This window comes from Myotis myotis, unplaced genomic scaffold (assembly GCF_014108235.1).
Source record: "Myotis myotis isolate mMyoMyo1 unplaced genomic scaffold, mMyoMyo1.p scaffold_m19_p_1, whole genome shotgun sequence".
NCBI lineage: Eukaryota > Metazoa > Chordata > Mammalia > Chiroptera > Vespertilionidae > Myotis > Myotis myotis.
Window position 1 is genome coordinate 151007094 of NW_023416313.1, and position 70053 is coordinate 151077146.

General features: G+C 42.2%; 4 protein-coding genes and 1 pseudogene across 4 annotated transcripts; all 5 read left to right on the plus strand.

Moving 5' to 3' along the window:
- Positions 1-8643: 8643 nt before the first annotated feature.
- Positions 8644-9835, plus strand: RNASE12 (ribonuclease A family member 12 (inactive)). The gene is made up of 2 exons (XM_036324100.1): positions 8644-8719; positions 9190-9835. Exons 1-2 carry the CDS (start codon positions 8686-8688, stop codon positions 9663-9665), a joined length of 510 nt encoding a protein of 169 aa, XP_036179993.1. The 5' UTR covers positions 8644-8685; the 3' UTR covers positions 9666-9835.
- Positions 9836-14775: 4940 nt separating this feature from the next.
- Positions 14776-15369, plus strand: RNASE11 (ribonuclease A family member 11 (inactive)). Its single transcript, XM_036325053.1, has one exon. The coding sequence runs from the start codon at positions 14776-14778 to the stop codon at positions 15367-15369; it is 594 nt and encodes a 197-aa protein (XP_036180946.1).
- A 21684-nt stretch (positions 15370-37053) lies between these two features.
- RNASE9 (ribonuclease A family member 9 (inactive)) lies at positions 37054-37602 on the plus strand. Its single transcript, XM_036325846.1, has one exon. The coding sequence runs from the start codon at positions 37054-37056 to the stop codon at positions 37600-37602; it is 549 nt and encodes a 182-aa protein (XP_036181739.1).
- Positions 37603-39641: 2039 nt separating this feature from the next.
- Positions 39642-50039, plus strand: LOC118673878 (annotated as a pseudogene).
- An 11668-nt stretch (positions 50040-61707) lies between these two features.
- On the plus strand, positions 61708-67819 carry LOC118673995 (prothymosin alpha-like). The gene is made up of 2 exons (XM_036345137.1): positions 61708-61718; positions 67420-67819. The coding sequence occupies exons 1-2, from the start codon at positions 61708-61710 to the stop codon at positions 67808-67810; spliced, it is 402 nt and encodes a 133-aa protein (XP_036201030.1). The 3' UTR covers positions 67811-67819.
- Positions 67820-70053: the final 2234 nt, after the last annotated feature.

Below are 70053 nucleotides of genomic sequence, written 5' to 3' on the forward strand. Positions count from 1 at the left end.
TACAAATTCGTTTCTAGGGAGCTACTATTTGCTGATCCTTCTGTGTACATGATATGGATGCAGAACTTATAGAGGAGAGAGCTGTTTTATTGTTCAGGGAGATGTTGTTCATGAATGAGGCTAGACTTCTTAAGTTAGATCCCATGGTATGGAAAGCGGAAAACAGGTAATACCCATTAGCAAAGCTCGTGATTTGGTTTCTATCAACTGAAGTCAGGGGATCAGAGGGACAATCGTAGATTTAAGACTCTGAGTAGTAATTAGTGCTAAATCAACATTTTTCTTTTATATCATTGATCTTTCTGATGTGGATGAAAGGGGCTACCTGCTAACCTGACAAGCTCAGGGAAGGCCTGCATGGCAGTCTTGCAAACTCAGAGATCTAAGGTAACCACAAAGGATGGTCTAAATTTAGTTAAACTTTAACTAAAAGCAGTTATGGTGGGCAGTTACATCCTAGGCTGGTATCTTCACTGACAAGGTCAACATTTATCTTAACTGAGCCTATCTGTCTTGTTGCATCTAAGGTAACATACCCTTTGAAATGTCTGGGTAACTTGTAACTTCCCTTTTTCTGGACCCCTTGGGGCACAACCTAATGTGCCTGGGCTCCAGGACACATACCACTAATTCCTTCATTGTTAACTGTTCCTGTGCCCACCTAAGTATGTGTCTATCATTTGCTTTCTCCCACCTCTCTAGTCTATCACCAGTGGATTTCATGTAACCCTTCCTTTTGTTCCAATGTATAAATACAGTTATAACCCGCCATTCTCTGGAGCATTATCTCAATTCATTGAGGTTTTGCTTCCCAGCATATGTCGACAGTTTGGCTCAGATAAACTCACAACAATTCTTTACAGGTTTCAGTGGTTTTGTTTTGTTGTTTTTTACATTAACACTAATCTCATGTCGATATGGCGCTACAAGTTCCCACCAAACTAACCCTCAAAAAGAAATTTTGAGTTTTACAAAGAATAACTCTTTGATACTATGGTTAAAGAGCAAAATGTAGTTCTTTTAGATTATTTGTTTATGTGGTAGCCCATTAAGTCAATATTTACTGAATATTTATTGAACAAATATTTGTTGAACCTCTATTATATTCCAGGCATTGTGCTTGGAACAGAGATGACTGTGGGAATCAGACAGATGTGGTTTCTGCCCTCATGAAACGATCAAGTAATTTTTTAAAACCAAGAAATACAGTAAATTTATTATGCTAGTGATAAGGGCCACAAAGGAAAAGTACAGTGTTATGCAAGCAAAACTCCCTTTGGGGGTCCTGGAAAGGCTTGTCTAAGGAAGGAGGAGCACACAGGATTTAACCAGGTAGAATGAAGAGGGGTGCATGGAGTGAGAAACATCCCACAATGAGAGAACTAAATGTTAAATACCTTGAGCTGGAATGAAGCCTGATGAGCTCAGGGAACTGGAAAGAGAGTTGCGTAGTGGGGCAAGAGTAGGTTAACAGTTGTTTGTATGGAAAAAGACATGCAGATTATGATTGTTACAGTAGCTTTATTAACTCTGTGCTTTGTGTACTCAAACTGTAAACCTACTTTTGCCCCACCCTACATAGGGAGGGAGAGGAGAAGAATGATTTGGAATGAGGCTATCTACGATATGAAAGCCTGGCAGTCAGAGGTAAGAGCTGTAGTCATTATTTTAAGACTTATGAAAAGCCATGGCCCATTTTAGGTGGAGATTGGGGTGGATAGTGCAGGCACAGAACTAGATTTGGGTTCTAAAAAGATTACTGTGTGATAGCACAGCTGACAAAAAAAAAAGCACCCTTTCGACTTTCTAATAGGCCACCACAGAGCCCTGCACCATGGAATGTTATCACTGGGTGCCTTTTGTCAACACTCAGTTGTTACTTGTTTCACCTCATGCAACCCACCAACTCTGCCAGCTCCCAGCCACTTGTACAGGAGGTCAGTGAGGCCCATGGGCTGAGGTCAGGGTCACAGAGCTAGTTAGCGGCTGGGCCGTTCAAGACAGGCTTTCACAACTACTAGCCACTCGCTATTCATTCTGCTCAAGCTGGGTGCTTCTGAGAACAGGGAGGGGTTTGTTTTGTTTTTAGTGCATCTGGGTTCTTTAGGGCCTCCGTGACTATGCGAGGTGGGGACAATCATTTCTCTTCTTTCAAGGGATCTATCTGGTTTTCAGGAGCTGGAATTGGCCCAGAAAGGAATACAGAGCCTGGGAGTGTCCTTGGAGGGGCTGCATGGAAGGGTGGGTAATGGTCCTTCTAAAGGGATTCAAAGGCGCCTGTCGGGCCCAGCCTGGGGACACACAGGAGAAGCCAGGTATGCTATAATCAAAGCATTCTCAGAAGGGAACTCTGGAGAGACAGGGCCCTCCCAAGCAGCTGTTAGAAAGACGTGCTTAGGGCAACCTCCCCTCAGCCTGCCCCCCCCCCCCCCGGGCTATTACCTGGAGGAGGCAGTCATTTCAGGGACACAAGTTACAAAAAAAAAAAAAAATGGCTTGGTTTGCCCCCAAGAGAGAACAGGGCCTCCTGTGTTCTTAGCCTGGGGCTGGAGCTGCAAGGCTGAGATCGATAGCCTCTCATCTGATTCCTAACTTGTTCTGCCCAAATCAGAAGCAGCTTGTCCTTGGACATACCCAAGCTCCAGTCTGCCCACCTCACATGGACAGAGACAGGCCACGCCGTGGGAGGGCAGTTGAAAGATTGCCCAGAGGCTTGTGAAGCTATTGCATGAATCTTGCAGTTCATAGCTTGTTTAGCAAACAGCGTTGCTGTTGCCAAAGGTAGCCAGCAAATCCCTCCACGTAGGCGCGCTTCAGGCCCTTTTGTTTTGCTTCAGCAGCAGGTGTTCTTGATTTAGGGAGGTGTCCCCTTGACCAGAATGCCAATTCCTTAGGCTATTTCACAGGGCTACTCTGCCAGACTCCTGAATCAGAGCTCCAGTTCCCACTTTTGGGCCTGGTACGCAGGATCCATTTCCCCACTGCTCACCCTGACTCCAGGCGGGGAGATAGAGTGGACAGCCCTACTTTCCCAGTGTGTGTGTGGGCGGCAGGGGGAGGGGGGGCAGTTAGAAGGGGTCACCAGAGAATCAGAGAATTGTCATCTTAAGGGACTTGACCTAACTGGTTTGGCTCAGTGGATAGAGCATCGGCCTGCGGACTGAAGGGTCCCAGGTTTGATTCTGGTCAAGGGCATGTACCTTGGTTGTGGGCACATCTCCAATAGGGGGTGTGCAGGAGGCAGCTGATCCATGTTTCTTTCTCACTCTCTACCCCTCTCTTCCTCTCTGTAAAAAATTAATAAAATATATTTATAAAATGGGGGGCGGGTGAGGGGGGGCTAGCCAGTGGAGTCACTTTAATTGAGCTCAGAACCTTAGTTTGTGACAGCAGAAAGGGACTCATAGATAGTCCGATTCTGCCTTTATTCTTTTCTGCCACTTCCATTTTAGAGATGAAGAAACTGGGACTCTGAGAAGTGACACATGGCTTTGTAAGATCATACAACTAGTTAGTGGCACAAGAGCACAAGCTCTGAAGTCCTTTATCCGCTCATCCACTCCACAGACACTTTTTGTTCTGTGGAGTACCAGGCAGTGTGCTGGAGCAAAGGGCACATGCTCCGGCCTCCCAAAGCACCCAGCACGCATGCAGAAAGCCAAACAGACCCTTTTCTGCCCCACAGAGTAACTGTTCACACTAAGTCATGTACAGGAAGCAGGGAGGAGGGCTTCTTGTGGAATTTCAAAGAAGAGATGGAAGTGGTTAATTTAAAGGAGGATTTCTGCAGGAGTTAGTTTCATGCCCTTTGCCCTGACTTAGGGATATTTCTTGACACCCGGGCTTGCATTGGATGCCTAAGAGTTTGTGGGAACCAGCAGAGATTTCCTCATGGGCAAGGCCCACTTCCAAGGTTAAAAAGAAACTTGAGAGGTCATCTGACTGCTCTCCACTGCAGAGTAGGAAGCGAAAGTAGTTTGGGAGGGCTCCTTGGTGAAAATGAATAGGGAAGGGGAAAAGATTCCAACTCAGAAGCACTAGAAGCACTTCCAAACTTTTGGTCTTTAGATGGTGCTAAAAGTTGGCATCTGGGTGATAGAGAAGCAAGAAGAAAGGGTTAGAGGATGGAGGGAAGAGGAGAGTACCTTCCACTTTAAACGACCTTCCTGTATCCATGGTGTTCCTAGCTTCGCTTTGTCACTGCCAGTCATCCCTGCCTGGGCCCTGCTCCCAACCCACAGACAAATTGTCACTTCCCCCCCCCCCCCCCCCCCGCCCCCCCCCCCCCCCCCCGCCTGGCCTTGGAAACTCTCTTTCTGATGGAACCCAAATCACTCCCCTCATCTCCAGGATCCCCTATGAACTGGTTTCCAGAATTGCCAGAGAACACAGATAATTAAGGACTAGAACTAAGAAAGACCAATCCTTCCTTCTCCAATGAATGGTGTGTTTGGGAGGAAGGTCCTTGCCCTGTGCGTTGGGAGGGGGCGCACTCTGAGGAGCTGCTTTAGTCACGAGAGATGGGGCAAGTGCCTACCTTTACCTTGTGGAAGCTCTGAAGCAGGACAGTCACTCACATGCAGGGTTTCGTGCAGGGTACTGAGTGTTCCGTATATTAACGTAAAAGTCCGTTTCGTTGTGGGGTGGGTGTAGCTCTTTAGAAATTACTACGCCGTTTACCAATTCAGGCCTCATCCATTGTGGTGATCCCTAAACTTCAGTTTACAATCCCCAGAGGTGGGCTACTCGTTATAAGTGCAGATCCCAGGACCTCGCCCCAGAGTGTGATTCCGCGCCCCAGGTCTGGGGTAAGGCTCAGGTTTCTGAATTTTTAATTAATAGCTAAAGACTGATGTATTTCACTTAGAAAACGTCTTCTTCTTCTTCTTTTTTTTTAATCTGGGGGAGCCAGGCAGTGGCAGACTAAGGAGTAGTTGCGGGCTGGTGGTGAGGTCATTAGGCCTCGCCAACATGCTCTGCAACCTCCTTCATTCCCATTCTTGGATTAGGGCAATTCATGCTTCCTCCGTTGTGGGGAAAGCCCTCAGAAAGTGCATCTTCAAGAAGAGCGCCCCTTGCCCTGGCTGGTGGCTCAGTTGGTTAGAGTGTCGTCCCAATACACCGAGGTTGGGGGTTTGATCCGTAGTCAGAGCACATACAAGAAGCAACCAATGATGCATAAATAAGTAGAACAACAAACCGAAGAAGAAGAGTGCCCCTGGCCCCCTCTGTGGCAGGATCGCAGTCTCTCCGTGCCCAGCACTTGAGAAAGAGGAGATATGAAGCAGATGAAAAGGAGAATGAGCACACCCACGTCAGAGTGGCCAAAGAAAGGGACAATTCGAAAGGAAGTGCTGGTGAAGGTCCTGCTAATGGCTGCCAGGAGTAGTAAATATGTAAATCAGCCGTAAGATTTCTTTTTCTCTTTTGCAATTAAAAATTTTCAGAAAGTCTGTGATAGCCCATAGCCTGTATTCAGTGTGCAGGAGAGTATCCAGACTGGGAGGAGCATGAAGCAGTGTCACACCATGGAGAAGCACTGATGAGAGGAAGCCAGGATGAGCGGAGGGGAAGTCTGGAGGATTCATTGTGGATAAGAGATAAAAGCACTTCTCAAAGAGCTCCTAAATCATATTGGGAAAATAACTAGAATTCTAGTAGTAATGAAGAATGGGACTTGAATTGTTGTTATGAAGATTTTAAAGGGAGGGCAATCCCCCCAAATCTAAAAACCTGGGCTATTTAGTTCCATTCCATTTTGCTTATAGTTTCCTTTGTTCCCACCCAGATGCCTGCGTACCCTCTATGGCTCCTAGTCCCTTGCAACATTTCTCAAACTGATATTCCATAGAACCCTGTCCCATAGCGGTGCCCCTTAAGTGAAGTCCCATGCTCAGATCAATTTATTAATTCTTTAGTTAAATGAAATTAGTTCAGCTTCTCAGTCGCTGGGTTTCTCAAAATTTCGTGTGTTGTGGATATTGTGACTCTCCAAGGGAAGAAATATAATTAACAATCTTCCTCAAATGTTTAATTGCGGAACATTTTTTTCTTGAAGCACACTCATGAACATTGTCCAGACAATGTTTGCCTGGAGGCAAGGAGGACAAATGCTGCTACTTGTCCTCCAGTGGTTATTCACCCCTACTTTGTCATTGGAAAACAGAATTCTGGGTAGGCACATGCCCACCCTACATTCCCAGTGTCCCTTGCAGTTGGATGTAACTATGTGACCAAATTATGGCTAATGAGATGTAAATGGCAATGATGTGTGAAACTTTGGGATGTGTCCTCAGGCAGTGCCATTCCCTTTTGTGCCTTTCTTTTCCCTGCTGGCTGGAATGCAGATGTGACCGCTGGGGCAGGCGCTAGAGCTGCCATCTGGATTGTGATATGGAAGTCACAGGCTGAGACAGAAGTCAGAACCTTGGAGCACCTGGCCAGTCCTGGACTAATGAGCCCAGGCCTTTTTTCACATGAGGAATACAGGTCCATCTTCCTTAGACAGCCGTTACCTTGAGTTTTCTGTGATTAGCGGCCACTCGGGAAATGTGTAACGGCAATCTCTTTAGATAGGTTTCTCTTTATACAATGAAAATGCTCTGCAAGATGATGTGCAAATCAAAATTTGTTAATCGGAAAATTCATCAACAGAATCAGATTCGTCAACTTATGTCTTTGTGGCATTGTGCAAACACATATCCGAAACAGGGCTGTTTCAATTCTGAAAGGGCACCCGGCATGAAAGTTTTGGGAAAGCAAATAATAACATCTTGGTTGTCTGTTTTCATGGTCTGGAATTATGGTTTTGTTGTATAGAAAGAGACACATTTTTTTAATCCTTTTCCAGGATTCTCTGTCTTTCCTAGACCATTTTTTACCCCAAAATGTTTTTCTTCTTATCAATAAGAAACACACACACACACACACACACACACACACACACACACACACACACATATATATATATATATATAGAGAGAGAGAGAGAGAGACAGAGAGAGAGAGAGAGAGAAAATAGAGTCCCGGTGCACAAATTCGTGCATGGATGGCATCCCTTGGCTTGGTCGGCAATCTGAGCCAATCAGGGCTGGCTGGCGGGTGGGAAGGAAGGGACCCCTGGAGGTTGGCTGACCACAGGAGGTTGGCTGACCACAGGAGGTTGGCTGTGGGAGTGCACTGACCACCAGGGGGCAACTCTGGCATTGAGCATCTGCCCCCTGGTGGTCAGTGCATGTCTTAGTGACCAGTTGTTTGGTTGTAATGGTCTAGATATATATTAGAGGCTGGTGCACAGAAATTTATGCACTTGGGGCAGGGAGGTTTCTCAGCCCAGCCTGCGCCCATGCCCATTTGCAGTCCAGGACCCCTTGGGGGATGTCCACCTGTCGACTTAGGCCCACTCTCAGGGGGATCAGGCCTAAACTTGCAGTCAGACATCCTTCTGGCAGCCAGGGAGCCCTCGGGGGGTGTCCGACTAAAGGCTTAGGCCCCCATGGGAGCTGGGATGAGGAAGCTGGGGTGACAGAGGAGCCACACTGCCCCGCCCAGCTGCCCTGGGTTAGATTGCACACGGGACGCCCAGGCGGGCCGGCGGATCACTGCTGCCCCACCCGGCCACCCTGGGTTGGGTCGCACACGGGACGCCTGCCACCCTGGGCAGCAGATAGCAGCCCAGGGTGGCAGGGCAGGTGGAATGGCGCTGACCCGCCCTGCCTGCAGTATGCAAATTAGCCGCCATCTTTTTTGGCAGTTAATTTGCATACCGTGCTGATTAGCCAATGTGAGGCGTAGCAAAGGTACAGTCAATTACCATGTTTGTCTATTATTAGATTAGATATATTATATATATATATATATATATATAGAGAGAGAGAGAGAGAGAGAGAGAGAGAGAGAGAGAGAGAGGACTACATAGATGTCTCTTCAAAAGATAAATCATTTCAGGGCAAGAAATGGTAAAATTAAGTCTGTTTTTCCATTCCTATATCAAATGGCCAGGAAATGATAGCAACAAAAATAATTCTATGGTCTCAATAACTTGATCTTTCACCAAGCCCTTGTCCACAATTTTCCATGTAGGTTTCCAATGTATACCATAGATCAGTAGTTCCCAAATTTTGCTGCATATTAGAATCACTGGAAGAATTTTTGCTATATTTTCTAGGGCTTTATTAAGACTAATGTTAATGTCAGGGGATTATTCTGCCTTGTCCTGAACACCACATGGGAATAAAACGTACTGAAACTGGAGTCCAAGTGTCAAACATTGAGAAAGTGAAACTCTTACTACCCTTGTCATCTCCCATCTCCACTTGAACTGTTCAGCAATTAATTTCTTCATTAATGAAAGGGAGATAATAGTTACTTCATAGTTTGACTAAGGACTGGATGAAATTTTGGAAAATAGACAATGCTGTGTTTGGCACAGATCAGCACTTTACTAAATGTTTTCAAAAGTGTACACTTGTTTAATGAGGACACTTTCAGGGCTGCCTTACCCAACTCTCCCTCTGAAGATTAAGGTCTTTTCCTTTCCAAAGGCATCCAAGCACACTCCCCTACAGGCTCCTCCCTGCCTGTTCTTTCTACTGGGCCCACCCCACGCTCAACTGGCTCCCTACCAGTTATTGTCAGAGAACAGCGAGACACAAAGGACTTTCTCAGATCCATGATCACAAGGATATGTTACTTGTGAAAGCTACAGCAAAAAGGAAAGGTAAGAGGAGCTGACAGAGCCCATTGGGATTGGCAGAAGGAGAATTGGGAAGGACAGATTAGAAGACAGTGCTAAAAGCATGAAGAATTGGGCGGAATTAGAGTTGAGACAATTATGGGAAGGAAGTCATTCAGCAACAGGAATGAATCAAGCAGGCATGGGTACTTTCGAGCACCTCTGTCTGTCCGTCTCTGTGTTAAGCTCTCTGACAGATTCAGGAGAACTAGAAGATCAGATACCTGCCATCAAGGAGCTGATGGAAGTAAAACAAATGGAAATAATTAGAGATCACTTCAGTGCCAAACTCTGAGAGTTGAAATGGTCAGAAAGGTCTTGGATCTTGCAGGCTAAGCATGATTTGAATTAGCAGAGTGAGGGAAATAAAATGTCCTAAGGGTGGGGGAGCAAACGATGGGGATGGAGGGACTGTCATTACCCTCTGCTACTTTCTGTTTCCTCTTACTCTATAGGAATTAAACCCACAGATGTAAAAGGACTCTTACCCCTGATGATACTAATGGTGATAATTTTCCTGATGATTGTGTTCTGGGAAAACGAGCTGTATGAAGAAACAGTGGTGTCAACCATAGAACACTTGCACGTGGACTACCCTCAGAGTAATATTGCTGTAAGGTACTGCAACCACATGATCTTAGAAAGAATCATCAAGGAACCTGACAACACCTGCAAAAAGGAGCATGTCTTCATCCACGAGAGGCCTCGACAGATCAATCGTGTTTGCACTTCTCCCAAGAGGATGGCTTGCCAAAACCATTCCAGCATTTTATGCTTCCAGAGTGAGACAAAATTCAAAATGACAGTCTGTAAGCTCATTGAAGGTATCAGATATCCTGCCTGCAGGTACCACATTTCCCCCACAGAGGGGTTTATTGTAGTCACTTGTGATGACATGGGGCCCGTTAACTTCCAGAAATATGTTGAATAACTTGAGACCAGCACCTGAATCTGAGATCCTCTCTGCTCCTCTCCCAGGGGCACTGGTGCTGGTTCTTCCTGGTGCACATCTGACTGTGGACATGGGGGGAAAGCCCAAGTGAAATGGTAGCCACCAGTAACTCATTTATCCTTCCAGTATGGCTGAGCTGGAATCTTCTTACTCTGCTTCAATAAAAAACAAAACTCTACCGAATTGAGTCATAAACGATGCATGTGTTTCAATTTCGTGTTCCTTTTCTTTGGGTCATTTGATGAGAACCAAGAGTGAATCCTATGCAGGACTGGGATTAGGATAAGGTAAGCGAGGCACTCACTTTACATGCAAATTTTAAGGGCGGCACCCTCCCCCAAGTAATCTAGATAAAGAATATTTTTTAAAAATCAAAATTAATGCAAAAATCTCTGATGAACAAAATATCTCAATTTTAAATCAAGACCAATCTGACAGGTTTGGATTTAGGGTGAGTGAAGTACATGAGTTGTGCCCACGCAGGGCCAGTCCTGTTATTTACATTTTTGATATTTGTTCATCAGGGATTGTTTTGAATTAAATTAATTCTTAAATGTCACATTAAAAATATCATCTTGATTACTGGGCTTTTTGGTGCCCCTTAAATTTCATACCTAGAGCAAGTACTGCATTCATTCCACCCTACTTGGTTCTAAGTGTAGAGGCAATTAGGGTCATCTCTTAGGATTTTCTCTTAAAGATGGCATATATAACTCAAGCTGCAGCTGCTCCTGTTCAGCGCTTCCTCTGCGCCTTGAAAGAAAGGGGAAAAAGAGATCAGAAGGAGCCAGAAACCATTTCCTTGGAAGACTGTGGAGAGAAATGGATAAGGATATCTCAGGGAGACATTGAGACTCTCAGAGCTCATTGTACCTCCTCTTGGCATCCCCAGAGGAAACAGGAAGGACTTTTCCTCTTTTAATTTTTACAACTGGACTGGTTCTTTAGTTATTTCACTTTCAACGATGGGCAGCGTATCTTTAGAGTTAGAGGGCAAAGGAAGAGAAGGAAGGGAATTTGATGAAGTCCTCTTCCTCTCTGAGCCTCAGTTGTCTCATCTGTAAAGTGAGGGAGCTTGAACGAGATAATCTTTGAGGTTCTTTCCAGGCCTATTACACCACAATTCTATTTCTTAGTAGTACAGAAACCAGCCTTGTTGGAAGGGAGGGTTAGTACTGGGGAGTAGTAAGAAAGAAGGGGTATTTGGCAGGTAAGTTCCAGGTTATGGGAAAACTAGTTCTGAACTATGACATTTCAATTCTGTAATTGAGAGCCGGGAACTCCTACAGTGAGCTAGCGCAGCCCCAGGGATGCGTGAGCTTCATAGGGTCCATTCTGTTCCGATCTTTTCAGTTGAGAGACTTCAACTATTGCATTATTTATTTGTACTTAATTAAAGGTTAGATCAAAGAAGGAGGTACACCTATGCTAGTTGCTAACTCTGTCTTTGTAAGCAACAAATTCTGATTGATTAGATTAGAGGGGAGGAGAGTGACAGAGGTAAGTCAAGGACATGGGCAAGGCTTACCCATGTGAGGTGGCCCTTTCACAGTTGAGTTTCATTACCCATTTCTCTGCAGAAACCCATTGTCACCATTGTCTTCATGGATGTTGGAATGCCACCAAGGGACCAGGGCCTTCAGCATCTTCAGATGCTGAGCAGGAACAGGTGGTCCTTAGTATATGATTCAGAGTCCTGGTTGCAGCATTATTTCCTGGGTAAAACTTTACAGGAGCTAAAATGTGTCCTTTATGGCTCCCATTTCTAAGTTTTTTGTTTTAAGTCTCACCTGAGGCTATTTTCCCCCCATTGACATTTAGAGAGTGAAAGGGTTGGGGGGAGGATAGATATATAGAGAGAAACATCTAATGCCAATTAATTGCCTCCCGCTATTAGTTGCCTCCCACTCGCGCCCCACCAGGGATTGAACCTGCAACCGAGGTACATGGCCTTGACTGGGAATCGAACCTGTAACCCTTCACTCTGTAGGCTGATTCTCTCACCACTGAGCAAAGAGTGTTTGTTTTTATTAATTTCTATGTTCTGAATTCTGATTCCTTTTCCTACTCCTCTCCCCAGGCTTTATTGTCCTTCCCAATGATTTCTCTTCCTTTCCTCACCTAACCTCCCTCTTGTTAATTAAAAACAAAATTTTACAGATAAATGCATTCCCATTAAAGTGTCGGTATGCAACTGAGACTGTCAATGGAAATTATCCTCACAGTATTTTGAGTCAATGAGGATCAAAGCCCAATTCAAATGAATTGTGACATTTTACACATTTGCAGTTTGGGTGTTGTTGTTTTTATTTCTTTTTATTTATTTATTCTTTGGGGGTGGGGTGGGGGGGGGGTTGTTGTTGTTTTTAATGGGCACCTAGCAGCCCAAATCAAAACCAGGTAGCTGGGATTTCTGCCCACTTGAAATACATGCTCCAGCAAAACTGGGAATCTACACTGTTCTTATTTTTCTCCTTATTGTCTGCTTTCCTATTATCACCTCACTATTTATATCGATGGCAGTCGATGTTTAGGAAACAGTCTAAAACTTCTTCCAGCCTCCCCTCAACCTACACCAAGTCCATGTTCAAGGTACAAACATGAACACATCCACTTAATTCTTAATAATCTATTAATAATCAATCAACCCAATTATTAAGGCTTATATATTCTTGGTACTGGGTCTTTGCTCTTGTTTTACATACAGGACATTTTAAAATGAAATATAATAAAAAAAAATACAAGTCCATGTGTACTAATGTCAAATGTGTGGTATAAGAAGTGGGTGGTCTCCCTAGTCGGTTTGGCTCAGTGGGTGAGCACTGACCTATGAACCAAGAGGTTACCAGTTAGATTTCCCTTCAGGGCACATGCTGGGGGTGTGGACTCAATCCCCACTAAGGGGCGTACAGGAGGCAGCCAATTGAAGTTTTTCTCTCTCATGGATGTTTCTATCTGTCCTTTCTTCTCTCTCTAACATCAATAAAAACATTTTTTTTTTTTTTAGAAAAAAGAAGTGGGTGGATGGACATAGACAATAGGGTGCTGAAGGCCTGGGGCAGGGGACAAGGGTGGGCTGGAGGGGGTTAATGGAGGGAAAAAGGGGACATGTAATACTTTCAACAATAAAGAATTATTTAATAAAAAGGAAAGAAAAGAGAAGTAAATAAGAAAAAAAGAAGTGGTGATAAGAAGTTCAGATATATACGTTCAGGATATAAGTGAGAAATGAATTTGGCAAGCTTAAGTAGTGAGAAAATATGTCAATGAAAGAATGGGATCTGAATTGGGCTCTGAGGGTTTTAAGAGGCAGAAAAGAGTAGGCATTCAGAAAGGAGCAGAAATGGAGAGGTGGAATAGAGTGCAGTCAAAGGGAGTGAGTCACACTGATTTGATGAGAGCCAGCTTGCATACCGAAATAATGGGAGGTGAGCCTTGAGAAGGGGATTGGATCAAGTAGAGCCTTGACTAAGTGGTCTCAGGGGATTCGATTACCTCACATAGGCAATGAGGAATAATTGAATGTTTCTGAAGTAATGTCATTACAAGTGGTGTTTTAGAAAGTAGTGTATTGAAGGAATGGAGGGGCAAGGAATGATGATCAGGATATAAGTAAGTATGATAATGCAGGAGATACAAGTGTAAGGGAAGGCGGCTCTTAGAGACCAGAGAAATGAGTAAGATCTTTCTGAAGCAAGATAAAGGATTATCACTGTAAATAACCATTCTTTCTGGGAGCTCATTGTGACTTTTCCAGCACTGACCTAAAGTAAAGAATTTTCTACATTAGTCAAGCCATACTATGTTGTTAACAAACATTGCTGTGAAAGTGTTTGATTCCATACAGAATAAAAGAAGCAGGAAGTATATTCCAGACTCAAAAGATTTTTAGCCTCAATAAGAGAAAGAAAAGACTAATATATATCAACCAACTTGAAAAATAAAAAAGAACCATATAGCCGAAACCGGTTTGGCTCAGTGGATAGAGCGTCAGCCTGCGGACTGAAAGGTCCCAGGTTCGATTCCTGTCAAGGGCATGTATCTGGGTTGCGGGCACATCCCCAGTGGGAGATGTGCAGGAGGCAGCTGATTGATGTTTCTCTCTCATCGATGTTTCTAGCTCTCTATCTCTCTCCCTTCCTCTCTGTAAAAAATCAATAAAATATATTTTAAAAAAAAAAAAGAACCATATAAAGTGAAGTGCAATATAACCTATGCTGTAGGGTTTCAAAGAAGAAAAAAAAATCATTTTGGGTTAAAATATAAATAAATAGGGAATATTTCACAGAAGAGAAAGAGTGGTGCTGCCCAGGTCACTAGGATCCTGACAGACAAATGAACATTCTGTTCAGTCCTCTGAGTGTCCTTGGTTCCACGTTGTCTCCTACTTAGATCTCATACCATTCTCCCTCCCCCGTTTTTGGCCCCTCCTTCCCTCAGCTAGACCCAATAGCAGAAACTCTCAGGAAACAAATCCAGTTTCACTCTGACCCTCCAACAAACTGGAAGCTTTCTCTACAGGATCAGTTTTGCTAAAGAAACTGGTAAAGGCAGATATCCCATGTCTGAGATTGGTGGGAAAAGAAATGGGAGAGGGCAGAATAACGTTGTGGGTTTTTTTTTCAAGTGCATGCTGGGTACTGTGTGAGGCTGTGGGAGACACAGTGAGGAATCTGTGAGTGAGATTCTTGTGATCTATTCGAAGATTACAGATCCTACCGATGAGATTGCAGATGAGGGGAACAGGAAGAGAAATAATGACTTGGTTCTGGGTACTATGAACATATTATCCTATGTAATTCTCACGTTTTCTTTTTTTCATATGGGGAAACTGAGGTTAGTTTAATGAGGTAGAGTAAATTGTTAGTGGATAAGCAGGGATTTGAAACTGGGTCTTCAGACTCCACAGCTGATTGTCTTCTCACAGCATCATACTTCCATGAACAGATGTAGGAGTCTTAAGGTACATGGAGGGGTCAATCCTGGGAATAACTGTCATGAGGAAAAGAGAGCTAGCTCCTTAATATTCTCCTTAGTTTTACCTCTTACTTTTTATTTTCGCTGCAGAAGAGAGCATCCTAGATCTGAGATGGAGGCCTCTCTGCTGCTACTCTGCCTGGGGCTGATTCTTGTAGGATCTTCAGGAAACAAAATGGAGACAATTAAAGAAGAATTTTCAGAGGGAGAGATGCAAAATGACTTGGCAAAAAGTGACCAAGAAAAACAGACCATTGAGATATTAATGAACTTGACTCTGTTGTATAAAAATACTAGCCTTGGCATATCCAAGGATATTATGTCTTCATTATCGACATTCAGAAGATTACATGATAGCTTCTCCAAGGGAAACAGTCCAGGTAATGACAAAGAGTGTTACAATGACATAGTGATCTGGAGAAAAGTTTCAGAAGCTAATGGGTCATGCAAGTTGAGCAATAACTTTATTCTTGGCTCCATGGAAGTGATCTGCAGGGCCCCCAAGACCCCCAGCTGCAAGCGTGGACAGAATCTTGGCATAAGCTGTTTTGAAAGCCCAGACCTGGTGATAACTATGGGCCAGCTTACTACAGGCAAACAGTTCCCCAGGTGCCAATACCACAGTGTTACCTCATTAAAGAAAATATTGGCAGTGCTAACAGGTCATTCTTTGATGAGCTGGTTAGTTAGTGGCTCTAGATTGTAAGTCTCACAGAGCTGTGAGACTATAGCCTATCTAAAGAAGAACATACTTACTGTTTATTGCCTTCTGTTATTCACATCTATCCGTTTAGCACTACAGTAAACTGATTATTTATACTAACTGGATGAATGAAAAATCAACAATCGTGGATAATATCATTAAAATTTATAACTGATCCTAGAGTGCGTATACTTTCTTTACACACACACACACACACACACACACACACACACACACGCACTGAATTGCATCCTAGCTCAACTATGAAGCCAAGAAGCAGAGTTCACCCAATGTGACAGAATTAAGGAAAGAAGGCCCAAAGCCAATATAGGTCATTGAAAATTAATTGTACTGACACTGAGATTATTCAGAGGAATAGTGAATGAGCATAGGGGATCTTATTATTGCTGCTTCTCTTCAAAGAAACATGTGTGCTGAGGCATGCACGCAAATGTGAGCCCATCTGTGCGGCCAGAGGTCTGCCTGTCCTCCCAAAGATGCCTGAGGGGAAGACCTCTTGCCTTTGCTGCTGCCCTCAGTCAACACCCCCAGCTCCACGCAACCCTCTTTCCTTATCCCTATCTATGTCACAGGTTGCTGCAGAGGGAAGAAATAAAGTGCTTGTTGAAATTTTTCCTCAAGTATAGCCTCGATTCCCCAGGGCAGAGGAATGGCAAGGCACAGAGAAATAAAGAGGCAGAGAGATGAGAAATAGAAAGTCTATGTCAAGTGCCAGGCAGAATTAGTCTTCAATCTTGTTTTCTGATGCTGTAGTGAATTTTTTTTCATTACCAATTGTTTATTTGTAAATCTATGGTTCAACACTCTACATAAAATATGGGCCGTTTCTTGTTTATTAACGTGTGCCTATATACTTCTGTTTTCTCATCTTACATCTTCCCTTCATCCTGAGGCCATACTTTTTTAATGACCTAATTTTAAATAAATGCATGTAAATTAATGTTACATCACTGTAATACTTGTACATCACTCTTTATATATCAACTTTCCTAATGTTTTCATACTCTGGTTTCTCTTCAGATCTCATAAATCTTTCTCCTTTTACTAACATTTTTCACATTTGGTGCAGAATTCTCACATTAAACCTGCAATAACACTGACAATCAACCAACATGCAGCATGTGGGCAGATATTTTTGTATCTTTTAGCTGGGTTTTCCTTGTCAGTGTAGTGACTGTTAAAACAAACATTCACTATGGCCAAATCGGTATGTAATTAACACTCAGTTTGCATTTGGCAGCCAGGGGAGAAAGTGATAGAGAGAAATGTCTGGGGCCCAAAGCTCTCTTCTCTGCAGGAGGAGAACTCAGGGCCCTGGAAGGGAGATGCACTCACTGGGTTTAATTCCAGGGACAGTTCCATGTGGCAAGGCTGGTACTCCCACCCACTCACCAGCCACGGGGTGGGCTCAATCCGTGGGGGAGCAGTTCAATGAGTCTCTTCTTGGTTCAAATGTTAGTAACTTCTTTCTCACCATAGAATCCTACTGTAGAGTCCAGCCCTGGGTGATGGGCACGCCAGTCCAGAGATAATAGCTGTTCAAACTCTAGGAATGTTTCTGTTAATATGCAAGAAAAAGCAAATCCAGCTTAATTCAGATCTTAGTACAGATTTCTTCCTTCACCAGGAGAGAAGAGCAAAGACTCAGAATAGATAGATACCTTTTTCTACGTCAGGAGCAAACTTTTCCTCTATAGACCAAACTTTTCCTCTTCTCTGAAGGAATCAGGGGCTCTGGCACTCTATTCCAAGCCTTTGGCAGCCCGATCTCCCGAGATCTAGCCAGTCATCATACTATAAAGTCTGAAAGATGTCAAATGAGAGGGCAATAGAGAGTCAAGCTCCTGCGTGTTAGCACTTCTCACTGTTGAAGCCTGTCACCTCTTTGACACAATGTGTATCCTAAGGTCCTTCATGATGATAACAGGCAGGGGATTTCTGATTTTAAAATGTGAAGTTATCACAATGTCTCTTTTCTGCTTGCAAACTATGGAGGGCTCCCTTTTTTTTCTTGTAGCTTCACATGTAAACTTTTCAGGCTTGCTTTCAAGGCCGCTAATGCTCCATTATCTTCCTACCTAGCCTGTCCCCAGCACCTTCCCAGTCTCTGTTGTTTTGAGGCTGCTCTCTTCACAGTCCACAGAACATGTGTCCTTGTCTTCACTCCTTTGGTGAAAAATATATTTTTTATAATATGTTTTTATTGATTTCAGAAAGGAAGGGAGAGGGAGAGCGTTAGAAACATCAATGATGAGAGGGAATCATTGATGAGAGAAAAATATTGATCAGCTGCCTCCTGCACGCCCCCCACTGGAGATTGAGCCCGAAACCCCGGCATGTGCCCTTGACTGGAATCGAACCCAGGACCCTTCAGTCCGCAGGCCAACGCTCTACCCACTGAGCCAAACGATAATCTGGTGGGCTGATCTTGATGCTCTTCCTCTTCCCTTTCTCATTCTATTATCTCAGCTCATGCAATCTCACAAGCTCCACTTGACTAGAAATAGCCCAAAAAGTGCTTGTTAGAAAAGTAAATGAGGTATATAATGTTAGGTTTGATCAAATAATTGAATCAATACCCCCTCCCCTGGGAACTGACCTTCAGGCCACTTCACAATGGACATTCACTTTTGCTTAGACCACATTCCACTTGCTAAGACCATTATCTTTCCCCTCAGGACCCGCCCAGAGAATTTTCCACCCAGAAAAAGCTCACCAAGAGTCCTTTAAAATCTCTGACTCCCCGTCCCTTTTAAGGATAGCACTGGCGCCATTTGGGGGCTCAGCCCATCTGATATCCAGATGACCTAATAAATTCATAATCCCTTACCACGTGTGCATTCCTCCTTCAGCGACCCTAACAGATATGTGTCTAATCCCTAGAGCTGAGAGGAAGTATTAGAGGAAATGAAATGAGTGATAAAGGAGACCAATCTAATCATAAAGGGGATGGAAAAGACAGTTGCGTCTAGAAACAAAGTTGGAGTGTTACAAAGATTTGAGAAAGGGATACTGGGAGGAGTTATTTAGCGTAAGAGAAGTACCCTTCTTGCCTCTAACCATTCCCTCTAAACTGCACTCAATTTCCTTATCAACAATTCTGAAGTGAAACAAGTCCCTGGCCTCAAGTCCGGGATGGTGCTGAAGTAAGGAGAGAGCCTTTTCAATGTCATGGGTAAATCCTCATCTGTTTTACTGACTCAACCTGTCCCCCCAAAACAGTCATTTCATATCACTGGGTATCGTTTTCCTTATCTATACAATGCAGAGGTTGGAGTAGATGTGGGTGCTCTGAGACACGTGGGTATGGATTAGGATCACTGCGGGGAAGCTTGCAGGTTGCCCGCCCCAAACCACCCTCTTTGCTCTCAGGACAAAGAGGTACATAATGCACAGGGCTGCCCAGCCTCGGCTCCTTGAACAGACGTGATGATATGTGCTACTTCTAGGTCCAGGTCATATGACATTGGACTGGCCTCTTCTGTGATTTTTTTTTTCTTTCCAACATCTAGATCCCAAAATTGAACATGTGTTTCACTCAACCTTGATAATGTAGATGATGATAATGTCCTAGAACGGACAGCAGAAGGGAGGGACGCCACATGCCTGAGTAACTGTGTTGGCAAGTTATCTTGCCAACTTGGACTGCTGATCCTGGGACTGTTATATAAGAGAGAGACAAACACATATATTTAAAATCCACTCTACTTTGAGATGTAGCTCCATCACCTTAGCCTTACCATAACAAATTTAATAACTTTGGGGACTGTTATCACATACAAATTCCTGGGCCCTAATCCAGACGATTTGGGTTCTATAGAGAAGAGAAAGGACTGTAGCACATGGGCTGTTTAGAAGAGTGTTAGGTGTGTTGATGTGCAACAAAGTTTGAATACCACTAGATTAGATGAACTAAAAGCTTTCTTTCTAGTTAGAGAACATTCTGATTCTAGACCTAGCTAGGGGAGAAAGGTTGCTGCCTATGTATTCAGATCTTTCAAGGATAACACTGGAGCAAAACAAGCCAATTTAACTCAAAGAGCATCCACCCTACACAGTGTCCCAGAACTAGCAAGGCCGGGTACCCCCAAACTGTAGCCATGGATACATCTGGGAGAAAGTAACAGGGCACTGTAAGCAGCAGTCAGGTTTCCTTCTAAGACAGCAGTTCTCAACCTGTGGGTCGTCACCCCTTTGGTGGTCCAACAACCCTTTCACAGGGGTCGCCTAAGGCCATCCTGCATATCAGATATTTACATTACGTTTCATAACAGTAGCAACATTACAGTTATGAAGTAGCAACGAAAATAATTTTATGGTTGGGTCACAACATGAGGAACTGTATTTAAAGGGCCAGAAGGTTGAGAACTTCCGTCTAAGAGAAGTTGGCAGAGGGGCCACACACATGAAATGCATCCTTTGTACTCCAGCAACTAGAACTGGCAGGTTTGGGATAAGATGACTGTTTAAAATTCCTAAACCTTCATGCTTCTAAAATATGTTAAATTTTTTAAAAGTTACATATAATTACCACAAAGCTGGTTAATGACTAATAACAATAATTGATAGCAACAATTGAGCTCTTATGATATGCCAGGCACTGGTCTAAGTATATATATAAATATAAGCAGATGTATAAATATAAATAAATATAAATATAAGTAATATAAATATATACATATATATAGTCTCAGAACAATCTTCAGGAGGAAGAGCATTATTATTAGCCCCACTTCAGTGATGAGGAAACTGAAGCACAAAGACTTTAAGGGATGTACAAAGAAATCACACAGAAGGTCCCCCAGGAAGAAACAAGGACATTCTGATTCCATAGGCCATGCTTTTAGCCATTCATCTTTACTTAATAGGAAAAAGTAAACTTGCCCATAACTATACAGAAAGATAATGATGGGCCCCTCCTGAATAGACTTGATCTCACGGGATCATTGTGAGGATTGAATGGCAGCTGTTATTGTCAGGGCACTCTGTTAAGCACACAGCTAAAGAGAAACATTTGCAATACATATGGCTGACAAAGAGTTGATATTGTTAATATATACATAGGGGACTGTCCATTTAATAAGATAAAAATGAACATTCAGAAAAATAAACAAGGCACACAAACAGAAAATTAACAAATTAACAGAAGACAAAAATAAGTAGTCGTTCAACATTTGGAAACTGTTTCCTTCTTCCTAAAGGTAATATAAATAAAAATAATGCAATGTCATTTTTTATGGACCCCATCAGCAGAAATAAGATTTTGAAAAATAACATAGTGCTGGCATAGGTACAGGACAGTGGATATCCTCATGCACTCCTCCTGGGAAAGCAACTAGTACATTTGCTGTCTTTCTGGGGAGCAACTTAAACTAAGCCTCATTCTAGTTCTCAAATCCCTGCATGTTTGGTTTCTTTACTTCCCCGATGACACTCTTTCTTCCTCTCACACATCCTTCAGGACACTCAACTCCTTCAATTATGGCCCTGACAGCTCCCTGAGTTTGTGGCCTCATTGAAAGGCCTGAGTAGGCCCCGGGGCTTCTCTTTCATTGGGTCAAAGAGCAGGACCGCAGGAGCTAGGAGAGCCTGGGCCTTCGAGAGCTGCAGGCTATGCTGCTTGCCTGTGCTCTCTTTGCTGGCCCCAGCTCAGACTGTTCAAGAACTCCATGTTCTCTATTAAGGGACTGTAGGCTGAGCTCCGGGACCTACCCTTTCTGAGAGTCTCCAGGGCAGGATGAGCTCTTGAAACATGCCCACGCAAAGAGGGACACCTGTCCCCTTCTACCCCTTCTATCCCTTCTTCATCTAACTTCCATGTTCTCTTCTATTTAGCAGATTGCTCCCTCAACACACATCTCCCTTCTATACCTTGCATGGCTTCTGCTTTCTAATATCCTTCCAGGCTTTGTACCATGTGTTCTTCTCTGTGTGTCTTACATTTGAATTCACTGTTGAGGGGTAGAGTGACAAGTTGGGCAGATTTCTGGAGCCAGGCCACCCACTTTCACTCAAAGGCCAGCATTCCATCTGCCCTGGTTTCAGTCCCTGTGGGGCAACTTGTTCACCCAGTGCTAATGGAACATATGGCACTGAGTTGCTCAGGTGGAAAAGGATAAGAATGGCATGAATTGCTGGAGTCACCCTGCATGCACATCAAGCTCTCTTAGGAGGTGCCGCTGAGCAGCTCTCTAGTCTACTAAACTCCCCCTTGTCTTCCTTTAGGAAAAATTCTGGAATTGCTCAGCTGTCTTTATAAAAATCATACTCATTGTAACCATTTTAAAGAAAAGGTGCAGATTAAAAAAATGTCCCCTCACTATACAAGGTGTTGGACACAGGACAATAATATAATATCTTAGGAGAGAAAGATATCTCTGTTATCTGAAATGAGCAGTGCAGGCACCTGTGAAAGAAGAACTAAAATCTTGAACTTCACAGATGATCCATTAAAATAGCTACAATTTGAATAGAAGAAAAAAGGAGGACTAGGAATAGGAAGAAACACATGAATAGGAGAAGTGGAAATATGGTTGATATTGCAATAACCATTCCAGCTTTTTTTTTTTTTTTTTTTTTTGACTAGCATTAGTGTTAGGGGCAGAAATAGAATGTTGGGGACTAGCTATAATTATAAGAAATATTAATCTTGCTCTGTTAACCGTGATTGTTTTGTTCTGATGAAAGAAGGCACATTCTGCTCAACTGGTGTGGTCAGTGGTTGAATGTTGACCTATGAACCAGGAGGTCACGGTTCAATTCCCAGTCAGGGCTCAATCCCCAGATAGGGCCTGCAGGAGGCAGCCAATCAATGATTCTCTCTCATCATTGATGATTCTATCTCTCTTTCCCTCTCCCTTCCTCTCTGAAATCAATAAAAATCTATTTTAAAAAACAAATAAATAAATAAAGAAGGCACATTCTAACATGGCTGGCAGTTACACATGGGACCTGGGACCTCACCTGGAAATGCAGCCCATCCTCCCCATCAGAGAGCTGCCTATTATTATGGAAAGATCAACAGCTTTGTTGCAGAAACCAGAATCGCCAGCCCTTTGAAGACCCCAGCCCTTCACATATCACTAATCCCTTTGCACATTAGAAGCCCTTTGAAGACCCCCAGCCTTTGCATACCCCTCAGGCCTTTGAAAATCTCCAGACCTGTGAAGTGCCCATTTGGCATACCTTTTGCCTACTTCCCATGTAATCTTTGTCCTTCTACCCAATATAAGTAGCTGGCTTATGGTGGGGTGCAGAGCAGATTTTGTGGGTGACCTTCTGCTCTCCCATACTGCCAGCAGTATTGGAATAAATGCTCATATATAATTCAACTGTCTACTTAATTGGCTCAAGTAGTGACAGGTAGCAGGGACCCATTGATTGCCCTGTGCAGGAAGCCAGCATGAATCATCTGGAGATGGCTGAGGGCAATTCCCCAAACCTGAAAAGGATGATTGCTTGCTGCCAGACAGCTGAGGGCATTTCAATCTACATGGTATTGCCTCCTACTGGCCAAACACCTGAACAGCCTTGGGCAGTTTCTCCAATCTGACAATGGATTCTGTATACCTAACCTAACCCTTTGATATATCTACCTTGCCTTAGGACAATTTTTGTTAATAAAAAAACAAGGGGTCCTGCCCTAACTGGTTTGGCTCAGTGGATAGAGCGTCAGCCTGCAGACTCAAGGGTCCCAGGTTCGATTCCGGTCAAGGGCATGTACCTTGGTTGCGGGCACATCTCCAGTGGGGAGTGTGCAGGAGGCAGCTGATGGATGTTTCTCTCTCATTGATGTTTCTAACTCTCTATCTCTCTCTCTTCCTCTCTGTAAAAAAATCAATAAAATATATATTTTTTTAAAAAGCAAGGGGTCCTGAGACAAGGAGAACTTAGTTCCTTTAACTAAGTCTTCTCTGACTCCCCAAAATGCCTTTCAAAATTATGTTTCATCTCTGGACTCTTGATTAATTTACACACAGCGCTTCTCCAGATTCCTGTTACAAGACCACCAGCAGTCCTGTTACATTAGCATGGTATGTAATTTCACATCCTTTACTGATAGTTAACCTCTTTACTTCTTCATATAAAGTGCATGTCTTGTAGCCAGTGTATAGATGAGGTTTGTTTTTTTAAATCCAATCTGACTATCACTAGCTTTAATTGGTATGCTTAGACCATTTACATTTAATGAAATTATTGATATGGTTAGTTTGAATCTAACATCTCTATTTAATGTTTGTCCCTTCTTTGTTCCCTTTTTCTGATTTTTTGGGGTCTTCACTTGGATTTATAAAAAATTTTTAATGATTCCATTTTTAATCTCCTTTGTTGACTTTTTACTTATATCTATTTTTTTTTGTTAATTCAGTGATTGCATCAGGATTTTTAGTATATATTTTTATATACTTTCAACTGATACTGTACTATTTCATTTATTGTTTAAGAACCTAATGGCAATATACTTCCATTTCTCTCCTTTTAGATTTTATGTTACTGTTACATTTCACTTTATAATATGATATAAATTTCATTATACATAGCTACTATTTTTTATATTTTAAATAAGTTAAATAGTAAGAAAAAACATTTATTTGGCCATATAATTACCATTTACAGTGTTCTTCATTCCCTTATGTAGACCATAGTTCCAACTGATACAATTTTCCCTCTGCCTGTTTGATTTCTTTTAACATTTCTTGCAGTGTGGGTTTGCTGGTGATGAATTGTTTAAGCTTTGCAATCAAAGAAAGTTTTTTTGTTTGATTTTTTAAATTTCAGAGAGGAAGGGAGAAGGAGAAAGAGATAGAAACATCAATGATGAAAGAGAATCATTGATGGGCTGCCTCCTGCCCGCCCCCTCTCGGGGATAGAGCCCAAAACCCAGGCATGTGCCCTGACTGGGAATCAAACTGTGACCTCCTGGTTCATAGTTCGATGCTCAACCACTGAGCCACACTGGCTAGGCCAGAGAAAGTTTTTATTTTACCTTAGTGTTTGGAAGATATTTTTGTCAGGTACAGAATTTCTACATTCACAGTTTTCTTACTTTGAATACTTTAATAATGTTTTCCACTGTAGTCTTACTTATGTTGTTTCAGATGAGAAATCTAAAGTCACTCTTATCTTGGTTTCTGTGGCTATAGCATATCTTTGTTCTGAGGCTGTGTTTCTGGACTGAAGGGGTCAGTTTGCCTGCACACATCAAAGCCAAATAAGATATGATCAAGAGTTTCCAGCCAAGAAAGTAAGGATTTATTAAGGAGATGGCACCATGCCCAGAGTCACAGGTAGCACATGCTCAAAGACCTGGCTCCCCTATGGCTTCCAGGAGATAGATTATATAGGAAAAAATTATTGGTCATGGTGGCTAATAGAGTTAGGGTCATGGTCTCTACTGATGGGTTGGCACTAGGGAAGGAGGTAGTTGATCATTGTATCTGGTCCTGATGTCAGCCATGGCATTGCCTCTTCTGGTTTCATAAGGATGCAGTCGGTGGAGTCATTCTGGAAAGACAATTGAGATCTAGATGTTATCTCTAGTTTGACTGAAACTCTGTCTCCATGGTCAGCAGGCCTGACACTACTGGATGAGGACCAGAACCTCATTGTCCTGAGGGCCTAACGATTAAACCAGAGAGAGTGAAGTGGGTGAGTCAGGACACTAGGTGAGACCAGTTTGAGTCAAAGGAGGGGGTTAGGGGTGGGATCAAAATAAAAGGCCAGATTAAAGAAAATAAGGTTTCTGCACAGTTACAGATGCCTCTATGCCATAGCATGGTTTTCTATTTATTGTTATTTTTTCCAAATTTGATTATAATGCATTTTGGTATAGTTTTCTTCATGTTTTTGTGTCTGGGGTTTGTTGAGCTTTTTTCTTTCTTTCTTTCTTTTTTTATTTGTGAATTTATACTTCTCATCAAGTTTTGAAGTTTTTGGACATTATTTCTTCTCATTTTCTTTCCATCCCCCTGCTTCTCTTCTTTAGAGACTCAAATTATCATTCTACAACTTACTGATGCTCTTTTAACATTTGTTTTCTTTTTATGAGTTTCATTCCTATTGCTTTCTATTCACTACTCTTTCTTCCACAATGTCTTACCTGAAATTAATCCCATCCAGTGTATTTACCACCTTATACATTGTAGTCTTTATCTTTAACAGTTTGATTTGTTTTATTTTCTATTGTCCATCAATCTACTTAACTTTTTGCACATAAAGAATTCAGTTATAACAGTGGTATTAATGTATTTACTCCTGTTCTGAGCCAACTTTTTTTTCTGGTCAATTTCAGTTAATTGATCATTCTCCTCATTATGCTTTATGTTTTCCAGCTTCCTTTTATGCTCAGTAATCTTTGATTGGATGCCAAACATTGAGAATGTTGCCTTGTTAGTTTACCTGGTATGGATATTTTTGTTTTCCTATAAAATCTTCTTGAACTTTCTTCTGGGATACACATAGGGTTCAGAATCACATGGAGCCTTAGGCAGGTTCAGAGCGGGAACAGTCTAGGACTAATTATCCCCGCTACTGAGGCAAGACCTTCCTGAGTACTTTACCTAATGCCCCATAAATCTTTTATTTGTTTCATTCTGGCTAGAAGGAGTAGGCACTATTCCTGCTGATCCTTTTAGGTGGTTTTTCCTCAGCCTCAGTGGTTTTCTTTCAAGCATGAACGGTACTCAGCTGAGTACTTGAGAGGAACCCTTTGCAAGTCTCCAGGTTTCTGTGTCGAGGCAGCTGTCTCCTCTCTGGCCCCTTTCCCTCTGGATTCAAGTGTCCCTGGCCTCTTCATTTCCTCAATTTCATCTCCTCAACTAAGGTAGTTTTCAGGCTCTTCCTAAATTTGCCCTTTTTTCACTTTTGCCTGAAATCTCTCGCAAAATGCTAAGCTGAGGGAATTGTAGGGATGAGCTTCTTTGTTTCCTGTCTCTCAAGGATCAGTGTGTTTTGTTGCCTGATGTTCTGTGTCTTGAAAATAATTTTTCTAGCATTTTGTCAGTTTTTTTCCCCTCTTGTTTCAGGTGGGAGGCTCAATCAGACCCTAATTAACTCCTTCTTGACTGGAAGATGATATTCGTTCTTTTTTTCTCTCATTTTAAAACCAAATCTAAAGTATTTTCATCTTAACAGCCTCCCTACACATTTTTGAAGCTCAACGACCTCTCCTTACTTTTCTAGTGGGAAAATAGAGACATCACAGTGGAGTTGCACCCATGATAAGCATCTGTAGTTAGTGATGCAAAAGCTAAGGAATGCTGAGGTTGAGTGGGGATTTCACAGTAAATAAGAATACTTTGTTAAGTTATAAATCGGCAGTTCGTTTTTATTGCTGTGGAGTATTGGAAAAGAAAAAAGTTTTCTATTTCTATAACACAAGAAGTTGTCATATTTTTGGATTTTGATAGCTCAAAGGGATGCTAATGGCTTTTGTGTTAAATTTAAACATGTTTACTATCTGAAACATGAGAAAAAATAACACTGTTTAATATTAAGACAATTTATAACAGAAAGAGAAACAGTGATGATACCAAGCATTATCTACATGCAAAGAAATGTATTTTTTGATTTACTAGGACAAATTCAGATACTTTGATTTTTTCCATTGTGTCAGAAAGGTAGAATACACCTAAATAACAGGTAAATTTTATCGCCACTCTTCACAGTTGTGATTTTGTGCACATATATTGGATTTAGAGAAGAAATCCACACTTTTCTTGCATCTGAGTTTGAAAACCGATTTCACACTCCACATGTTATACAAGTATTTTTTAAAAGATGTTGTTGGTTTTCACAATTTATTTTTGGTGCCTCTTACCATTAGAGATTATTATGTTATTTGTTTTTGGTGACATTTTCTGTGTACTTGTGTAAGTATGAATATGTATTCAGTCTCTCTGTGTGTAACCTAGTCTTTCAATAAATTTCTTTATGCCTGTTCTCTTGTTTTGTTTAATAAAGACATCCCTTGTCCTAGCTGGTTTGGCTCAGGGGATAGAGCATCAGCCTGCAGACTGAAGGGTCCCGGGTTCAATTCTGATCAAGGAACTCATGCCTGGGTTGCAGACTTGATTCCCAGTAGGGAGTGTGCAAGGAGGTAGCTGATCAATGATTCTTTCTCATCATTAATGTTTCTATCTCTGCCCCTCTCTTCCTCTCTGAAATCAATAACAAAACATTTTTAAAAAGATATCCCTTACCACCTCCAAATGTATGAAAAAGATTCTAGAACGTATATATAACTGTAATATACATAATGATGTTTTTAAAAATATTACTTTAATCTCCAGTCCATCATACCTTGAGTACTGTGTGTGTGTGTGTGTGTGTGTGTGTGTGTGTGTTTTATGAACACTGGAATCTGTGTTATTTTTTTCTTGACATAGAGCCCATTGTTACTAGATTTATTCTCTCTTTCTCAAGCAAAATCTATGATAGTCTATCCTAACATCGTTCATACTTCTATTTTCTTACTATTTCAGATCTCTGGGAAGGGCTAACTATACAATTAGATCAAACCAGTGGTCATATCTTGTTCTATACCTTCTAAACCCACACTGGCATTACAGGAGAAAAAAATCAGGTATCAATACAACAAATCCTTTTAAAAATTGTGTAGAACCACACAATTAAAAAGTAAACAGGGCATGAGAAAATATAAATTTGTAGAAAACTGCAATCAATTGTGAAGAGATTTCTGTCATCCCAGAGCTGATTTGACTCCATTTTTGCAAAATAAGATGTCAAAATTACTCTACATTGTGCTCTGAAGGTTGGTTTTCAATTATTGAATAACATGTAGTTTGTATATATCTATTCTGTGTGCCCTTGTAAACTCAGATTATCCAGTCTGTACTGTGGCCCTAAGGGGAAATGTCTTTAACTGAGCAAAAGATGTGAATTTCAGAGACCCCATTGATCCTCCTATGACCCATAAGATTCACATTTCTCCCCGAGATTTTCTCAATCTGATACAATTCCTAATTTGGTTTGGGTATGAAGACCTGAAACATAAATATTGTCTAAAAATGTTTGTGAAATGTATACATGAAGCTGGTTAAAGCCTACACCTTTTTTTGTTAATCCTCACCTGAAGATATTTTTTTTCCACTGCTTTTCAGAGAGAGTCTAAAAGAGGGAAGGAGGGGAAAAGAGAGAGAGAGAGAGAGAAATATTGATGGGAGATACATCCAGTGGTTGCTTCTACCCACACCCTGACTGGGGGCATGAGTGAACCCACAACCCAGGTACATGCCCTGGATCAGGAATCAAACCCCCGACACTTCAGTGTGTGGGCCACCACTCTAAGCACTGAGCAACGCAGCAAAGGGTGCCTACATTTTTCTTATACAATTTAACTAAGAGCTACTATGAGATTTACTCACAAGGTAAGTCTAATTCTAAGGACGGAGTTTTGAATCTATCTGAGCTCAACCACTCAAATGAAGGAACTGACTTCCTGATGCTGATAAAAGTGGAAGGTCACTCATCTCAAAATGTGGCATTCTGAGAAGTTGGCACTTAATATTAAGAACGTGTACAAACCAGATCTTAAAAATCAAGTGACACTTCTTTAGAGTTACTTATTTTAAATTAGGAAAATAGGCACCTTTAAAGATAACAATACAAAATTAGACATTCAAAAATAACAGTTTACTAAAGCTTTGTTTTGATTCCCCTCCCGTCCATGTCTTCTGCATTCCATTAATTGGAATAATGTTGTAGATATAGTTCAGTGTTTTGATTTTTCAGTAGCCATTTGTAATGGGCATTTGTTGCTTTGTATTGGTCTCCATTCCCTTTTTGTGTTGTAAGGAACAACCCTTCTGTCAGCAATTGGAATTCTACTGGGGTTTTCATTGGTTTTGCCTTTACTTCTCAAAGAAAGACATGAGCTTCAGGTCAGCCAATCAGAGGACTCCACATGCCTAGATTTATTCATGTGGTAGAAACAAGGCCTATCAGAAAAGTTTATTTTCCTCGGATGAAAGTGGAAAAGAATGATACCTTCTACCGTGACCTTAAATATAGGTTATAAAGGTGACAATGGTTTTCTCTGCCATTGCATGAAGAGCCCCTGCATAAGAATGAGTCAGTAAAGAAAGCAGAATAGAATAAGAGAGAAAGAAAACAAGTCTGGTGAAGAATTTAATTTCTTCATCCTGCTGTGTCTCTTGGACTTCTGTTTTCTGTGAGTCAAATAGTTCCTCCTGTGTTTAAGTAAATTTGATTGGTACTTCTGTCACTTGCAACGAGACAGCCCTACTACTATAATATTAAAAATGTTTCATATCTGTGAAACTCAATTCATTAATATATTTGTAAACTCTAGAAAATAATGTATTTTAAGAATGTATAATTCTATGACTATAGAATGCTATCTCAAATATTAGTTCTTGTTGATATGATTATTATTGAACTATTTTTGTCATTTCTATAAACATATCAAATTCAATTTAAACTTTTCCATAATTTTCAGAAATTTATATTTTCAAATATCAAAATTTTTATCTCTATTAAGTAAAATTTGCTATCCATATTTGCATGCTTAAAATTCTCTCAATGAATACTGGGGGTAAAGTTTCTATTTTTAAAGCTTTTTATTATTTTTGCCAAATTTTTTCTAATCAGATATGCATGATTGCTTACCTTATCACATTCTTGCCAGTAATGACTTTGTAAGGTTTTATAATTATTGCCAATTTGAAAGATACAATTTTAGTTTTTCCCTTTGTGATTGAGGCTGTGTCATTATTATATACTAGAGGCTCAGTGCATGAGATCTGTTTTAAATCCTGCTTTTTCTTTAAAAAAAAAACCAAAAAACACATTTACTTTTAACTAGTTCATAATCCCTCAGAAATACATATATATTTGCCAACCTAAGGTGCTTATGACTCATTATTTTTTTAATTTAATTTCAATTGTGATTAAATATAGAATACTGATGGGGAACTCAGGACCTGCATTCTAGGAGAAGAGGCCCTGGACAGACAACCTCCTCAGGCTCTTACCAGCCTATAAAACCTAAGCTGCTCTCATCCTCCCAATCAAGTTTAAAAGTGGAGATAAAAGGTAGGACTTGAACAGATATTTGTGCACTCATATTCAAAGCAGCATTATTCATAAAAGCCAAAAAGTGAAAGTAATTCATCTCAATCTTTTTCCAAAGTCATTTACTGAAAGGGCTTCTCTCTCCCCCATTTTCGGATGTTTTCTTTATCATAAAGCACATTTTTATGTACAGGGTGGGAAAAAAGTTTGTTTACAGTGGTGAGAACATGAAACACAGAGTTTATTCTTATCTTATCCTATCTAATAAAAGAGAAACATGGTAATTAGCCATACCTCCGCTACCCTTCCCATTGGCTAATCAGGGCGATATGCAAATTAACTGCCAACCAAGATGGCGGCCGGCAGCCAGGCAGCTTGAAGCGAACATGAGGCTTGCTTGCTTCAGTGACGGAGGATTCCAATGTTCCCCACCTGCCTTGCTGGCCTCTGAGCTTGCAGTTTGAAACATTCTTACAAATATAGAAGCTAAACAAAACCCCAGAAACCTGCTTTCAGCCAGCCGGGATCTCAGAGCTGGGGTTGAAACAGTGTTTCGATTATAGAACCCAACCAAACCAGATACCTGCTTTCAGCAGCCGAGGCCTAAAAGCTGGAGCCAAGCCTCAGAGCTAAAGCTGGCCCAGAATTTAAAAAAGAAAAAAGAAAAAAAGGAGCGGTTGGGAGCTTCAGTCACCCGCCAGCCTGAAAACAGCCCTCAGCCCCTCACCCAGACTGGCCAGGCACCCCAGTAAGGACCCCCACCCTGAAGGGTGTGTGACCACGGCAAACAGCCATCATCCCCTCATCCAGGCTGGCCAGGCACCCCATTGGGGACCCCCACCCTGATCCAGGAAACCCTTCAGGGCAAACCAGCAGGCCCCCACCCATGCACCAGGCCTCTATCCTATATAGTAAAAGGGTAATATGCCTCCCGGCACTGGGAGCAGCGTGACAGGGGGCAGCGCCCAAACCCCCTGATCGCCCTGCGGCTCTGTGTGTGACAGGGGGCGGGGCCACAACCTCCCTATCCGCCCTGCTCTGTTCGTGACAGGGGAAGGCGCCCCAACCCCCTGATCGGCCTTGCTCTGTGGGTGACAGGGTAGAGCCATAACCTCCCCATCGGCCCTGCCCTGAGTGTGACAGGGTGCGGTGCCTCAACCCCCTGATCCGCCTTGCTCTGTGCATGACAGAGGGGAGCTCCCCAATCCCCTGATCAACCCTGCTCTGTGCGTGACAGGGTAAGGAGCTCCAACCCCCCTGATGGGCCCTGCTCTGTGTGTGACAGGGGGTGGTGCCGCAACCCCCCAATCGGCCCTACCCTGAGCGTGACTGAAGGTGGCATTGCAACCTCCCGATCCGCCCTGCTCTGTACATGACAGGGGGCAACGTCCCAACTCCCCAATCGGCCCTGCTCTGAGCCCGACCAGGGGCTGCACCTAGGGATTGGGCCTGCCCTCTGCCACCTGGGAGCAGGCCTAAGCCAACAGGTCGTTATCTCCCAAGGGGTCCCAGACTGCGAGAGGGCACGGGCTGGGCTGAGGGACCCGCCTCCCCCCCCCCCCCCCCCCCAAGTGCACAAATTTTTGTGCACCGGACCTCTAGTTATTTATAAATTATCGTATTACTGTCCATATGAATAACTGTAAACCTACTTTTGCCCCACCCTGGTAAAGTAAGAAAGCGCTTCTCAGACTTTAGTGGAGTAAGAATCACTTTGTAAATTTGTTTAAAGTGCAAATTTCTGGGCACATTCACAGAGACTTTGATTAATGAGGTCTGAGGAAAAAAACAAGGAGGCCAGGTAAGCCAGGTGATTCTGCGGTGTGAGATTACTAGGCAAAAAGTTAAGAAACTTGGCATGGCCATGTTTCAACACTATCTTTCTGTGTTCTCTCTCTGTGTGTATATATAAATATGTATATATTTAATTAATCCCCATTCCTACACTGTGCCTCTGTGTTCTATTTTAGTACTAAACTTTTGCACACGAGGAATGAATGTAATTTCTTCAGTAGATATTAGTGTTTTATAAACTGATCGTAAGTAAAAGCATATTATCAGCACTTGAATAGATAATCTATTTTCAAAACACAATAGATCATTCTGAAACAGAATTAATATACAAGGTAACGTTTTAATTAAGGATGACAGAATGAATTTTATTCCCCCAAATAATTGCTACTAGAATTATGTAGAAATCATATGAGAAAAAAGACCACCTCCCATTATACTTTAAAATAAATTTCAGATGGATGAACGACTTAAATTTAACAATCCATTAAGGTAATAAAATAGAATGTAAGTGAAAATGCATATACTTTTGGAGCAAAAAAAGGATTTTGAGAAGCGTAAAACTGCAAGTCAAATTCATAAAGGATTAAGAACTTTGAAGATATACAGACTGACAAGGTGTCCTGGCAGGCCCTGGAGTGTGTCCTCAGTAGGTTACAAGGACCACAGGAGCTTGAATTGTGTTGTTCTGTTCGCTGCAACCAAAGGTGTCACAGAGGCTCCAGGTTCTACTTAGTGGAAATGTGTACTGAGCTCCCTGGACTGTCATGATAGGATCACTCCTCTGAAGAGATTCCCGAGGAGACTAGTGAGAGTGCAAGGGCAGGGATGGGAGGAACATGGTCACACCCAGAGTACCCACTCTCACATCACCATTTTTTAGACCATGTTTTCCTTTCCTGTCCCATCCTCAAAAAAATAATTTTCCTACTCTTTCCACTTTCCACTTCCATATTCCTTTCTTTAATTCTGCCAGTCTCTGACCTTTTCCACTCAATTATATACAGACTTAGATCTAACCTAGAATCAGAGGCTGTCCATCTCCAGCTCCATGTAGGTCGGGGTCTCTGGGTTACCAGTACCAAAGAATCACTCAGATTGCTTTAAGAAAGAACTGCTCTTATGCCAAGTGCACCATGGAGTAAGAAAACCCAGGAAATTCCTTCTGCAACAGCACAGATAGGTTTCATGGAGTGCGGGCCAGTTTATCACAGCTTTCTAGGGCAGGGGTGGGCAAACTTTTTGTGAATGCATGCCAAAACCAGCAAAATCTCTGACTCAAAATTCTTCTGCGTGCCAACCCTAATTTTTTGAGAACATGTTACGCATACTTGATATCTCTTAAGGTGTGTGTATGTGAAGAACCTTGAAGAAATAATAAAATTCATTCAAGCGACAAAAACACAGTACATGATGATGAAAAATACATTTATTTTTTAATGTATACATGTACACTGATAGTCCGACAGAAAACTTTATGACTTCGTTTGATATTATCAGTGGGACTTTTGCTGCTGCATCACTGATGACAGAAATTTTACATGAGGTTTATATTTCGTGACCTTCAGAGATATGCACAAGCTATTATTTTCATCCATCAGGCTACTCCTATTACGAGACTTAACAAAATTCATCACTGAGAAAAAAGATTCACAAGCGTATGTGAATGAAAACATGGAGAGTAATACAGTTGCAAAGTTTTTTAAACAGAAAAAATTTTCTAGAATGGCATTCCAAGTCCTCAATAGTTCATTTTCGACACTTATCTCTGGTACTCCTGTCTCTAATCGCTTTTTTTCAATGTTTTCCAAGTCAACTCTAAGGTCAATAAATTTCTGCTTCCAAATTGAACTACTCTGAAATTCAACTGCATTTCAAAGTCAGCCATGTCTATCCATGAAAACATTTGTAAGTTTAGTTCCTCCAGTTTCATGCTACCTGAAACCTCATGAATTTTGTTGTCTCTTCCAGTTCTCTGAATTTCGCAAATCTTGAGAAGAACTGCTCAATAGTTGACTCGATGATGTTTAAAAACAGCTTTTGAAGGCTTTGACAGTCTGTTCTGTCATCTTTTGGGAGGCCTTTGACGTGCCTTTTGAGGTTTGGGAAATATCTAAATCTCTCACCATCCACATCCCTCTTAAAGACTTCCAGTTTCTTTTCAAAAGTCTTTATGTAACCAAACATAACATCAAGTGTCTTGCCAGTTCCTTGTAATTTAACATTTAAGTCATTCAAATGTTCACAAAAATTGTAAATGGAAGATTATAAGAGGGTTTCGTGTGCCAGCAAAAGTTACTGGCGTGCCATGTTTGTCACACGTGCCAGGGGTTACCCACCCCTGTTCTAGGGGCTCAAAGACAATCCTAGCACTGGCTACTGCTTCTGTTAGTCTCTAATCATAGAGGTGCAAGACAGCCTAGAGAAGGATGTGCAGTGTAGCTCAGGAATGGAAACTAGACTGACAGAGAATAGCAGTTAAGATCAGAAATGTGGAGAAACTTGTAACCTGGGCTTGAACCAGGATTCTGCCAGACCTAACAAAAAAAATTTTAAATATATATTTCTATTTTTAAAACTATTTGTATTGATTTCAAAGAGGAAGGGAGAGGGAGAGAGAGATAGAAACAACAATGATGAGAGAGAATCGTCCATCGGCCGCCTCCTGCACACCCCCTACTGGGGATCAAGCCCAAAACCTAGGCATGTGTCCTGACTGGGAATGGAAAAGTGACCTCCTGGTTCATAGTTCAATGCTCAACCACTGAAACACACTAGCTGGGCCTAACGTAAGATTTTTAAGCAAGCTTCCTTCACAAAGAGATGCTAATTATAATAAAAACAAAAACAATGCTAAAAGTAATTCCTTGCCCAGCCAGCATGGCTCAGTGGTTGAGCGTCGACCTCTAAACCAGGAGATCACGGTTGGATTCTCAGTCAGGGCACATGCCCGGGGTGTCAGCTGGATCCCCAGTAGGGGATGTGCAGGAGGCAGCCAATCAAAGATTCTCTCTCATCATTGTTGTTTCTATCTCTCTCTCTCCCTCTCCCTTCCTCTCTGAAATCAATTTAAAAAATTTAAAAATAAAAATATAAAAGTAATACCTTTATCATGAGGTAGTTCGGATGATGATGATAATGTGTGGATAGTCCTTAGCATAGTGCTTGGCAAATAATAGCTCATTATACTTACCATTATTGTTTATTATTTTTATTTTAGGGTGACCCTAAGGATGTATTTATCTCGGCTGCTACACTTGTTCTTCTCTTTTCCTACTTCTAGCTCCTGTACTCTTAGGAAAAGTCAATATCCCCAGTGTCAGGCTCTCTCCAGCCCAGCCCTTGAAACATCCATTCTCTGAAGCATAGACAACACAAGGACTGAAAGAGGTAAGGAGGCCACGGGCAAAGGTAGACCTGGAAGCCTCTTCAGTATATCTGAGGTACTTGTTTTTCTCTGGGAAGAAAGACTCCTTGGAAAATTAATGATTAACAGTCAAATTTGGAATGGGAAGGGAAAATGATTACTAGGACCAGGAGGTCTCTATGAAAGATGACTATTAAAAAGTAGACTGTGCTATGATGTCTAGCAATTGAGCATGATCTCTGGGACATATTTTACTTCTGCTGAGGCTCTTTTTTAAGGAAATTTTTTTTTTTAAAGTATCTTAACATTTAACATAATCATCAGGAAGCATAATAATAATGTGTTTCATCAGTGTATACCAAATGAAATATTTTTGTTTCTTTTTAAAGTAATACAATTATTTTAGAAAATGTGTTATCTACCAGTGTTACACATTTGTGTAGCAAAGGCACTTGCTCGTACATATTTAAAGTATTGGGGAAATACTGGTGCAGCCTACTGTGGGGTCAATAGACATGGAAACACACTGAGAGGGAAGTAATGTAATGGCTGACATCTCTGATGATGAGGTTACTGTAATTGCAAACAGGTGCACAAGATTGGAGAGTGTTTAGGGATGCAAAAACCATGAAGTGTATATTGGGGGGGAGGGTGTGGGGAGAGGGGACAGAAAGAAAATAAAACCCCACAAGGTAAGTGATGCCACCTTGTGGAAAAGTTATTCCAAGTGTTAAGAGGGGGCAGAGGAGGCTGCAAAATGGACTGAGCCATTTCAGGCATGGGGTAGTAGTAAAAACAGACCCATGAAGAAGCTCAGCATATGGTGTTCATTTGACCCTATGGACCCTGGTTGACCCCTCTCCAAGGGCATCGCTGGTCAGGGGTGAGCAAAAAGAGAATGTCACAAGATGAAGAATTTTTTCTCATAACAGCAGGATGTTCATGAGGGAAGGGTGAATCACTTAGCGCTCTTTTCAGCACACGTTCTTAACTCCTAAAAAGGGAACCGATTTATTTGTTCCAGCTGGAGGGAGCACATGAGCCTCCTTTCTGCCTTCCTCCCTCTCTGCCCACTGTTGTCTTGATGTCCTTTTTCCTTCCTTCCTGCCCTCTTGCTCTCTATCCCTTGCTCTCTATCACTACTGTTCCTTTCTTGTTTCCATCCCTCCCTTCTGACTTTTATCCCCCTCCCTTTCCTCATTTCTCTCCTTCCTTCCTTCCCCTTTCCCTTTCTTATCCACAGTCTTCTAGACTGAACGTAGGTCTTGTAAGGTCCGTTTTTAGTCAATATTTCAGAGGTACTTAGATTCTGAGTTGTCAATTTTAAAATGATTCAAAGTCTTAGAGCTCACAAAGGCAATAGGTGGTGAAAATGGAGCCTGCCCAGGAATAGAAGGAGCACAGAATCACAGCAGAACGTATCTCTATATCTCTTGTATTCCCAACAGGAAAAGATGTGCACCCTGCTCACCTCACAGTCCCTGCCTCTGCTGCTCCTGCTGCTGCAGCCACTTCCACTGCAGGTTCTAATGCTTGGTGGACATGGTTCCTCGGATGAGATGGAAGAAAAATTTCAAGATTATTTGGATGAATTACATAGTACAGGGCCTACCAGACCACCTACCAAAGAGAGTTTCCAAAAGCATGTCATGCTTTCGCCTGATTACAAATTATTTGAGTATCACCTGTGTACTAGTGAAATGTTAACAAGAAATATCCACAACAGATACTACTGTAGGAAAGAACATTTCTTCCTCTACATAGCATATGAGGAGCTGCAAAAGACCTGTCACACCAAGTATGTGGCATGTAAGAATGGTGTTAGGAAATGTCACAAGACCAAGGAACAAATAGAAGGAGCATACTGTGCATTAAAAAAGGGAGTTAGCATGCCAGTCTGTGAGTATGAAACGACTTACAAGAAGGGATATGCTCTTATTACTTGTCGATGGCAAGATGATATTGGAGAAATTATTCCTGAGTATGTAAATACTATTTTGTAAATACCTGGCCAATAGAAAAGTGCCAGCCACTAGGAAGATATCTTCCTCCACCAGCCTAGAAGAGTATGATCTAAGAGTTGAGAGTGGGAAGATATACCCCTCTCCATACTGACTCTTCGAGGTCAAAACTGAGAATGGTAATTTTGATCTACTCATCTTAATCATCCGCCTCCCTCTCTTCTCCTGACACCATGCACAGGCAACGTGGGCTAGGTTCAAAGACAGTGCTCTGAGGTGTGGTTTCAAACAGGTCAGGTAACTGCGCACATGTTGAATGTGTTAGGAGGATGAATGCCTGTAGTGAAAGGATGACCACTACCAAGAAAAACAGAAAATGGTTGCCTGAAGTGTGTTCCAAAGTTGTATTCATGTGAATCTCTAGTTGAGCAGAAATAATAAAGTGCATTGACCTAGCGAAGTGTCTCTCGTATGTGGGGGTTATGTGGGGGTTTCTGAGTCTGGAATTATCTTTCTCTATGACACAATTTATAGCAAAAAGATCTCAAAGCCTCTTCAGAAACTGTGATTCATCTTTCTACTGCTATATTCATAGATAGTTTGCGTGTTCTGTTCTTTCATACAACACAGTATTCATGGGAAAATGAAGGTGTAGATTCTAATAGGAGACATCTCAGAATAAATATCTAAATATTCAGTATAGTAAACTCTCCAAAGTACTTTGTGGATTCCCATACCTTTGATTCAAACAGGTGATGTAACTGAGCTTCTTCATTGCTGTTCACAAAACTACAAACAATTCATCACACTCTGATATAGTCACACTTATTCACAATTCCATTTCTCACTTTCTGTAGATGTGGTTTTATCTAAGACTATTTCACTTCCAAAAAAGGATGGAGAATCAGTATGATAAAAGAAATCTATCTGTCCGGTTTAGGTAATAATGCCTCTCTTTTTGCCTGTGAAACTTATTTATATTTTTAAATTTAATTTTTGAAAATACATTTTTATTGATTTTAGAGAGAGAAAGAGAGAGGGATAGAGAGATAGAAATATTGATTGGCTGCCTTCTGCATGCCCTACCACCAGGGATCCAGGCCTATGCCTTGACCAGGAATCAAAACAGTGACCTCGTGATTCATGGGGTGACACTCAACAGAACCACAGCAGCTGGGCCTTAATTTTTTTTTTTAATAATTCTTTATTGTTGAAAGTATTACATATGTCACGTTTTTTCTCCCAGCCCCCAGCCCGGCCCCCAGCCCCCTTCCTGCCTCAGGCCTTCAGCACCCTATTGTCTGTGTCCATGGTTATGCATATATGCATTCAAAGTCTTTGGTTGATTACTTACCACCCACCGCCCTTCCCCCACCTTCCCACTGAGATTCTGCACTCTTCCATGCTTTCCTATCTCTGGATCTGCTCTGTTCATCGGTTTATTTTGTTACTTAGATTCCACATATGAGTGTGATCATGTGATACTTGTCTTTTTCTGACTGACTTATTCACTTAGCATGATAGTCTCCAGATCCCTCCATGCTTTTTCAAAGGGTAAGAGATTCTTCTTTTTTACTGCTACATAGTATTCCATGGTGTAAATGTACCATAGCTTTTTTATCCACTTATCTACTAATGGGCACTTGGGCTGTTTCCAGATCTTAGCTATTGTAAATTGTGCTGCTATGAACATAGGGGTGCATACATTCTTTCTGATTGGTGCTTTGGGTTTCTTAAGATATATTCCTAGAAGTGGGATCACTGGGTCAAATGGCATATCCATATTTCATTTTTTGAGGAAACTCTGTACTGTTTTCCATAATGGTTGCATCAGTCTGCATTCCCACCAGCAGTGTACTGGAGTTCCTTTTTCTCCACATCCTTGCCAGCACTTGTCATTTGTTGATTTATTGATGGTAGCCATTCTGACAGGTGTGAGATGGTACCTCATTGTCATTTTGATTAACATCTCTTGGGTGATTAGTGACTGAGAATTTTTTCATATGTCTCTTGTGGACCTTAATATCTTTTTATAATTATTTCCTATAATTAAAATATGAAAAATGGGATAAGGAGTAGTGATGGAGGATGGTAGGGAGAGTGTCTATTTCTCTTGCATACTTCTCTGCAATCCAATCTGCTCATCTTTTTACCATTCCCTATCCTTGTCTTCAGACTTAGAGCTAAGGACCTAATTCATCAATCAATTGATGTAAATAAGGGCCTACAATTTATTCATTTATTCAATAAGTATTTACTTAATGTCTATGTATGCCAGTCACTTTGCCAGCTATTGGGCCCTCAAAGTGAAAAAGAAGTATCTGGTTATAGGTTAAGTTGTTCCTAAAAGCACAATTCACACAGATTTAGGCATACATAGTTAACTGGTGAGGCCATGTTTGAAAGGATTCTAGTTACATGAGGAAAATTACTGAAGAGAAAATGTTCTGCATGATTAAAAAAAAAAGAAAAGAAAATGAAAACTGGGACAGAGAAGCAAGAATGGTGTTTCACTTCCATCTACCCCTCCATCCCATACTCCACATACACATAACACACACCTGGTCTTTTTGACCAATGTGTGAACACTATGGTGAGACAAGTTTTTTTGTGTGTGTGTGTTTTTTTTAATTTCAAGAAAAATGATTTTAAATATAATAATGCTACATGCAATAAACCTTAATATTTTAAGAAAAATGATCTTAAATATAATAATGTTACATGCAATAAACATTAATATCTCAAGAAAAACTATATTAAGTATGTTACATGTAATAAACACCAATTATTCAAGAAAAATGATCTTACATATAATAATAGTACATGCAATAAACATTAATATTTCAAGAATAAAAGGATTTTAAGTATAATAATATTACCAAAACTGTACTAACATAGTATATCACAAAAGTTGTAGGAAATATTAAAAATCTGCAAATAACAGGATTACTTCTATTATATTCTAGCATATCTCCCCCAGCTCCATGTTTTTTTCTATCAGTTTATGTTGTTCATTATATTCCACAAATGAGTGAGATCATATGATATTTATCTTTCTCTGACTTGCTTATTTCACTTAGCATGATGCATTTAAAGTGTATTTTGTCGGATAGGAGTATTGCTACTCCAGCTTTTTTTTTCTTTTCCATTTGCATGGAAATTTTTTTTTCCCCATTCCTTCACTTTCATCTTGTGTGTGTCTTTTGTTTTGAGGTGAGTCTCTTGTAGACAGCATATAGTTGGGTCATGTTTTTATATCCATTCAGCAACCCTACACCTTTTTGATTGGAGCATTTAATCCATTTACATTTAGGGTTATAATTGAGAGGCACTTGTTTATAGCTATTTTAATTCTGTATGGCTAGGTTTCTCTCTCTGTTTCTTTTTCTCAGCAATCCCTTTCACATTTCTTGTAATGCTGGTTTGGTGGTGATGAACTCCTTTAGCCTTTCTGGGAAGCTCTTTATTTGACCGTCTATTTTGAATGATAACTTTGCTGGATATAGTAATCTTGGTCTCAGATCTTTGCTTTCCATTACCTTGAGTACTTCATGCCATTCCCTTCTGGCCTGGAGAGTTTCTGATGAGAAGTCAGATGTCAGCCTTATGGGAACTCCTTTGTAAGTAACAGTTTTCTTTTCTCTTGCTGCCTTTAAGATTCTCTCTTTGTATTTAATTTTTGGCATTTTAATTTAATTATGATGTGTCTGGGCGTGGGTCTGTCTGTGTTATTCTTGTTTGGGGTTCTATGTGCCTCCTGAACTTGTGTGACTTTTTCCTTTACCAGGTTAGGGAAGTTTTCTACCATTATTTCTTCAAAGACCTTCTCTATTCCTTTCTCCCTTTCTGCCTCTTCTCGCACACCTACTATCCTAATATTGTTACATTTCATATTGTCCCACAGCTCCCTTAAGCTGTCCTCCTGTTTTTTGATTGTTTTTTTCTTTTTGGTTCTCTAATTGAGTGATATTTTCAACTCTGTCTTCTAATTCATTGATTAGATCCTCAGCTTCCCCTAATCTGGTGTGTATTCCTTCCAATATGTTGTATATTTGTGTTATGTCATTCTTTACCTGAGGCTGTTCTTTTTTCATAGTTACTATATCTTTTTTCCTACTGCTGAGCATTTTTAACATCATTACTCTGAACTCTGTTTCAGATAAATTTCTTATCTCTGCTTCATTTATCTCTTCTTCTGGAGATTTGCTAGTTCTTCCATTTGGGGGCTGTTTCTTTGCTTCCTCATTTTGGTTGTCTGTTTGGGTTTGTGACTATGTATTAGGTAGATCCTCTACACCTCTCAATCGCTAGTGCAGTGGTTCTGAACCTGTGGGTCTCGACCCCTTTGGGGGTCGAACGACCCTTTCACAGGGGTTGCACGACCCTTTCACAGGGGTCGCCTAAGACCATCGGAAAACACATATATAATTACATATTGTTTTTGTGATTAATCACTATGCTTTAATTATGTTCAATTTGTAACAATGAAATTGGGGGTCACCACAACATGAGGAACTGTATTAAAGGGTTACGGCATTAGGAAGGTTGAGAACCACTGTGTCTAGTGCAGGACAGTGTTAAAGGCTATTTCTGACTAATTGGATCAGACAAAGACTCAAAGCCTCCAGAGACCTCTCTACAGACTAATAGGATTCCAACTTGAATTGCCTCCAGGCAATGATCCTCACGGGTGGTGAGAGTTTTTTAAACAGGGTGGGGCAGTTGCTTCTGCCTGGAGGCTAATTGTTACTTCTAATCTCTTAAGTGGCCTCAAGGCAAGGTCTTTTCCAATAGGTGTGTCTTCCCCCCAGGCAAGGCAGATGTCTATGTGAGAAAAAATGTCCTCCACTGTGTGAGGGAATGACTCATCCCAGGAAACTTGGGGTGTCTGCGTTCTGAGCTCTATCCCGTGATTCCCCAGTCCTGGGTTCTGCTCTCACAGCTCCAGTCCACTTCACCCTCCCTCTGCCAGAGCACAAGGTGAGTGGCTCCACAGGGAATTTTTGTGCATTGGCCCTTTAAGAGGGTACCTGAACTTTCAGCTGCCACTCCCTGGAAGATAGCACCCCACTGCTTTTCACAGTTAGTTTTTATGTGGGTACCCTCCTCAGTTTGATGCTCTCTGCTGGGGAGCCCAGCTTTGGGATTAGATCCCAGACTTCTCAGTAACACCCCCCACAGCTGAGATATCTCTCCAGGACTTCAGTTGGCATCTCTGGGTGCCCAGCCAGCCCTTTCGTGCCTCCACCCCTCCTTCCAGTCTCTATGTGATCTCCACCTTTAGTCATTGGGTATCAGGGTTCTCTCCTGTGAGTTTTCCATTGATTATTTAGGAAGCCTTTCTGTATTTCAGTTGTAATTCCAGCTTGTTCCTGGGAGCATGTCTGTGCAGCATCCTCTTACTCTGCCACCATTTTTAATCTCTGGTGAGACAAGTTTTAAGTAAAATATGTTAGAGCCATTTTGATGAGAGACTGAGGAACAAACAATACTGTTTTGGTTTTCAGGAGATGAAGAGTAATACAGAATGATAAAGGTATAATCTCTACCTTTCCCAATGAAAAACCATACACATCTAAATCCTCCAACTACATAGTTTTGATGCTGTTGGAAGAAAGCATATCTATATATATATAAAAGCCAAAGCACCATCTGTCTGACCGGCTATGACATGCAATGACCACCAGGGGTCAGACACTCCAACTGGTAGCTATGATGCCCACTGGCCACCAGGGGGCAGACACTTAACAGAGGAGCTGCCAAGCTGTGGTGACTTGGCAGCTGAGGTTCTAGGGTGATGCACCCAGAACCAGAGAGGAGGGGGCCTGATTCTGGGGTGCATCACCTGTGAACCACCCTCTTTCAACCTGGGACCCCTCAGGGGATGTCAGAGAGCCGGTTTTGGTCTGATCCCCGCAGGCCAGGCCAAGGTACCCCACCTGTGCACAAATCTGTGCACCAGGCCTCTAGTATTGGTATAGAAGCCAAGTGTCATGGAGGCACTGGCAGCCATGGCATTGATCAAATTCCCATAAGTGTCTTCGAGGGTAAAGGACATCACCAAGAAGGCATGGAGTAGAAGAAAAAAAGACACTATCTGATATACATGACCTACTAGGCTGGGAGCATCTTGAAACTTCCCCTAGAGAATATTAAATACAAGAGATATGACATGGATAAGATTTTCAAGTATGCAGAGAGTTATAGTAGTGCAGACACTGCCCATTGTACCTCAAAATGCATGATCCCTTTCTTTATCTAGGAGTTATAATAGAAACCTGAAATTTTACCTGAGCACATAGCCACCCAAAATAAAAGAGGTATTTCCCAGGTGTGTGTTTGTGTGTGTGTGTGTGTGTGTGTGTGTGTGTGTGTGTGTGTGTGTGTGTGGTGTTGTTGTTGTTTTTGTTTTTCAATTAAAATTGACCATGTGACTAATTTCTAAACAGTGGGGTGTCTTTAGAAATAGTGAAATGAGTAAAACTTCTCAGATATATCCTTGAAGGGAAGAGGAATCCCATTATTTTTTCTTCTCTTTTTCCTAATGACTGGCATATAGACATGCTGATTGAAGCTAGAGCAGTTATCTCAAATCCTGACATGGAAGCCCTGTGCTAAGTTTGGCAGAGCAACAAAATAGAAAGAGCCTGGGTATCTAACCCCATGGAACACCATACCAGAGCTGAACAGACTATCTCTGGGCTTTAGGGGAAAAAAATGTGAAAGAGAAACAAGTACCTGCCTTGTTTCAGCCACTGCTTTTTGAAGTTTCTGTCACCGTTAAACCAATTCTGATTAATATATACAGAAACTGGGGCAAGGGAGCAAAATTATGTAAGGTGTAGGTTGTTACCATTTAAATTAGCCCATCAGTAACCCCAGACTGACGAGGTCTGAGGAGATTTATGTTGCCCAAGCATAGGCCTGGTGTAAATTTTAAGAATTACATGTAGTGATCCATATATATAAAAGGCTAAGTGACCATCCAACCACCTGACAAGTCAGTACATATGACATACATTGACCACCAAGGGGGCAGACCTCAATGCAGGAGCTGCAGTGACTTGGCAGCAGCAGTACTCAGGTTATACACCTCGGAACTAGAGAGGAGGGAGCCCGATTCCTAGTGGGGCTGTGCGATTCCACCTTCGGCCATGGGTTATATTGCTGCTGGGGCACTGTTGGCCCCAAATCTGATTTACTGCACACTTGAGTTTGTGTTCCACACCCTGTACAACAGCAACTTTGCAGAGTGCCCTCTTGCATTCTGGGACGCCTATCTATCTACACTAATAAAAGACAAAGATGCTAATTGAACATACCTTCGCTATGCCCCAATCCACACCCACCAGCCAATCAGAGCGACTATGTACAAATTAACCCAACCAAGATGGTGGCCGGCAGCCACGGAGCTGGAGCAAGCAGGAGGCTTGGTTGCCCAGGCGATGGAGGAAGCCAAGCTTCTGCTTACCCTGAGCCGGCTGTGGCCTCCGCTCATGGCAACAAAGTTTCAATTATAGAAGACAAATAAATCCCAGATACCTGATTCCAGCCAGCCTCCAATGGGAGCTTGGGTGGCTGGGGGCCATGGCCAGCCTGCAAACTGCCATCAGCCACTCACCCAGATTGGCCAGGCAACCCAGCAGGACCCCCCCGCCCCCCCACCCTGAAGGGGGTGTGGCCAGCCTAAAAACGGCCCTCAGCCCCTCACCCAGGCTGGCCAGGCATTCCTATGTAATAAAAGGGTAATATGCAAATTGGCCCTAACAGCAGAATGACTGGGAAAGACTGGTCACTATGACACACATTGACCACCAGAGGGAAGATGCTCAATGCAGGAGCTGCCCCCTGGTGGTCAGTGCGCTCCCACAGGGGGAGCTCTGCTGAGCCACAAGCCAGGATGACGGCTGCCAGCACAGCGGTGGTGGTGGGAGCCTCTCCTGCCTCCTCAGCAGCGTTAAGGATGTCCGACTGCAGCTTAGGCCTGCTCCCTGCTGGCAAGTGGACATCCCCCAAGGGCTCCTGGGCTGCCAGAGGGATGTCTGACTGCCAGCTTAGGCCCAATCCCCCAGGGAGCGGGCCTAAGCCAGCAGGTGGTCATCCCCCGAGGGGTCCCAGACTGCGAGAGGGCACAGGCCGGGCTGAGGGACCTCCCCCCCCCCTCCCCAGAGTGCACAAATTTTTGTGTACTGGGCCTCTAATCTATATATATAAAAGGCTAAGGGACCAGCTACAAGTCCGATGCCCACTGGCTATTTAAAAATAAATGTTGTATCTCTACAACATTGTATTTCTTCTAATTAATTTCCTTTCAGTGTGCACAAATCTATGCACTGGACCAGTAGTATAATTATAAAAAACAGAAGCACAACAGCTGACACTGTTAGACAAATGGCTAATGTCTTCTTCTAACTACTGTCCAGTCCCCATTCTTTAACTCAAAGGAGAACAACAAAAGCAAATTCAAATATCAGGATTAGTAAAAACAACTCTTATTTGTTAATTATAATTTGGTATGCATCACTGACCCTGAGCTATTTATAAGCCTGGAGAACTACAGAAATCCTTTGTGCTTCATTAGCCTCTTAGATGATTCCTCTTAATCTTGAGACTATTACAGCCAGACATGAGCCTCTTTGGTCAATCTTTTGGCTTTCTAAGCCCCTAACCAAGACCCAAACTGAGATTCTCAGTGCTCTGCATCCTCCTATCCACCTAATGATTTACTACCACGGGTCACAAGTCAGCTTTGTGAGATATCCAAAGTGCAGCCAGGTTTCTACTGAATTTAATAATAAAATTTGCAAGTTAAATTTTAAAGGCAAAAGAAGAACTATGGGCTTTAATTTTTTATTTTAACCAAATTAATTCCCATTGTTAAAACAAAAATAAACATCTTAATAGGTATTCTGGAAAAACTGTTTTGAGGGCACCAAAAAACTTGAATCAACCCTCATACCTTCTGCTCCTCAATAGCCTTATACCATTGCCATGCCCTTGGTTTCTGCCCAGTGCTTAGCAGTACAGAAAAATCCCAGTGGTGAATGTGTTCTGGAACCTGCCCTGTGCCTTTGGTTTCTGGCTGAGAGCTAAGACAAGTGGAATGATAACTTTACTGGGAGACTCTGAGACATAGCTTGGTCATGATGAAAAGACAGAGTTGGCAAATTAAAAAAATAATAGAGGCAATAAGGAACATTCTGATATAAATAGTATCTGCACACGCACACATTGACCTCATTATTCAGGATATAACAAAGTTTAACTGTTCCTTGAATGGGAACAGGTACTGATTTCCTTCTTATTTCAAAGAGTAGTGATAAAAATCATGAAAACAACAAGTCCAGGCTTCAGTAGCCTATAAAATAAAGCTATACTTCCATTAAAACATTTTTTTAAAGACTACAAATGCCCACATCCCCAATCAGGAATATAATCTCCCTTTAATGTACATGGGTAACTTTTGAATCTACTGGGAGTGCTGACTTTACATAGACGGACAGGTACTTCACATCCTTCCCATTGCTCTCTCTGTCAGGGTTCATAGCCACTGACTTTCCTGTCACAGGCCTGTCTCCACACTGGTGATGCTGTTTCCAACATCACCTCAGCTTTAGGAAGAGAACACTGCTTCCCCTTTACTTTTGGATCCCAAGATACACTGTTCTTTCCTTTATTCAGAGCAGAGCAGCAGTTAGATAGAAATGTCTTTAATTTATTTTTATTAATCCTCACCTGAAGATATTTTTTCCCATTGATTTCTAGAGAGAGTGGAAGGGAGGAGGAGAGACAGAGAGAAACATCAATGTGAAAGCGACACATCAATTGGTTGTCTCCCGCATGCATCTCAGCCTGGGCCAGGATCTAACCTGCAACTGAGGTATGGGCCTTGACCAGAATCAAACCCGCGAACTTTCAGTCCAAGGGGCCGATGCTCTAACCACTGAGTAAAACCAGCTAGGGCTAGATAGAAATATCTTTTATAAAAAATATTTTTATTAATTTCAGAGAGGAGGGGAGAGGGAAAGAGATGTAGAAATATCAATGATGAGAGAGAATCATTGATTGGCTGCCTCTTGCATGTCACATACTGGGGATCAAGCCCACAACCTGGGCATGTGCCCTGACTGGGAATTGAACTGTGACCTCCTGGTTCATAAGTCAACACTCAACCACTGAGCCACACTGGCAGGCTAGAAATATCTTTAAATTAAATTTTAAGAAAATTGGAATTCACAACTCAAACAGTAATAAAATATGCAGAAGTTAGCATCCTTATATAAACCGTTTTATTTGCCTTAGAGGATATTTCCAAAGAATAGAGCAGGGGTCCTCAAACTACGGCCCACGGGCCACATGCAAATACAAATATTGTATTTGCTCCCATTTTGTTTTTTAACAAAGATATGTGCAGTGTGCATAGGAATTTGTTCATAGTTTTTTTTTTTTAAACTATAGTCTGGCCCTCCAACGGTCTGAGGGACAGTGAACTGGCCCCCTGTTTAAAAAGTTTGAGGACCCCTGGAATAGAGTATGATTCTACAAGAGTATGTGATTTGTGATTATCACTGAAATGTGCATTTACATTTTGCGTACTTTTATGTAACTGTGTTATACTTCCGTTTTAATATGTTTAAATTTTTTCTGGATGAAAGCAAAATTACATTTTAAAATCCAAGGTACATTGACCAATTTTCTCCCTCAAAGTTATATCAATACATACTCTCATAAAAAGTTCCTCTAAATTCTTCTAACATTAATATCAAATATATCATATTCCATTCTAATATAAAAATTCTGATTTTGTTTGTCTGGTTATTAATGGGGTTAAACATCACAAAAGCTAACTGCCAACTTATTCTTTTCTTTTGTGAATTTTCTATTTATATTCTCTGCATATTTTTTCACTGGGTTGGTTATGTTTATTTTAGGAGCATGTTTTAAACAATGAATATTAATCCTTTTTTCAGTATATGCTGCAAATAGTTCTTTTTATTCTGATGTTTCTTTTAAAATTTGTATATGATATCCTTTGTCATCCAGAGGTCTTAGAATGTATGCTCTGAATTACAATTTTGCATATTCTTAAAATTATAAATACATTTTCCTATATTTTCTGCTTGTGTGTTTATAATGTGATTTTTAATTGCCTTACATTTAAAATATTTAATTCATGTGAAATCTTTTTTAGCATATGATGCAAGACAGAAATTCAACTCCCCGTTCTTATATTTTTTAATCTTTAACCCAGTTTTAATAAACACAGTATAAACTTAAACACCAAGCACATTATATTCGCCGTAACATTTTGCTACAAATGTGAATAATACATATTCACACACATTCATGAGATGTGATGATAATCCAAACCAGGGGTGGGAAACGTCCAGGCCGTGGCCATATAAGGTCCATGACAACATTTGGTCTGGCCCCTGCCAAGGAATTAGAAGTGAGTTAATTACATGTTTGACCAATATAGCAGGCTAATTTTTAAGTTGATAATTTTGTTTGGCCTGGGAATCTTATATAATAAAAGCCCAGGAACCATAAGAACATAATGACCAGAACGACCAGAGACCAGAACCACCACAGCCCCTTGTAGGGCTGGCCCCACCCCCCAGCAAGCTGTTAGGGGTGATCAGGTAGGCAGAAGGTCGGTCCCTCGCAGGGCTGGCCTTGCCCCCCCGCAAGCGGTTAGAGGCGATCAGACAGGCAGACGAATGATTGGGGTGATCAGGTAGGCAGGCGAGTAGTTAGGGGCGATGAGGCCCCATGATCGATCGCCTCAGAGAGGGAGACCCAGGCCACAGCCTGCAGGAGGGACGCTCAGTGGCTGCGACAGGAGGCGCTGGCAGTGGTGGATGCTGCAGGGCAAGGCTGCACCACGGCGGCTCCTGAGTGGGCATGGTGCCTGCAGCCTGGCCCAGGCCCCAGGGTCGCAGCCTCCCCCCGCAGCTTCTGCAGGGCTGGACTGCCACTCCTCCTGCTATGATGCCTGGGCAGATCCCAGACCCTTCCATGACTGCGGGCTCTCTGCCAGGGGTCGGCCCCCTGAATGGACTTCCAGCTCGGCCCTGACTGCAGAGGAGCTGAAATACACTGACATCCACCACATTGGGCCATGATCACATCTTTGCGCCTCCTGAAGGTGAAACTGGGCAAGAGGCCTCTCAACCTGTGAAAAGTGAGCTAGACGAGGAAGAGGAGCGAGGAAAAGGCGCTGGGAAAAGAGCAAAGTGGCGGCAGCCCCGTGCCAGAACAAGAAGAAGGAGCGGAAGGAGTTTCTGCAGCGGGAATCTGAGTGGCTGGAGCTCATGAATGCGGAGCTGAAAACCCAGATGGAGGAGCTGAAGCAGGAGTGGCAGCAGCTCATCCTGATGCTCAGCCGGCATCGCCCCACCTGCATCGTCAGGAACTACAGCGTTAAGACCCCCGACTCAGAAGGCAGCACACTGCTGGAGCAGCTGGAGAAGAAGTGATCATGGGCTGGGAGCAGGAAGAGGAAGAGGAAGAGATGAGGAGAGGGAGGAGGAGGAGGAGGAGGAGGAGGAGGAGGAGGTGGAGGAGGAGGAGGAGGAGGAGGAGGAGGAGGAGGAGGAGGAGGAGGAGGAGGAGGAGGAGGAGGAGGAGGAGGGTCCCAGAGGGCTCTTCCTTGCTGCTCTTCCTTATGAAAAAGTCTTCAATGAGGCTCAGCACAGCCAGCATCGGCCAGGCTTTTTTGTGAAACTCAGATCAGCCACACCAGGGGAAGAAACCCAGGCTGATGAAACCCAGGACCAAGCGCTGAGACCAAAGTAGTCCTGAGGGGGCGCTGTTCTGCCTGGGGCCAGGCTTGCTGGAGGCAGAGCAGAGGCTCTGGGCTGAGAGACGCCCAACCAGGCCGCTGTGGGCACTTCTCCGGCATCTCCGCCAGGGCACCCACCCAAAGGACCTCCGAGCAGCCAGGAAAAGCCATGAGTTGCAACCAAAATTAGGCTGAGTATGGAACTCAGAGTGATACTGCAATCTGCCTGCCCCCAGACCTGACCCTGACCCTGATCCTGATACAAGGCTGGAGAAGGGCACAGTGCCAGGCCCTGCTGTACCCGCCCACCGTGGTCCAGCTCAGTCCTGCCTGGAGTGGCAGCCGGGGTGCACCCTCACCGGCCCTGCTGGAGTTGCTGTGGGCACGAAGCACAGGCGCCCTTCCAAAGCACATAGTCACTGAATGTTTACAGACTGGCTGTCCTGGCAGGGATTTCCACTGCACATTTCCACTGTTTTTTATACTTACTTTATATATATATATATTTTACAAAAAAAAGATTTTATACAAGCAATATATAACTGGATTTCTATAAGCACTCAATGTGATACAGTATAAATATGCTATGGTTTGTTTGTTATGAACAGACATGCAGCAGTTATGGCGGTTGCGTGTAAATTCTAAGTACTGTAGTGTCTGGGTGTTGGGGGTGTCAGGAGTGAGATGCGGTATATTTCCATCCTGGTAAACCCTTCACAGTACTCAGTTCTGTATCACATCGCTCAATAAACATTACTCTTACTTTAAAAAAAAAAAAAAGGAAAGAGGGAGGCCCAGGCCAGCCAAGCCATCGCACTGCACACCTGTTGCCTGCAGAGGGAGGTGACCGGTGGCAGGGGATGGGGGGTGGGGGGAGGCAAAGCTGCACAGATGGCAAGCAGTGGCAGTAGAGGGGGCAGGGCCAGCTGCTTGCAGCCTGGGATAGGAAAGCCCCGATAGGCCCTGATCTCAGGCCAGGCCTAGGGACCCTACCTGAGGGGTCCAGGATTGTGAGATGGTACAGACCAGGCTGAGGGACCCCCCTCCCCCGGCCCCCGCTAGTGCACAAAGTTTTGTGCACTGGGCCTCTAGTGATGTTATAAATATCCAGATGGCCCTTGGCAAAAAAAAGGTTCCCCACCCCTGTCTCAGTTAAATAATAAGCAGTGAGCTTAGCTAACATTGAAACAGGGGCAGTGAATAATAATAGTAAATAATTCCTTCAAAAATAAAAATTTATCTTTTCACATCTCTGTATATTTATACATCAGTATAGATAGCAAGATAAATAATAGATACACATGCAGAGTGCTTCATGAAACTCACACCACATATCTCCTAATTTTACAATTTTTCATGGGGAAATTTAGTTGATATACACACTTTAGTTCCTGCCTTTCGGGCATGTTTCTAAGTTTTTTATAATCTCTACTAGAGGCCCAGTGCAGATTCATGCACCGGTGGGGTCCCTCAGCCCGGCCTGTGGTAATCAGTGGACCTCCGCACTGCAGCAGCCTGGCCTTGCCTGTCAGCCCGTCGGGCTCCAGACTGCTGTCCATGTCAATCCCGCACAGCACGAAGTAGTGTGTGAAGTGGCAGGCGGCAGGGAGGAGCCCGAGCCTGGGCTGGACACCACACCACTCCCGCTCATCCTGGCCTTCCGACCCCTGCTGTGCCTGCCGCCACCTCTCAATGCTAGGTTCCGCTGTGGTCTGCGCGCATCTGTCCTAGGGCAATACTGCCGCGCCCATGACCATGCGGCCGCCACTCGTCATTGCAGGCTCGCTCTTCTCATGGCTCCGGAGAAGTAGCCTCGGGCTTGCGCCCAGTCAGTCCCAATGCTGGTCCCGATCTTGGTCTTGATCCTGGTCCGGATCCTGGTCCTGGTCTGGATGGGGGTGGGGTGCACAAGGGGAGTGTCCGTGGGAGAGGCTCTCGCCAGCCATGAGCCAAGCGTCTGGCACCCGTTGATCAACTAAGCAGTGCTCCTGCTTTGGGAGAGCACTGACCACCAGGGGGCAGCTCCTACATTGAGCAACTACCCCTGGTGATCAGTGCACATCATAGCTACTGACCAGTCATCCAGTTGCTTAGGCTTTTATATATATACTAGAGGCCCGGTGCACAAAAATTTGTGCACTCAGGAGGGAAGGGGGGTCCCTCAGCCCGGCCTGTGCCCTCTCGCAGTCTGAGACCCCTCGGGAGATAACGACCTGCTGGCTTAGACCTGCTCCCAGGTGGCAGAGGGCAGGCCCAATCCCTAGGTGCAGCCCCTGGTCGGGCTCAGAGCAGGGCCGATTGGGGAGTTGGGGCGCCAACCCCTGTCATGCACAGAGCAGGGTGGATCAGGAGGTTGCGATGCCACCCTCAGTCACGCTCAGAGTAGGGCCGATTGGGGGGGGCTTTGGGGTGCCGCACCCCATCACACACAGAGCAGGGCCCGTGGGGTGCGGGGGTTGGGGCGCTGCACCCTGTCACACACAGAGCCGCAGGGTGATCAGGGGGTTGGGGAGCTCCCCGCTATCAGGCACAGAGCAGGGCCGATCAGGGGATTGGGGCACCTTCCCCTGTCAGGAATAGAGCAGGGCGGATAGGGAGGTTGTGGCCCCGCCCCCTGTCACACACAGAGCTGCAGGGCGATCAGGGGGTTTGGGCGCTGCCCCCTGTCATGCTGATCCCGGTGCCTGGAGGCCTCGCTGCTCCGCTGATCCTGGTGCTAGGAGGCATATTACCCTTTTACTATATAGAATAGAGGCCTGGTGCATGGGTGGGGCTGGCTGGTTTGCCCTGGAGGGTGTCCTGGATCAGGGTGGGGGTCCCCACTGGGGTCCCTGGCCAGCCTGGGTGAGGGGATGATGGCTGTTTGCAGCTGGCCACACACCCTTCAGGGTGGGGGTCCCCACTGGGGTCCCTGGCCAGTCTGGGTGAGGGGCTGAGGCTGTTTTCAGGCTGGGACTGAAGCTCCCAACCGCTCCTTTTTTCTTTTTTTTTTTTATTCTGGGCCAGCTTTAGCTCTGGCTCCAGCTCTGAGGCTTCTGCTGCTGAAAGAAGGTATCTGGTTTGTTTAGGTTCTATAATCGAAACAATGTATAACTCCAGCTCTGAGATCCCAGCTCGCTGAAAGCTGGTTTCCGGGGTTTTGTTTAGCTTCTATATTTGTTACAATGTTTCTTAAACTGCAGGCTCAGAGGCCAGCAAGGCAGGCGGGGAACGTTGGAGTCCTCCGTCACTGAAGCAAGCAAGCCTCATGTTCATTTCAAGCTGCCTGGCTGCCGGCCGCCATCTTGACTGGCAGTTAATTTGCATATCTTGCTGATTAGCCAATGGGAAGGGTAGCGGTCGTACACCAATTACCATGTTTCTCTTTTATTAGATAGGATAGACTAGAAGCCCGGTGCATGAAATTTGTGTGTGTGTGGGTGGGGGGGTCCCTCAGCCCAGCCTGCACCCTCTCCAATCCAGGACCGCTGGCTCCTAACTGCTTGCCTGCCTGCCTGATTGCCCAAACTGCTCTCTTGCTGGCCTGATCTTTACTAATTGCTCCCCTGCCTGCCTGATTGCCCCTAACCAACTCTGCCTGCCTGCCTGACCACCCCTAGCTGCTCCCCTGCTGGCCTGATTGCCCTTAACTGCTCCCCTGCTGGGGAGATGCAAATTAAAGCAACAATGAGATATCATCTCACACCTACCAGAATGGCTATCCTCAACAAATCAACAGCCCTAGCTGATTTGGCTCAGTGGCTAGACGCAGGGGTGGGCAAACTTTTTGACTCGAGGGCCACAATGGGTTCTTAAACTGGACCGGAGGGCTGGAACAAAAGCATGGATGGAGTGTTTGTGTGAACTAATATAAATTCAAAGTAAACATCATTACATAAAAGGGTACGGTCTTTTTTTTCAATAGTTTTATTCATTTCAAACGGGCCGGATCCGGCCTGCGGGCCGTAGTTTGCCCACGGCTGGGCTAGAGCATCACCTTGTGGACTGAAGGGTCCCAGGCTCAATTCTGGTCAAGGGCATAATGCCCAGGTTGTGGGCTCAGTCCCCAGTAGGGGGCATGCAGGAGGCAGCCTCAATGAGAGAGATCAATGATTCTCTCTCATCAGAAGAGGCAGAAGCAGTAATGTGATTGGTCATTAAGCACTTTAAAAGATGTTCAATCTCACTGGTAATATGGAAATGTAAACTATTATGACAATGAGCTACAACTGCACATGCATCATAACTTGGAATTCTTCTTACAAGTATATATTCTAGAGAAACACACATGTAAGTGAAGGAAGATGCACAAGAATGTTCATTAAAGCATTATTTGTATAACAAATATTAGGAAAGTTAAATACCAATTTATAAAGGAAAAAATAACCCACTATACTTATACAATATCATAGTAAAAATCAATAAACAGATCTACATATATTAGTGTGAATAATCTCAATTAAAATGTTGACTGTTAATTGCGAGTGGCAAAATGATATGCATAACATGAGATAATCTATGTACATTAAAAACATAAAATATTACACTATATGTATATATATTGTGTATGGTATACACAGAGTTAATAAAAGCATTAAAAATCCACAGGGAAAATAATCACCAATATCATTTTAGTAGTTTCTTCTGGGGAATGAGGAGAAAAGAATAGGGGAGTAACATTAGTTGCATATACATCCTCTCTTTTTTAAAAATTGATAAATAAAATATATGAACCAAATATGACCAAACATTAGCATTTAAAAATATTGATGAAAACAATTGATGGAAGTGTCTGGGTGTGTTATATTACTATTTTTATTTTTTTCTATATGTTTGATTTATATTACTATATTTTAAAAGAAATAAAAAAGACATAGTTATGGCGTTCTAAAATGTGGAGAAGGAAGATGGGGAAGTGGGAAATGTCTAATTAGGTGAAAAGAATCATTCTCATAAATTTGTTTATGAGATTAGGTTTGGAATAATATAAAACAGTGACAAGAAAATAATTAGTGAGTCACCAACTTGTATCTATGCTAGTTTCTTTCCCTCCCAAATATTAAGAGCTACATATCATAACATTTGATATTGAAATTCAACTGTGTTACAGAGATACATCATTTTGATTTTTATCACTTGAATAATACATGTTAATTGTTGAAGACTAAGAATAGTACTCAAAGATTAATCATATTCTATCATCTATGGAAGTTATGATTAACTTATTAGTATATAACCTTTCACATTTTATTCAGTAAAATGAGTGCTAAAATACTCAAATGTATTAAAAAAGCTTAAGACATGTGAGAAAGTGAAACACCCATTTTCCAGTTCTGATCATGAGACTAGTATGCTGGTGCCATCTGGTGGTAAACTCACACACATTATAAATGCTGGCACAGGGGCAATGAGCAGTGATGGTATTTTTTTTTTAAATTAATCTTTATTGTTGAAAGTATTACAGATGTCCCCCATTTTTTCCCCAGTGACCCCCCCACCCTAAACCCAATTGCCCCCTTACCCCCACCCAGGCCTTCACCATACTAAAGTCTGTGTCCATATGTTATGCATATCCTATATAATAAAAGGCTAATATGAAAATTGTCTCCTCAGGAGTTTGACCAACCAGGAATTCGACTGCTAGTTATGACCTGCGCTGATCACCACGGGGTGACGCAGAATGAAGGAAGGTCCCGGTCGGCAGCCGGAAGGCCCTGATCAGCCCTGATTGCTGGCCAGGCCTAGAAACCCTACCTGTGCATGAATTTCATGCACCAGACCTCTAGTATGCCATATAAATTCTTTGGTTAATCTCTACCCACCCACCCACCTACCCCTGAATTCCCTCTGAAATTCATCATGCTTCTATTATCTCTGGATCTATTTTGTTCATAAGTTTATTTTGTTCATTAGATTCCACATATGAATGAGATCATATGATACTTGTATTTCTCTGATGGCATAGTTCACTTAGCATAATACTTTCCAGGTCTTTCCATGCAGTCTCAAAGGATAAGAGATCCTTCTTTTTTACAGTTTCATGGTAAATGTACCACTGTTGTTTTTCGTTTATCCACTCATCTACCAATGGGCACGTGGACTGTTTCCAGATCTTAGCTATTGTAAATAGCACTGCTATGAACATAGGGGTGCATATATTCTTTTTGATTGGTGTTTTTGGTTTCTTAGTGGGATCACTGGGTAAAATGGCAGTTCCATATTTCATTTTTTGAGGAAACTCCATACTGTTTTTCACAGTGGCTGCACCAGTCTACATTCTCACCAGCAGCGTACTAGGATTCCCTTTTCTCCACATCCTCGCTAACACTTATGGCTTGTTAATATTTTTTGTTAATATATTTTTATTGATTTTAGAGAGGAAGAGAGAGGAAGAGAGAAATAGAAACTAATGAAAAGAAAATAGGATTCTACCGAGTCTCCTATCTACCAACTCCAGGATTTCTGTGAGGAGCAAATGAGATGAGGCACGTGAAAACACTTCACAAACATTTGGTTAAACTGTAAAATGTTTGTACCTGGCTATAAAGCAAGTCAGGTTCCTGGGCTGAAGAAACTCCAAGAAGGCTAGTCACTTGGGATAGGAAGCCAGGCATTGCTATGTGACATCATTACCCGGCGCCCACAGTGACCGTTTCCAAGCTGAGATGTGACGTGGGCTGCATTTTGCACTGGGGTCTTGGCAGTGTTGGCTGTGATTTGGTGGCATGTCACTCTGGGGTGGTGGCATGGCCTGTGTCCCACTTGGGGGAGGCTGAGTATTGGTTTGTCAGCACCAGGTCCATGGTGCTGTTTATTTTTAAATGGCCAGTGTGTGTCATGGCAGCTCCTTCATTGAGCATCTGCCCCCTGGTGGTCAGTGTGCATCATAGTTACCGGTCAGACAGACAAACACTTAGCCTTTTATATATATAGATAATTACTTATTTATTGCAATTTTAATTTTTTATGCCTATGTTTCTTTCTCTCTATATTTCTTCTTCTTATTGAAGCAGTCCCTTTAACATTTCTTGTAGTACTGGTTTAGTAGTAATAAATTCTTTAGCCTTTTTTTTCTGGGAAGCTCCATATTTCACCATCTATTTTGAATGATAGCCTTGCTGGACAGAAGAGTCTTGGTTTTAGAGCTTTGCTTTTCATTACCTTGAATACTTCATGCCATTCCCTTCTGGCCTGTAGAGTTTCTGATTAATAATCAGCTGATAGACTTACGGGAGCTACTTTGCAGGTAATAAATTGCTTTTGCCTTACTGCCTTTAAGATTTTCTCTTTGCCTTTAATTTTTGGCATCTTAATTATGATTTGTCTGGGCATTGGCCTCTTTGGGTTCTTTTTGTTTGGGACTTTCTGTGCCTCCTGAGCTTGTGTAACTTTTTCCTTCAGCAAGTTAGGGAAGTTTTCTGCCATTATTTCTTCAAACAGGTTCTCTATCCCTTGCTCAGTTTTTTCACTTTCTGGTACTTCTATGATGTGGATATTGTTATGTTTCATGTTGTCCCATAGCTCCCTTAAACTGTCTTCCTGTTTTTTAATGTTTTTTTTCTCTTTTTGTTTCTCTTATTGAGTGATTTTTTTTCTACCCTGTCTTCTAATTGGCTGATCCAATCCTTGGCTTCCCCTAATCTGCTGTGTATTCCTTCTTATGTGTTCTTTATTAGTGCTATGTCATTCTTCATTTCTGACTGGTCATCTTTTAGTTCTTATATTTCCTATATATTTTCTCATGCTGTTGAGCATAGTTGTAATCATTATTTTGAACTCTATATCTGATAAATTGCTTATCTCCATTTCATTTGTCTCTTTTTCTGGAGAAATTTCTTATTCTTTCATTTGGGACTTGCTTTTTGTCTCCCCATTTTGGCTGCCTGTTTGGATTTGTTTCTATATACTAGGTAGATCTGCTTCAACTCCCAGCCTTTTTAGAGGGTCTCTTGTGTAGGACAATGTCAGATGCTGTGGTCTATCTTTGAGAATGTGACTGGCTCTGAGTACCCTGTTTGGAGCTATCAGCAATCCACAGCTTGTGGCTCCCTCTGCTGGGGCTGAATGCTTTTGGACAGGACCAAGATGCACATCAAAGTTGCTTTACCTAGCCCTGGGCCCAGAAGCAGATCAGTCAAAGACTCAAAGCACCCAGAGATCCACCTCTGCCTGCAGTCTGATTGTTTTTCTCAGTCTCCTAATGAAACTCAGGCTGTAGACCAAAGCAAGGCATAAGCTCCACAGAATGGGGAGAAAGGTTTTCTAATATGGTGTGACAATTACTTCCCTCTCCCCAGGCAAAAGCTTCCTGGATCATTAATGTCTGCCTGAGAAAGATGTCCTCTGCAATATGGGGAATAACAACACAGGAATCCAGGTGGCTGCTCTCCAAGCTCTATCTTTAGACCGGAACTCTGGATTGTCCTCACACAGCTCTAGTCCACTCTGCCCTCCCTCGGTGGGAGCTCAAGTTGAGTGGCTGCACTCTACTATTTGTGTGTTGGCCAATTAAGAGGGTGCCTGCATATTCAACCATTGCTCCCTGGCAGACAGAAACCCTGCTGCTTTTCACAGCCAGATGATATGTGGACACCTTTTTCAGTTCTGGTGCTCCGGGCTGGGGAGCCCAACTTGGGGTTTAGACACTAGAGTTCTCAGTGAGAACCTCCCTCCAGAACTTCAGCTGATGTCTGTGGGAGCCCAGCCAGCATTCTTATGCCTCCACACTTCCTACCAGTCTCTATGTAGTCTCTACTTTACATCCTTGGTTATCAGGGTTCTCTCCAGTTATTCTTCAGTTGATTTTTCAGGATGGTTTTTCTATATTAGTTGTAATTCCAGTTTGGTCCTGGAAAAATATCTTTCAGGCAAATGGAAATGAAAAAAAAAAAGTAGCAATACTTATATCTAACAAAATAGACCTCAAAGTGAAGGCCATAACAAGAGATAAGGAAGGCCACTTCATAATACTAAAGGGATCGATACAACAAGAGGATATAACTCTGGTAAACATATATGCACCCAATGCAGGAGCACCCAGATACATTAAAAAAAAAACACTTCTGGAAGATATTAAGGGAGAGATCGACAGCAATATGATCATGATAGAGGACTTGAATACCCCACTGACATCACTGGACTAATCCTCTAGACAAAAAAAAATCAGCAAAGAAACAGCAATCCTACCAGTAAATGACTCACTAAATCAGATGGACTTAATTGACATCTTCAGAACATTTCACCCCAAAGCTACAGAATACACATTCCTCTCAAGTGCACATGGGACATGTTCAAAGATAAACCACATATTGGGCCACAGGCAAAGTCTCTTCAAATTAAAGAACATTGAAATCATATCAAGCATCTTCTCAGGCCACAATGGCATAATATTAGAAACCAACTACAATAAAAACAATTAAAAAATTCAAACACTTGGAGGCTGAATAGCACAGTATTAAACAACGATTGGGTTACCAAAGAGAACAAAGAAGAAATTAAAAACATTTTGGAAATAAATGACAATGAAAACACAACAATCCAAAATTTATTGGACACAGTGAAAGCAGTCCTGAGAGGGAAGTTCATATCTCTACAGGCCTACCTAAAAAAAAAGAAGAAAAACTGGGAATAAATTATCTAACTCTAGAACTTAAAGAATTAGAATGAGAGCAACAGGAAAAGCCTAGAGTGAGCAGAAGGAAGATAATAAAGAGCAGAGCAGAAATAAATCGCATAGAGACCAAAAAAAATAATACAAAAGATCAATGAAAACAAGAGTTGGTTCTTTGAAAGGGTAAACAAGATTGATGAACCTCTAGGCAGGCTCACCAAGAAGCAAAGAGAGAGGAAAAACAAAGTCAGAAATGAAAGAGGTGAAATAACAACAGACCCCACAGAAATACAAAGGATTTTAAAAAATACTATGTACAACTCTATTCCAACAAACTAGACAACCTGGAGGAAATGAACATATTCTTAGAAAAATACAACCTTTCAAAACTCAATTATGCTGAGTTAATACTTGACAAAGGAGGCAAGAGGATACAATGGAGTCAAGAAAGTCTCTTCAATAAATGTTGTTGGAAAAATTGGTCAAGTATATGCCAAAAAAAAAAAAAGAAATTTGACCACCAACTTACACCATACACAAAAATAAACTCAAAATGGATAAAGGACTTAAATGTAAGGCAGGAAACCATAAAAATCTTAGAAGAAGCCATAGGCAGCAAAATAGTGGACATTTGTCAACAAATCAACAAACAACAACTGCTGGAGAGGATGCGGAGAAAAAGGAACCCTCTTGCACTGCTGGTGGGAATGCAGACTGGTGCAGCCACTGTAGAGAACAATATGGACTTACCTCAGAAAACTAAAAATGGAACTCCCATTTGACCCAGTAATCCCATTTCTAGGAATATATCCCAAGGAAACAGAAACACCAATCAGAAAGGATATATGCAGCCTTATGCTCATAGCAGCACAATTTACAATAGCTAAAATTTGGAAACAGCTTAAGTGCCCATCAGCAGATGAGTGGATTAGAAAACTGTGGTACATCTACACAATGGAATACTATGCCGCTATAAAAAAAGAAGGAATTCTTAGCATTTACAACAGCATGGATGAAACTGGAGAGCATTATGCTAAGCAAAATAAGCCAGTCAAAGAAAGATAAATATCACATGAACTCACTCATTTGTGGAATATAATGAAAAACATAAACTGATGAACAAAAATAGAACCAGTCATAGAAGCATTGAACAGACTACCCAACCTATGAGTGAAGGGGGGGGGGGGGGGGCGGGGTGTAAGGAGGTAAGAGATCAACCAAAGGACTTGTATGCATGCATATGAGTATAACCAATGGACACAGACTGGGGTGGGGTGTGAGAGCGTGTGCTGGGGGGTAGAGGTGGTTGGGGAGAGGTCACTGGGGGGAAAAGGAGATTTATGTAATACTTTAAACAAGAGAGAATTTAAATTTAAAAAATAATAAAATAATTTTTAAAATGCAGTTAAGACTGATCTGTCACACAAAAAAGGAAGAACAGAAGAAATCTCTATAAAAAGGACTAAATGAAATGGAAGCAAGCAAACTACTAGATAGAGAGTTGAAAACAATGATTATAAGGATGCTCAAGGAATTTAATGAGTGATACAAGGATCTTAGTGAGAATGTCAAGGAACTTAGTGAGAATTTCAAGAAATTAGTGAGAACACCAAATACATTAAAAAGGACCAATCAGAAATGAAGGATACACTAACTGAAATGAAGAATAATTTACAGGGAATCAACAATAGAGTAGAGGACACCAAGAATTAAAAAAAAAAACAAAAACAAAAACCACCCAATCAGAACAGAAAAAAACAACACACCTCTAAATATGAAGATAGGGTAAGGAGTCTCTGGGACTACTTCAAGTGTACCAACATTCCCATCATAAGTGCCAGAAGAAGAGTGAGAGCAAGGATTTGAAAACCTATTTGAATAAATAATGACAGAAAACTTCCCTTACCTGGTGAAAAAAATAGATTTATAAATCCAGGAAGAGCAGAGAGTCCTAGACAAGAGGAACCCAAAGAAGCCCACACCAAGACACATCATAATTAAAATCCCAAAGGTTAAAGACAAAGAGAGAATCTTAAAAGCAGCAGGAAAAAAAGCAGCTAGTTACCTATAACTGTCAACTAATTTCTCAACAGAAGGAGTGCCCATACAACTGTCAACTGATTTCTCAACAGAAACTTTGCAGGCCAGAAGGGAGTGGTAAGAAGTATTCAAAGTGTTGAAAAGCAAGGACCTACAACCAAGATTACTCTAGCCAGCAAAGCTATCATTTAGAATTGAAGGCCAGATAAAGAGCTTCCCAGACAAGGAAAAGCTAAAGGAGTTCATCACCACCAAATCATTATTACAAGAAATGTTAAAGGGTCTTCTTTAAGAAGAAAAAAAGTAAAAAAAATATGAACAATAAAATGGCAATAAATACATATCTATCAACAATTGAATCTAAACATCAAAATAAGCAAACAAGAACTCTAATGAACAAAGTAAAGTAATAAATGGAATAGAACCAGAGGCCTGGAAACATGGAACAGACTGACAAATCTCAGAGGGAAGGAGGGAGGGAAGGAGGAAGAAATTAATCAAAGAACTTATACGCATACTAGAGGCCTGATACATGAAATTCATGCAAGCGGGAAGGGGGGTCCCCCTCAGCCCAGCCTGTGCCCTCTTGCAATCCGGGACCTTTGAGAGAATGTCCAACTGCTGGTTTAGGCCTGAATGGGCCTAAACTGGCAGTCAGACATCCCTCTCGCAATCCTGGACCCCTTGCTCCTTACCACCCGCCTGCTTGCTCTTTATCGCTTGGCACACCACTCCTTAGCGCTGCTGTGGAGGCAGGAGAGGCTCCCGCCACTGCACTCACCAGCTGTGAGCCCGGCTTCTGGCTGAGCAGCACTCCTGCTGTGGAAGCGCACTGTCCACCAGGGGGCAGCTCCTGCATTGAGCGTCTACCCCCTGGTGATCAGTATGCGTCATAGTGACCGGTTGTTCTGGTCGTTCTGCCATAATGGTCACTGGGCTTTTATATATATAGATATGCATTACCCATGGACACAGACAATAGGGTAGTGAAAGGTTGTGGTGGGGTGAGATCTGGATGGAGGTGGGCAATGGGGAGAGAAAGGAGGGAACACCTGTAATACTATCAACAATAAAGTTGTTTTTTTTAAATGTCCGGGGTAACAAAAGAATCAGTATTAGGGTCAAAAGATAAAATAAAATAAATTTCCAAGAATTTAGTCCCAAAATACAAGAAAAACATAGAAGAAAGAATAAGAATTATAGAAAAGCAATTCAAGAGATCCAATATTTGATTCATGTAGTTCCAGAAAGAAAAAAAAAAGAGAGGAAAAGAAAAATTGAAAATTTAATAAAGTAAATTTCCCAGGCCTGAAAATTTGTGTGCCCAGATGAAACCCTATCATCACTGTCACCAGATAGGGACTGGGCCTAGAGTGGATCTGCCTCAGGCTGGCCTGCAGTGTGTGGGTTCTTGAGATGCAGGAAAGATCCAGGTGATTTTGAGAGTATGCTTATTAAAGCTGGGGACAGTGAAACAAAGGAAGGACTTAGGGTAGAAGAAGAAACAGGAGAGAGCCTATGCGGTACCTGACTTTGGCTCCCTAGAAACGTTATAGGAAAGAAGTGAGCTAAGGTGGGGCTGCTGTTAACTCACTGAGAAGTCAGAGAAAAAGGGAACCTCTAGCAGGGGTGGGCAAACTTTTTGACTCGAGGGCCACAATGGGTTCTTAAACTGGACCGGAGGGCCGGAACAAAAGCATGGATGGAGTGTTTGTGGGAACTAATATAAATTCAAAGTAAACATCATTACATAAAAGGGTATGGTCTTCTTTTTCAATAGTTTTATTCATTTCCAACGGGCGGGATCCGGCCCGCGGGCCGTAGTTTGCCCACGGCTGCTTTAGAGGGTAAGCCCAGGAGGAGCTGCTGCTGCTCACTTGTCCTCTGGTTGCAAGTCTCATGGGTACCCTTAGAGTTTAGGAGAAGGAAAGTAAAAAGTTCATCTCCAGGAAAAGGCATGGGCATGTTCTAGACCAGTGATGGCGAACCTATGACACGCGTGGCAGAGGTGACACGCGAACTCATTTTGGGGGTTGATTTTTCTTTGTTAAATGGCATTTAAATATATAAAATAAATATCAAAAATATAAATCTTTGTTTTACTGTGGTTGCAAAGATCAAAAAATTTCTATATGTGACACGGCACCAGAGTTAAGTTAGGGTTTTTCAAAATGCTGACACGCCGAGCTCAAAAGGTTTGCCATCACTGTTCTAGACTCTGAGCGAGCCAATACTGGGTTGTTTTGAAGGGTTTTATCTTTCTTCTGTGGGGAAGAATCTTAAGGGAGGGTTTTAGCAGAATATCCAACAGCTTCCCAGTGTGTTTTTATTATGCTGATGTATCAGAATGAGCTCTCTGGTCAGCTTCAGTGCTTTACTTTACCTTGGATCTGTGTGACTCTAATAGAATTTTTGTTATTTATTCCCCCGCCTTTGTCCATCCTTGGATTTGGCTGGTACAAATGGCATCAACTGTGTCTCTGTTCTCTATCTCCCTGACCAGGGTGACTTTAGTTATGTATTCTCTGGTTAGGGAGGAGAGATACAAACCATTTGTTCTCAAGTGTCCCTGGTTAAGGAAGATAAGGTCTTGTGATTTACTAGCTATCTGTAAGTTGTTCAAATTGTTTGGCCTTATTAAATTATTTTGTCTCAGTTTCCCCATTCCACTTGCCCAGGAATTTTCTTGTGTGTTTTCTAAAATATATTTTTAATTGATTTTTCAGAGAGGAAGAGAGAGATAGAAACATCATTGGTGAGAGAGAATCATTGATTGTGTGCCTCCTGCACGCCCCACACTGGAGATCAAGCCCACAACCTGGGAATGTGGCCTGACTGGGAATCAAAACGTGACCTCCTGGTTCATAGGTCAACTCTCAACCACTGAGTCACACAGCTGGGCCCTGGGAATTTTCCTAGCTTCTTATTATCCTGCCTTATCACCACCACCATTCCTCCTCCAGTGCAATATGACCTATACATACTCACATCAATGTGAAAATTGAGAACACAGGCGTAACAAGATCCTTAAAGCTTGTTCACAAAATTAAAAAGACTCAAATGGCACCAGACTTCTCAACAATAGCATTGTTGGTGATATAATATTTATTAGTTTCAAAAGAAAACTAATGGTAGCTTCAATAGAGGAACCTGGCAAATTCCACCTGAGCCAAGATCAAACAGATCAAACTGGAATTGAAAGGGAACTGCTAGAATGCAGTGGGAAGAACACGCCTCATGTCTGTGACATCTTTGCTAAAGATGCAGAATCTGAATCCAATCAGGACAGACATTGAGGGACATTCTACAAAATAACTTGCCTATAATCTTCAAAAGAGTTAAAGTCAAAGAAAGCCTAAGGAACTATATCAGACCCAAGGAGAATAGAGAACTATGACAACTAAAAAACCCCACATGACTCTGAATTGAGTCTTTTTGCTGTTAAGGACATTATTGGACAAATGGTAAAGTTTGAATAAGGTCTGCATTAGATGTTACCATAATGTCAATGTTAATGTCCTGGTTTCGAAGGTTGCATGGTGGTCATGTATGCAAATATCCTTGTTTATAAGAAGGACACACTAAAGTATTCAGGGATAAAGGAGTTCTTTGTCCAGGACTTGAAATTTTTCTGTGACTTTGGTATTATTTCAGACATTTAAAAATATATTTTTAAAGTATAATACAAAACTGCAAATAATATTTGATTCTAATTTTGCTTTTAAGGATATTCATGTTGTATGTATATTTGCACATAAAAAGGCTAAAAGTATATGCACCAAAATATTTAGAGTGATTAACTTTGACCATAACCCTTCATATTTTTCTAGTTTTCTACAATGAATTTTGCTTTTTTTCTTGATTAATTAAATTACTAGGAGAAAAACTAAGAACATTAATTAAAATTACACTAAATTTTAACACTGAAAGTTAACCATTGATGACATTTTGACATATATCCTTCTAGGATTTTTTAAATACAAGTATATATATAAATTTTTAATGCATGCATATTTTCATAAAACAGACTCATAACAAATACACTATAAACTTTTCTTCACTGAACACATCTATATTCTCCCATGTTAGTACATGTAGATTTTTATTATTACTTTAAAGGGCTGAATAGTATTTCACTGTTAGACTACTTACTTAAATAACCCTTATGGCCAGACATTAAAGATTTTCCACTTTCTACTATTATAAACCATGCAACTGTGAACATCCTTGTCCATGAAGCTTTATGTACTTGCCAAATTAAGTTTTTAGGATATATTATGAAATGTAAAATTCCTGGGTCAAATAATATGAAAAAATATATATAAGGAGCTTTTAGTACATCTTACAAATTTACCCTTTTAAAGAGGGTATGTATTTTTTAGTTTATATTCTCTTTTTTTTCTATATTTTATTGATATTTTACAGAGGGGAAGGGAGAAGGATAGAGAGTCAGAAACATCCATGAGAGAGAAACATCTGCCAGCTGCCTCCTGCACACCCCCTACTGGGGATGTGCCCACAACCAAGGTACATGCCCTTGACCAGAATCGAACCTGGGACCCTTCAGTCCACAGGCCGACGCTCTATCCACTGAGCCAAACCGGTCAGGGCAAGTTTATATTCTTAACAGTCTAGTACACTAACCCATAACAACATGGAATATTATTTTTCTTTGTGAGGAATTTATATGATCGGAGCAAGTAGTAATCCAACATTTCTGGAGACAAGTTGATACATTTCAAAAGTCTATAAATGTCCTGGAAATAAGTCTACGGTTTTTAACTAAGTTGATAGGTCAATTATTAACTGGGGTGGGAGATAAATGTAATCAACTTTAGGTCCCAGATAAAGAAAAGAAAGTAATGACCATGAGTGGAGAAATTAAAATAAAACCCACAATGAGCCAGGGTGGAAATCTTGCATTGCATAACTATCCTGTTTACTTATTGCTGTGTAACACATTACCTCAAAACTTAGCCACTTAACGCAACAAATATTTATTCTGTTACAGTTTCTAAGGGTCAGGAGCTTGGAAGCAGGTGGTTCTGGATCAGGGTTTCTCATGAAGTTGTAGTCAAGATGTCAGCGGTATTGCAGCCCTCAGTCGGGCTGGAGGGGCCGGTTTCAAGAATGCTCACCGCGTGGCTCTCGGGAGGAGGCTTAGGTCCTGCCTGGTGCTAACTGCACCTCAGTTCCTCACCACGTGGTTCTCTCCCTCAGCTGCTTGAGCGTCTGGCTCCAGCTCAGCCCAGCTCAGCCCGGCTCAGCCCGGCTCAGCCCGGCTCAGCCCGGCTCAGCCCGGCTCAGCCCGGCTCAGCCCGGCTCAGCCCGGCTCAGCCCGGCTCAGCCCAGAGCAAGTGATTCAAGAGCAAGAAGTCCGAGGCTGATGGCTGCCCCCAAAAGCCATCTTTGCATTGTTCCCGTGGCTGCCTCTCCGTCGCTGCAGTCACCTCCGCTTCTTCGCCAGAGTCCTCCAACACCCGCTTAAAAAAAAAAAAAAAAAAAAATCCGCTGCATCGGGTCACCCGCGTACCCCAGACCCGGACGTGGACGCCAGCTCGGAGCTCACCACCAAGGACTTAAAGGAGAAGAAGGAAGCTGTGGAGGGGGCAGAGAATGGGAGAGCTGCACCTGCGAATGGGACCGCTCATGAGGAAAATGGGGAGCAGGAAGCTGACAATGAGGAAGAGGAAGAAGAGGGAAGAGAAGGATGGAGAAAGGGGGGGGGGGTAGATGAAGAGGAGGATGCTGAGGCAGCCACGGGCAAACGGGCAGCTGAAGATCATGAGGATGACGATGCTGACACCAAGAAGCAGAAGACCGATGAGGATGACTAGACAGCAAAACAGGAAAAGCTAAACTTAAAAAATATATAAAAGCCTCCGTGAGCTATTCACCCTCCACTTCCCCTCTAGAATGTGAACGTGGTCTCGTTCAGTAGAGACTACCGCCCGCCTGCCCGTCTGCCCACCCACCGCGGTAGCATCACCGCCCAGCCAAACCCACAATGTCAATTTGCAACAGGGGAGAAAAAAAGGACCAAAACTTCCAAGGCCCTGCTTTAAAAAAAAACAAAAAACAAAACAAAAAAACCCACAACTTTAAAAAGGAAAATGTGTTTGTATTGACCTTTTATATTTTTGTACATATTGTTAGAGGTCAGCCATTTTTAATGACCTTGGGATGACCAAACCAGCCTTTGGCGCATTCTCTGTCCAACTTCTGGCTTTATCTGTGATGTGACCATGTTCATTAAAATCTCAAAGGAGAAAAAAAAAACTTTATTAAAAAAGCAACAACAACAAAAATCTTATTCCAAGCATTCCAGTAACTTTTTTGTATATGTACTTAGCTATACTATAAGTAGCTGGCTTGTATGAGATCTTTAAGAAGGCCAAAGATAAAAAGGTTTCTTTTTTATCCTTTTTTTGGGGGGGGTCTATGATATTGCTATTTATTGTGGGGTTTTTGTTGTTGTTATTGTTGTTGTTGGCCTGTTTGATGTGTGTGTGAAACAATGTTGTCCAACAATAAATGGTACTTTTATTTTGCTGAGTTGTTCTAACAAAAAAAAAAGGAGGGAGGAGGAGGAGGAGGAGAAGGTGAAGTGGGAAGGAGAAGGAGAGGAAGAAGTCCAATGCTTTCTTTGACCTACCTTGGAAGCAGCATATTGTCGCTCACTTTGATCATGTTCTGTTCATTAGAACTGAATCACTAAGTTGAGCCCACACTCAAGGAGAGGGGAATTAAGCTCACTTTTTTAAAAAATTATTTTTATTGTTGAAAGTATTACAGATGTCTCCTTTTTATTCCCCATTGACCCCCTCCCCCCACATCTGCCCTTTCCCCCAAGACTTAAGCCTATCTTTTTTTAAAATACATTTTATTGATTTTTCACAGAGAGGAAGGGTGAGGGATAGAGAGTCAGAAACATCGATGAGAGAGACACATCGATCAGCTGCCTCCTGCACATATACATATACATGGAGCACCTAAAATGTACAAGACATTCTTAGTTTTGCTTCAGGATATTTCCCACTTACTGATGAACAAGAACGAAGAGTTTATTTACTCAAGATCAGCTAGTAGATGATAGAACTAGGATCTGAACATAGGCTGTGCAGTTCCAGATTCTGTGTGTTTAACCACTATGAGACACTGACATTCTAGAGTCTACCTTCCCTGCCTACCTGAGGTGACCTTCAACCTGAACCTTTGCCCTTCAGCTCCTTGAAGACCTTCAAGTAAAATGAATTTTCCATCCCTTCCTTAGAATATGTACAACAAGCATGTCAAATTCCCGGCCTACAGGCCACATACGACCCACAATGAATAGTTTTGTGGCCCAGTCAATATAACGGTATATAAGAAATGTTTTAATAAAAATTTTATAACTTAATTTTTATAATATCCTGTTATACATAATTATTAATAACAAACTTACAATGTTCATTAATGACTGATTACTATAATCATGTTGCATTCATTTCCCTTACATGCCTTATGCGCAGGCGCACCATTTCTCTCCACTAATACTAGCAGTGAATACTTTAGCAACCAATTGCCACATCATTAGTCAAGTCTTGGACTGACTTGTTTGGTGTACGCAACAGGAAATATTTTGCTTTTGGAGAACAAGAAAAATAGGTTTATTTGCATTATGCTTATTAATTTGTGCAGTTATTCAGTGTCTGGTAAGTTAACGTTCAAGAAAAATATTAATTTTTATTAAAATGTTCTATTATTTTATGTTAATGACTAGAGGCCTGGTGCATAAAATTTATGCACTGGAGGGGGGTCCCTCAGCCCGGCCTGCACCCTCTCACAGTCTCGGACCCCTTGGGGGATATCCGACTGCCAGTGGACCTAAGCCAGCAATTTGGCATCCCTCTCACAGTCCAGGACCCCTCAGGGGATGTAGCAGTGCGCCAAGTGGCAGGCAGCCAGGAAGGACCCCAAATCAGGGCTGGGCGCCATGCCACTTGTGCTCATCCTGGCCCACTGCGCCTGCTGCTCAGCCAGAGCCATAAGCCTGGCTTCTGGCTGAGCGGCAATCCCCCTGTGGGAGTGCACTGACTAC

Coding starts and splice junctions, on each gene's coding strand:
- RNASE12 (XM_036324100.1), top strand. CDS start 8,686: ATGTTACTTGTGAAAGCTACAGCAAAAAGGAAAG. Junction 8,720..9,189: donor AGCTACAGCAAAAAGGAAAG/GTAAGAGGAGCT, acceptor CTTACTCTATAG/GAATTAAACCCACAGATGTA.
- RNASE11 (XM_036325053.1), top strand. CDS start 14,776: ATGGAGGCCTCTCTGCTGCTACTCTGCCTGGGGCTGATTCTTGTAGGA.
- RNASE9 (XM_036325846.1), top strand. CDS start 37,054: ATGTGCACCCTGCTCACCTCACAGTCCCTGCCTCTGCTGCTCCTGCTG.